Here is a 72,089-nt window from a genome sequence, read left to right on the forward strand (position 1 = left end):
TTGATGATACTCTATATCATTACAGATGAGTAAGAAGAGGACTCCCCAGGGCTCTCAGGTACATGAGATGACCAACATGGAATTCTTGGATTCAAACTCTGGCTATTGTTAGCATTAGGGATATTATTTCGCATATTTAAGGGGCAACTCTACTAGGAATCAAGGCACTGACTGATTTCAGGAGACCTTTCCAGCATCTGGGTCCATCTGGGCAAGGACAGCACAGGAAGCATGAAAAATAGGAGCTCCTAACACCCACTCCCCCTCCTCCCAAGAGACTACACTGCCCCTTCTTGATTTGAAGGGTGAAAACTGATTGCAGGTACTTAATACATTGATTGAGAAACATTAGTAATTTTTTAATGAGTCTGAATGTTTTCTTTGTGTCTAGTTCTCATTTTCTCTTTGCATGTTACAGAAAATGCACCCCAGTTCTTTCATTCATCCCTTCTGTCTTGCTGCTCCTTGAAAACATTGCCCATTCTGAAATCTGTTTTTAATTATAATAGAAAAGTATAGCTTTCATTGAAAGGAGATAGAATTTCAAATAATTTCGATTTCTTTTTTTAAGTTTATTTATTTGGGGGGGAGGGCAAAAAAGAAAGGGAGAAAGAGAATCCCAAGTAGGCTCTGTGCTAATAGTGGGACTTGATCTCACCAACGGTGAGATTATGACCTGAGCCCAAATCAAGAGTCAGATGCTTATTCGACTGAGCCACTGAGCACTCCTCAAATCATTTCAATTTCAAACCATTTCAATTTCAATAATTTCAAACAAACAAAAAGCCTGAGGTACTGTATCTCCTGCTAACCGACAACGAAAGAATTACCCACTGTAAGGAAGACTCTATGAAAATGAGAGATTTACCAACGAATAGCCTATCTTTGAGAATCATTCTTGGCACTCAAACAAAGCTCATGATTAACTGATATTATTCATTATAATTAATAGTACTGTAGTGACCACTTCTACCACCATCTTAAAGAAAGGCATCTCCTTTAAAGCCCAAAGAGCAACCAATAGATGACTCCCTAAGAGATGATTTTTAGTACAGAAGGACGGTACCCTAAATGTTAAACACAACACTAAAAAAAAAAAAAAAAAATCACAAAGCAAAGCAATTTTAAATTAAGCATAATTATTATTTCAGAATAATATTCAGGTGGTGGAGCAACTTTCTAAAAACTGAATCCCCAGAATGTGCCAGAAAACATTACATTAAGCCACCGAATTCAATAATGGTCAAGACATAGTATGGTCGTTTTCTGCCTGAGGGACAGAGATTGGTAGCCTATGCAATGTTTTCAGTTAACTGCTCTGAGGACTGGTTTGACTCATTATTTGAATCATGCCTGAGAACTCCAATGGCTCACATACTAGCTGTGGCAGGAAGGCAGCTCTTATTCTTAGAATTACTGCCTGCAAAGATAAATCCAGTGTGTCCCTCTAAATTATTGACCTAAATTATCTCCTTGACTCTTTGCTGTTCGTTGGCCAGCCTCATCTCCTACTAAATGGTGAGGGCCTTCAGGGCAGGAACCCTGTCATTCATTTTTGCATCCCCCGCTTCCAGCACAGAGGCATGAAGTTAACACGTGACTGATTGGGTGTGGAGCACGGCTCCAAAGTCAATCCTCTTTTGAGACCTTTTTCTTTTATCTTTTCTAGTGTTTGTTCCCATATTTTTGGCATTTTAAAGACTTTAAAAAAATATTTTGACTAAAAGCAACTCAGATTTTGTGGTTCAAATTAGCTCCTAACAGACTTATAACATCTTATGAATGATGGTATTGCTAGGTCCCTTTTAACTTATTTTTCTTGTATTTACTAGGATAGTATAATCAAGATCTCAAAATCACTATAAAATATACTGGATTCTGAAATGTTCATTATGCATACTAATTTTTACCAAATATTATGGGTGACAGAATGCAAGCTTTTTCAAGCATTTACAGTTGGGATCCACCTACAGACACCTACACCTGCAGTCTTCAGAGTCTCCGTATCTCCATATCTCATCCACAGCAATGATTCCAGATGCTTGCTGATTGCTCCATCCCTACCCCACTCAGGCTTTGCTGCTCAACCTCCATCATGGGCAATCACAAATACTACCCCTTTAAGGGAAGTGCCCTAGAGTCCACATCTAATGTCTGTGGAAATCCAGCAACTCCATCAAGAAAAAGCAAACTGGGGGCGCCTGGGTGGCGCAGTCGGTTAAGCGTCCGACTTCAGCCAGGTCACGATCTCACGCTCTGTGAGTTCGAGCCCCGCGTCGGGCTCTGGGCTGATGGCGCAGAGCCTGGAGCCTGTTTCCGATTCTGTGTCTCCCTCTCTCTCTGCCCCTCCCCCATTCATGCTCTGTCTCTCTCTGTCCCAAAAATAAATAAACGTTGAAAAAAAAATTTATAAAAAAAGAAAAAAAGAAAAAGCAAACTAAAATGCAAAAAACAAATTCCATCAGGAGGAAGTAAAATAAAAATGCCAAAAATTGGTGGGGGGGGGGGGGAAGAGCACGAAATACCTCTGCAGATGCCAAAAAGGGGCATTATATTAGGCACACTGCTTTTAGGAGAATTGACCTGGAGTTTACTTGAGTTGCTTACAGTCTAAAGGGAAAGAAAAACAAAAAAATCAATCATCACAATGTAGGATTTGGAGACCACACAGGATTCAAAGACCATAATCGAGGTTAGAACGGGGCACTCTGGGAGCACAGAGGAGGGTCACCTGACCCTGGCCTGAAAGGGTCAAAGAAGGTTTCACTGAGGAGCAAATCCTGAGCTTCATTCAGAACCAACAAGAGCAGGCCAGAGCCAGAAGGGCGAGGAAGTGCATCCCAGGCAGAAGAAAGACTGTCAGACAAGAGAACTCACATAATTTGGTAGCATCGGGGTCCAGGGTCTGTGGAATATAAAGCTGGATCAGGTGGTCGAGGGTCAGCTCATCATGAAAACCATGACAAAGAATTCGGGTTTCAGGGTGACTGTGAGGGGGAGTCGTCTGGGAAGTAATTTAACTTGCATTTAAAGAGGAAAGTCAGAATACTAACTTGTTAATTCACAGTGCAAACGAGGGGTGGGGAAATGAGCCAAAGTTCTTGATAAAACATGAAGATTGGCAGGAGCTTATGAGGTGGCAGCAACTGAAAGGAGGAGACAGGGATGCATAGTAGTTCAGGAGGGAGTTTTCACCTGGGGAGGTGGGCTGGGGTGGGGGAGCCATGAAGGAGGGTCAGCCTGGAGAGTCAAGGGAAAGCTCCACCCCTTCCTTGCCCTGACTCTGAGGCACACAGTAAACAGCCAGCAGTGATTTGTAAGAGCTGTGAGGAAGAGTAAAGACCAGAATTCTGTTAAAGTGAGGCATGCAGGCAACATTCTGGGAAGTCATGTGGGGTCCCAGAGGGACTGATAGTCAGTGGGTATGTACCAGTACAACAGGACCAGGATAAGCCACTCTTCCCAGCCTCCGGAGTATTCCCCATCACTTGACCACCCTTAGGTTGCCCCCCACCCAGTGAGCCCAGAAACTAAAGGAGCAGCACTGGGTATAGCAGAAGGCCCCGTGAATCACATGAATCCACATCTGCCTGATGGCCATTTTCCTTTCTGCTTGCTTGGGGCCAGCCCACACCATTTCGGTTATCAAATATTCTGATTCTCGCCCAGAGTGTAAGCAGTTTGTTTGTGAGGAATGGGGAGGCTGGATTGCCCAGCAGACAGGGCTGAGGAGAAGCAGCACTGAGATGCCTGAAGATGGCAGTGGGGAAAGAGACTGCATATCCAGGAAAGCTAAAGGTAACAGGGTTGGGAGGCTTATTGAGCGGAGCTGGCCTTGGGTGTGAAAGAGCTAAACCACGATGCCATTTGCAGTCTCTGAGAGCTGGCTGAGCTGGGAGAGAAGTGCTGTTAGCCTAGCTGGCTCCTAGTTGGCCAGGTCCCAGAGCCTGGCAAAATTGAAAGCCGAGTTCAATGCCTGGGGAAAGGGTGGGGGTGGGGGTGATTTGTGCTAAATTCTGCTTGGGGTTATTTTAGCATTGAGTTAATTTCATTATGTTCAAATGTAATCTCACATTTAGTAAGTATGCTAACTTGATTAACCAGAGGATTTTATCCCTACCTACTCCATATATTTTTTCTTTATTTCTATTCCGCTGCCCCCTACCTCCGTAGAGACAGGAAGCATGAAACGAAAGCAGTTAATGTTTTTATGCATTTGCTTTGACCCTAAACGAGTCAGAGGGAATTTATTCTGCAGCCTTAATTTACTGTTTGCTATTTGAAGAGATCTAGCAAGATCAAAGTAAGTTTCAACTATGATTACCCATAAAAATCCACAATCCTACACTGCAACCCTTTCTAGCACAGAACCAAACATGCTTCTGGACCCTTATGAAATGTAGCAAATGTAATTGCCTTTGACAAGCACAGCTAAGCAGTGTACCTAAGAGTATCAGAATATTAGGAGTATGGTAAACCCTATCATAAAAGCTTACCATAAAACTGAGACAAAATCAATGCTTGCTGAGGGCTTAATTTGGACAGAGTTGGTTTTCCCAGTAGGTAAACTATTAGTGACAGGCAGTTAGAAAGAATATTCTAGTTAGTTACCTACAATACAACAATATAGTTGTACCATAGTTAAAAAAAAAAACAAAACAAAATGATTCTAGGAACAAAGCTGCTTTTCACTTTGGCTTCATTTTTAGTTCAATTCCCTTCCAGACACTGGCTAGAAAACGCCATATATGAGAAACAATGAGGAGCAAATTCTTTGGTGCTCTAGAATGTTCTTGATAGGAGATATAAGTTTATTGAAAACCACTATTTCCTGCTTTATGTTTCACAGATGAGAATGTTTGCACAGAAACCACCACCCCACGTGGCTCTTACTGCTGGTTTCCCAAATAAGAACTTCTCTCCACAGTCTCCCTTGTCTTGCTTTCTCCGGACTTTCCTGTCCATGGGGGAAAGAACCAGACACCAGGTGCTCTGGGGAGAGCTCTGTGGTTCCTACTGAGAGTTTTCTCCCACCTGTGTCGGCCACAGGAGCACACGGAGGGTCTGGAATCCTATCCAGAGCACATGCCCACATAATAGGAACACCTGGCTGACACAAATAGGAAGATACACCTTCACGAAAACAGCAACATTGTTCTCATAGAGCACAGAACCAAATCTTGGGAGAGACCTAACTAAAAGTAGATGTGTGTGCCCCTCATAACGTTTTGTTTTGTTTTATTTTGTTTTGTTTTGTTTTGTTTTGCTTCGCTTCGCTTCGCTTTGCTTTGCTTTGCTTTGCTTTTAGAAAGGGTTCTGAAAAGAAAGAAAATAACTGCTGTGGTTCAATTTATGAAACCAAGCAATAGGGGTCACCTGGGACAGAACCTAGCATATAAAAAGCCCTCAATAAAGATTTTGACTGATGGTTGCCTCCTCTACCCTATTCAGTAGCCCTCATTTCTATGAGCTCCTTTCCGGTATTACAGCTGTAAATATTGCATTCTGCCATGCAGAAGATGATATATAATCAGCTTGTTTTCCAAGAAACTTATATTTTTAAGGTTATTTATTTTGAGAGAGAAAGAGAGAGCATGAACAGGGAAGGGGGCAGAGGGAGGCAGAGAGAGAATCCCAAGCACGCTGCACACTCCGCTCAGCATGGAGCCTGGCAGGGGCTCCATCCCATGAGATTGTGACCTGAGCAGAGATCAATAGTCGCTTATTCAGCTGAGCCACCCAGGCGCTCCAACATTGATGTTTTTAAGGTCAACCATCATTTGGATGGGGGGAATTTCCGAATGGTTTATTCACTGATTGACCAACACTCGTTCAAGGCTTCTTATGAACAGACACCACATTCATTAAGCTGTGCTGTTGGCAGTGAAGAGAGAAATGCACCTGCCCCCAAGTGTCTGTGGGAGAGACAGACACTTAGAAAATTATGGCCCTATGTGATAGAGGAATACAAACAGTTCCTCAAGATCTCGGTGGAGGCAGAGACTTACTCTGCCCAAGTGGAGTGGGGAAGGAGGTGACCTTTGAGCTGGGGTAATTCCAGGGCAAGAAGGGAGGATGCCATTTCACACAGATTAGGAAAGGCATGAAAAAGTGAGGGCACATATGTGGTGCTCTGGTACCTTGAGAAGGGTAGTGTGACTGGTGCGAAGAACACAGGGAGAAAGGGAAGGGACATGAAAAGAGAAACAGATGGGGCCAGATTGTAAAGGCCCAAGGAATGGGACTTTATCTTATGCAATAAGCAGTCACTGAAGACTGAGCTCCTTGAGCAAGTGACAGAAGTGGAGAAGGGTCTAATTGTTTGCTCTGTGCTCAGCACCACAGCTGGCAAAGTGGATTTGAATTTATAGATAAAGAAGGCTCATTACAGAACCCAATTTTTGTTTTACCATGAGAGCAGTGTGAAGATGAACAGACAGAAAGAAAATGGAGACTGGTCCCTAGACAAATCTGGAGACTGTCACAACGGTCAAATAAAAATAAGAAGCTTACGTATTTGAGAAATTTCAAATTGGAACAAATGCAAGTGAGCATAAACATAGTTATTAAAGTAAAACAGTCTCCCTAGTGTAAACAATGACTACACAGGCTTCAAGATACATTTCGGGTTTTCCACGAAGTGTTTATATTAAAACATCATACGTATTCTGAATCAAAATCTATACTCCTGATTCCATTATGAGTTCAGAGAATATTAAAACAGATTCTGGCAACATTAGCACAATGAAATTACAGTATATGGCACTGCTTGCTGACTTCTTGCAATAATTTACAAACCAGACCCGTTGAGATGTATGGAAAATTTGCAGTCACAAAAAACTGAGTGATTTCTGGCAGGCACAAGATAAATTTGTAGTTTAGCCAAGAAAATAATTCACATTTCCTATTTACTACTCTAAGGCTTTTCATGTTACTTATCCTGCCTTCTTTCCTCTTTCCCTTTTTTTTTTTTTTTTTTGTCTGATAAGTTTTGGAAAAAAGCAAGTGCTCCTCTAGATTCTCTAAATTTAACTAGTTTTCAAAGGACTGGGAAACATTTGGAAACTAACACAAGCCTTAATACCTGACAGGTGTGTATATGTTCTGTGAGTCTTCTTGGAAAAAGTATTTGGCCCATGGGAGGCTTCTATGGTAAAGCTAAGGAATCATTTCAGTAAATATCTTTGACGAGAACAGTGGAGAGTTGCAAAGCAAAGTCATTTTATTTATTTATTTATTTATTTGTTTATTTATTTATTTATTTTCTTTTTTGGGGGGGGTTATTTATTTTTGAGATAGAGACAGACAGAGCATGAGTGGGGGAGGGGCAGAGAGACAGGGAGACAACAGAATCCAAAGTAGTCTCCAGGCTCTGAGCTGTCAGCACAGAGCCTGACTCAGGCCTTGAACCCACAAACTGTGAGATAATGACCTGAGCCGAAGTCAGACGCTTAACCGACTGAGTGACCCAGGTGCCCCGCAAAGTCATTTTAAAGCAGGGAATGATTCATCTTTGTCCTTGGCTTTCTCTCATTTGAATACTTTTTGTATTCTGTTTAAATAATCTTGCCCCTGATGCATGAATTTCTACCATGTACTACAAAATCTGTGATTTTCTTGTCCTGTGGAGAGACTACTTGAAAAGGAAAAGAACAATGTGCTATTCTTGGCAAGCAAAGAGCTGCTGCTGACTCAGTGGTCATTAAGTCACAACATTTGGGTTATTGGTCCAGAGGTTGGGAGGCAAGCACTACCATTGCTCTGCTCAGTGAACCCTGGTTGATGACTTAGGCAGGCTAGGTGAAGCCAGCCACCTAGAAGCCCTTCGTAGGTTTGAAATTCTGTTCTTGGTGAGAAACGAAGTGGTATTGGCCTCAATAGCCAGTTTCAATGAGCAGAGAGCCAAGTGGCTTAGCCGCATAAGGGCGTACGTTAAAAGTGTCTCCTGGGGCACCTGGGTGGCTCAGTCAGTGAAGCATCTGACTCTTGATTTTGGCTCAGGACATGATCTCACTGTTCATGAATTTGAGCCCCACATTTATGCTGATAGCGCAAAGCCTGCTTGGGATTCTCTCTCTCTCTCCCTCTCTGTCCCTTTCCTGCTCACTCTCTCGCATGTTTTCTCTCTCTCTCCCTCAAAATAAATAAACTTTTTAGAAAAAAAGCATTGGGGGGCACCTGGGTGGTGCAGCCAGTTAAGTGTCCAACTCTTAACCTTGGCTCAGGTCATGGTCTCACAGTTTGTGAGTTTGAGCCCTGCATCGGGCTCCACACTAAGGCTGAACATGATCCTGCTTAAGATTCACTCCCTCTTCCTCTGCCCCTCTCCCCCACTCGTGCTATCTCTCTCACTCTCTCTAAAAAAAAATAAGTAAATAAATTAAAAAGTGTCCTGTCCTCTCTATATGTGGCATTGAATCAGGCAATCATGATGAAGTCTTCAAAAAGAAAGCAGGAATAATTGTGAGATAATACTCAAAAATGTATATATTTTTAAATATATGCTTTATTTTGAGCTCCATAGCTACCTCCAGAAACTGGATCCACGATGGAAGATTCCATCCACAATCCATCTCTTGGAAGCCAAACCCTCAACACTCAGGAAATAATACAAATACAGCCAAATTTAGTGTTTGATCTATTTTGTCCAGATGACTTCCTACAAGAGTGGATCTCAGCAAAGCATAGAAGGAGAGTTCTATTTAGGGGCATTTGGAAATCTTCTTTGGGCCACACTGAGGAATCAAGTGGTTCAATTGTTCTAAACTATAAGGAAAAACTGTACTGGTACTCACAATCTTGCGAACTAACATTTTATTCTTTTTTTAAATATTAAGAAAGTCCTATTCATTTGCATTCACTTTTAGTGGGGTTGGGAGTGGAAGAAATAATACAAAAGGCAAAGTTTTAATTTTGATGAGGGAAACATTTTTTTTCAAGGTTCTTCAGAGAACTCGTCATTATTTCCTGTTCCAAAGTATTTTATTACCTGTAATAAAACACATTATGTCATACTGTGGTACACGTTTTCATTAGAGGGTCTCAAAGCAAGACAGTGTTTAATTAAGGGCCCAGTCACAGGTTCAGGGAGGTGACTGTGGGCCCAAGCAGGAACAAAGCAAATCTGCCCAATAACTTAGAATATGATGGAAGTTTTGTGTGATGGGAAAGGACTCAGGAAGGAAAGTGGCCATCCTGCTTCCCCCTTAATGAGAACCTTCTCTCTACCCCAGGGGCTGGGCAGGGCTGTTAGCAAGTGAGGTCAGATCCAATCCAAGGTGGAGAGGGAGGAGGGCAGCTGGGGACCTGTGGCTTGGAACAGAGGTAGGGCAAGGAGAGGGAGGTGCCGAGAATGGCTGTGGAGGCCCTGCCTGGGGAAATCCTTGGGGAACACATGGGACCCTGACTGGCAAAGCTGTTGCCTTTCTGCCCTTCCTGCTCACTTCCCTTCTGTTATCACCATTCAACAGCCATTTTTTAAAATTTTTTAAATTTTTATTTTTTTTTTTAACTGAAGCCCTGTTTCATGCCAAGATCTCAGCTAGATGCTGGATTCCAGACAATAAAAGCAGAATAGTTTTCAGGAACCCTGAAGTCATTTCTGAGGAGCAGAGTTCTAGCGACATGAACTGTGTTGCTCCTTAAGGCACAGAGCCTGTATTAAGGAAGGTGAGATTTAGGGCCCAGAGATATGAGGTGAGTGAGATGGCTGCCACTGGGGTAAGGTAGACTGCAGCCCTTCCCCCCATCCACAGTCTCTTACCCCACCCCCAACCCCAGTGGACCCACTGGGTAGGGCTGGGAACCAGGTATCCACTCAACCTGAGGAAGAACTTTCTGAGTTCTATTAATCCCCAATGGGCTGGTCTCCTGGAGATGGCAGTTCCGGGTGAACTAGACTGCTCTGCTCTAGTGGGTCATAAGGATGATGAGGTCTGATCAGGAAAGGGTGGTAGGAGAAAGCCTGGTGACGAAGGAGTTGGGAACTGAGGGTAGGAGTGGGAGGGGAGGGAGTATATAGGGCTACCATAACAAAGTACCACAAACTGGGTAGCTCTAAACAACAGAAATTTAGAATTTCACAGTTCTGAAGCTAGAAGTCCAAAACCAAGATGTCAGCAGGGCTGGTTCCTTCTGAGCACTCTAAAGGAGAATCTGTTCCGTGCTTCTCCCAGCTTTGGATAACCCCTGTTTTACCTTGGCTTATAGATGCATCACTCCAGTCCTCTGCCATCACATGGCATTCTCTGTCTTTATATGGTCATCTTCTTACAGAGATACCAATCATATTAGACTAAAAGCCCATCCAACTCCAGTATGACCTCAAATTAATTTAACTAATTAGATCTGCAATTACCCTATTTCCACCTAAGTTTACACTCTGAGGTACTTCAACATATCTTATTTTAAGGGGGACACAATTCAATCCATAACAGGAAGCAACTTGGTTAATCTCTGAGACTTCTACCTTTGCAATCTGTACAACTCCTGATGCTGACACTGCATGGTGAGAGGCTGGGTAGGGCTGGAGTGGACACCACTCCCACTGTTAGCCCTAGCTTGACTATATACAACACGGTTCTGAGATTGTTACCAGAGCTTCAAAAAATTCTGCCCTTTCATTCCACAGAATCTTCATCTCCTTACAACATCCACAACCTGGACACCCGCATATCCTGTGCATATCCTGACACCTTAGAGTCTCAAGCTGTCTCGTTTTATCAAAGTCCTCTCTGAGATCTTTCCTTCACACTCAGGCATAGAATAACTTGGGGAGGATGTGTGTGTGTGTGTGTGTGTGTGTGTGTGTGTGTGAGGGTTTTGTTTGTTTCTCCTTTGGGATTCTTCTTAGAACCACCTAGACAGCACCCCAGATTTCTGGCCAATTTTATGCAGTGTTGGACAACTGGGTATCTTAAATGAATTTCCTAAAATTTGTAGGGAGACACATTATAAACTGCAATTCTAGAAAAATTTCCCTGCAATATTTTTCCATGGGATTACAAACACATAGGGAGAATGTGGTAAAATGGGGGAAGACCAGACCCAGAAACACCAGAGGTCAGAAGTCTCAAGTTCTATGACCGCACACTACAATTGACATTAGTGGTTGGGTCACTCTTCTCTGTCCTTTAGCTATGCCAATGGTAAAACTAGGTTAGACTATTTCAATGCTGGTATTCTATGATTTCATAGAAGTCAATATTCTGTGATTTCAAAGCAGGTCTCTAAGGAGCATTCTAATGCAAATATTCCATGAATTTATAATAGCTAAAACATTGTATGCGGTTAAATGGAAATAAAGAGGGGACATATATATCATTTCTCTGAAAATCAGATAGTATCTTTGGGGAATGATGTCACCTTGAGCGTCAGTTTTCCTATCTATAAAACAGAAATAACAATATGGACCCTATAAAGTGGTGGGAGTGAGAGACCTGTAACTCGCTCTCCCTCTCTCTCTCTCTTCCTCCCGAGAGGCAAAGCAGAAACCTCTGACCCTTCTCTAAAACAGCTCCTGGGCTCTCTGCGACCGAGCCCGGGTAGGATCGAGAGGACCAAAAGACCACGAGGGGGCGGGGCGAGAACAAGAGGAGGTAGGCTTTGTTCTCGCCCCGCCCCCGCCCCTCCCTAGATATCGCGAGAGGGCGGGTCCGCTTGGCTTCGGCTTCGGCGTCGGCGTCGCTCCCGCGCTGGGGCTGTAGGCCGGCTTCTCTCCGCTGGCCGCGGTTAGGTGTCGGTGGCGAAGGGCCGCCAGCCGCGCGGCGTCGGCCCTGGCGTCGGGGTCGTTGTGTCGTCACAACGACTCCGGTAGTCGTCTCCGCGACAGCAGGTGCGGCCGCTTTAGCCCCAGGCGGGCTCCGCGGCTGCCTGGCGAGTCTGTGCACGCGCCCAGCCCTTTCCTTCCTGGACCCAGCGCCAAGCAGCGACGCTGAGCCGACCGCCGGAGCGGCGGGCAATGGCGGCCTCGACGGCCTCGCATCGGCCCATCAAGGGGATCCTGAAGAACAAGAGTTCTACGACTTCCTCTGTGGTGGCCTCGGCCGAACAGCCCGGCCGGAGTGTCGACGAAGAGCTGAGGTGAGAGCCGGGAGCGACGGCCGCGGGTGGGCCTGGGAAGCTCCTCCCCCCTCGGGCGGCCTCGCCTTCCTCCCCGCCGCCGTTACCGGCCCCGACCCCGAGCCTGAGCGCTGACCGGCGACCGGGGCAGCTCTGTGGATGCGGCTCCGGCACCGCTCGGGTGTCCGTCCTCCGGCCAGGGTGCCGGCTAGAGTGATTTAAAGAAGACAGGAGCTATGACGTTTATCATTTTTGTTTTTTGTTTTTTTCTTTTTTAAAAGTATATGCGCAGATGTAATATTTTGTAAAACAAACATCTGATCTTTGAACTTTGGGAAATTAGGAACATTAAAGAATCAAATAGAAGTTTCAGAGCTTCACCTGTTAAGCTTTTATAATTTCTTAACTTCGTATCTGAGGTATCTAAAATTTTTCAATGATAAAAGTCTTTTCTTGTTATGTGAACCCTTTAACATCTGGTCTCAAGCCAATAAGAGACCTCTCCATAAAAGAGACCCTTTTCCCCATTTTTCTAATTGAGCTTCCACAGTCATTCCTTTTTAGGTGAAGATTATGCCTCACTCAGTCTGGTATGGTAGATCCTGGTTTGTCATTTTCTCTCCACTAAGGGGAACAAAAATTTTCCAAGTCTTTTGTCTATATTTAATGAAAATATACTTACTGCTAATTGTTTTTGTATCTGCAGCAAGAATTAGGAGTACTTTCTAGTCTTTGTTCCTCTTGGAAGGCATAACTAAACTCAGAACAGTTCAGAGAGTAGCAACTTAAAATGATCTAGTGATGTTTTGGTCTTTCATACTCACACATACACATGTAAAAAGATGTTGCCCAATAGCATTTTGTTATAGTAAATAATTGGAAACAACCCAAGGTCTGTTAATAAGGACTGGTGAAATATTAATTATGGTACATTTATATAATGAAACAGTACACCAGCCTTTTAAAAAGAATGAGATAGATGTATTTGCACAGAGGAAGATATCCAAGGTGCCGTGCTCAATGAAAAAATAAGTAGTACAGTACAGTAGAGTGTAAAACATACCACTGGATTAGAAGTGCTAGGGGGCTTCGGTGTTATTAAGATAATTAAAAGTATAAAGACTCCTCATTCTGGAGAGAAGTTACTGAAATCTGTAAAGTCATAAAGGTAAAATGAGGATGTTTGTAAAAATTTAAAATATTGCAACTAGAGCACACCTGTTCAAATATCAATTTAGGTCTATAAAGTGAACTGCTATCAAATTTCCCACCACATAGATTTATGGAAATTTGTGTTACCTTAAAGAAAACACTAAGTAGGATGACAGCATAGAATCATGGCCTTTGGATGCTTGACTTACATTCTCTAACAGGAAATTTTCAAACCTGTCTTTTGGGTAAGCTGCTTCAAGTGGGAATTGGTGGGGAATTGGTTGTAGGTTACTAAATTAAGAAAACAAATCTCACGGGCACATAGCTATAGCAGGAAGACCAAGATAGTTTACAAAACAAACTGCAGAAAGCTCTTATGCAGTTTCAGAGTATACAACCACAAGAGTATGGTTCTCACTGGCAAGCTTAATTTGAGTTTCTTTTTGTTTGGCTACCAAGTAACTTACTGTTTTTCTCTGCTTCCTTATCTTCTACTTATTCTCAACTTTGATCTGCCATAATTTCCTGTGGCCTACTCAGTGGGTTAGCCTCTCTCTGTTATTGGCTGGGGTTTACTTCCAGGTCTTCCTGCCTTGAAAACCACTATCCTAGACTGCTAGCAGGACAGATTCACTTAGAAGGGACCTTTTACAAGGTTCCAGGGTAGATGATTTTGACTGACTTGTCCAGTTAGCACTGAAGTCTTCAGAGCTCTAATTCATTGAGGTTCATGTTTGGTTCCAAGTAGTAAAAGGGGATGGCCTTTTTCATGATCAGTGTTAATGATTACAGTCATGTAGCAAAGAAAATTCTATTGGTAATACACTCCACATTGTTTATGTCATAGCTTATGCAAACAGTATTATTATGAGAGCCTCTTTGAACAGAAATGATAAAAAACAAAAAAACAGTTGAACACTCTTTGTAATGTTTTGATTTTAATTTAAATACAACCAGTATTCCCCCTTTCCTGTAAAGAGGACTGAAAATAAATAGCTATCTTAGTTACAATACACTGAAAATTCAGAAACTAGTAAGTGTAGTGTAATAGTTTACCTTTTATAAGGCAAAAGAATCTCAGATTACTGTGAAAATGACCAGGGATCTAAGTCAATTCTTGTTACTCTTAGTAGTTCTGTTCTGTATAATAACCATAGACACTGAATTAGTACTGAACCATTGCTCCAAGGGGAAATACAGAGTTAGGTTCCTGCAAGGTTCCTTCTTGTGCCTAGAGCACTAGACAGCACTTTAGCACTACACTTGGGAGCCATTTAAAACAATACATTCAACAAAAAAGCAAAAAACCTGGTACTAAATGGACTGCAAAAGAGACACTTACTTACAACATGAGTGCTAAAGCAAGAAGATAAAGTATCCCCTTGTTTAACAGCTGGAAAGATGTGCATGGAGCAACTCAAATTTTTCCCTGTTCTGTGCATGTCTGTGAGAGATGGAGAAAACGCCTCAGGTATTGATTTTGGAGTTACAAATTTTATCAAGTAGGCATATTTGCAAATTCAGAATCTGCAAGTAACCATACCTTTTATTGGTGCCTTTATCAAGTCGTAGTTTTCCTTTTTCTGCACATACCACTGCTTCACCCTGGTTTCATTAGTTATGAGGATATTATTTAACATTTTATTTAACACAGAGACATGTTACCACATGTTACCAAGGGATTTTTTTTTCCTAAGGCCAGAAGTTGAGTTGTCTTATTCCAGTGATCTCTAAACGTTTTGTTGTGTATCTTTTTAGTAGGAAAAAAATATGCTTCAAATATGTTTGTTTATAATTTATCTCATATATTACTATCATTAGATAATATTTCAAGGCTCCTTATACACTTAAAGTGAGATTCATATAATGCCATATTTCAAATAGTCCTGGAATATTTTTTATACAGTTCTTGTCAAACTTTTTTTGATGTCTCAGTGCTATTATTTTCTTATTCTTGTTACGGTACTGTTATCGTCAATGAATGGTTTCTTCAGTTACCACTTGTCAGATACCATTTTTTGAGGGTTAGTTCCCCTGGACAGAATCTGTAAATCCACATAACCAGTTATAGGTAAATCTCAATTTTATCACATTGTTCAACTAATTAGAACACCACTGTCATCTCCTATGATTTTGGAATTCCCATTCTATCAGGATACCTTGAATATAGTGTACAACTTGTGAAGGTCTAACAGATCTGGTGAGTAGCCATGTGCATTTCATCAGAAATAAGAAATCATGTATCCTAAGATGTACCATGATTTTATGTGCCACCAAGAAAGAAAAAAATACTGTCAATTATAAGATGCCATCCATTTTAAGATACACTGTTTTCAGAGAGGTTGAAATGAGAAACGTGTGCATTTTGAATTGGTGAAAATAATGAAGTTAAATGTTACTAAAGACAGGGCGCCTGGGTGGCTCAGTTGGTTAAGCATTGGACTTGAGCTCAGGTTATGATCTCATGGTCCATGAGTTCCAGCCCTGCATTAGGCTCTGTGCTGACAGCTCAGAGCCTGGAGCCTGCTTAGGATTGTGCCTCCCTTGCTCTCTGCCCCTCTGCCACTCGCACCTGCGCGCTCGCTCTCTCTCCCTCCCTCCCTCTCTCTCAAAAATAAATAAACATTAAGAAAAAACTTAGAAATGTTACTAAAGCCTATTTTATGAGAGGTGTTATAGGTTAGTGATTAATCTGGGGCTAGATTGCCTGGGTTTGGATTCTACTAGTTACTAGCTCTGTGACTTCCAGTGAGTTATTCATTATATCCATGCCTAGTTTAATTGTTAAATGAGTTAATAAATGTAAAGCTTTTAACTCAGTACCTCACCCTCAAATGTTAGTCTTCAAGTAGAAATAAATACAGAAGTCTAATTTTTCCCACATCTCAGTAGGTTGTTTTACACAGTATGCTTTGAAGTCACTATGTTCCATTCAAATTCTATGGTACTCTCAGGTGATACAGGCAAATTCTGCTTCAAAACATTGTGCTTGAATTAATTGCCTTTAATAAAATTTCATATAAGCATGCTTCAACTTCATCTTTTTCTGCCTGTAAAGGGATATGGACTATAGTCAAAGCCTCACTGAGCAGAGTTTTCCAAAAGTGACTTCTTGATTACTGATTGCTTTTATTGTTAACTCTTACTTTAATTGTTCAGTAATCGTGTCAAGCTTCAAAGTATGGTACTTTGTCAACTTATGTAAGTTGAATCTTTATTTAAAGAAAGAACCACTTCTTGAAATGTGCAATTAAGAAGTGTAACACCTTGAAGCAAAATCTTGCTTCCCACTCTAAGCGTGGCTAAAACTTATCAAATGAGCAAGTCACAAGCAACAAGAAGTACGAGTAGGTTTTGAGGTGGCATCATATGAGCTATCAAAGTGAAAGTGAGAAGGGGTGACTTTCTGGGCCAGATTTAGGCTGCAGGAAAACCAATCTCCCAAGTGGGAGGAGGAAAATGAAACCAGCAGGTGCTTTCGTGCTCCTAGCAGATCTGCAGTGTAAGTGGTGGTGTCCCTCTTTTTTTCTAGGTAGAGAGAATGAACCGCAGGTCATACAAACAGTTTGGAATTAACCTCAAATCCTGCTTTTTGGATTTTGTTACTCCAAACTAATGTTACTTCTGCCAAAACTTTAGAGATGCTTATTTCCATATTTAGTGTCCTCTGCTGAGAGTTTCTTCTACTTCACTACCTTCTCCCTAAGAATTCCGGTGTGCTTTGTAGCCTGTTGTTTTATGCCCTTATTTAGATTGATGATTTTTCAAGATATTGTTATCTTCTTTGGAGCTGATTAATTCTAAGAATTTCTTTTGTTCTTAGTATTACGTTGAGAAAGTGGAGTAAAGCTTTGAATATATAAAACTTTAGTTCTATTTATAGTGGAGAGTAAATGGCAGACAAAAATTTTGGGCTGTATATAATGTAGTGATACATAATGTGGTTTATTATCTTATATATATATCTTGGGTTTATATATACACAACATGGTTTAAATCTGTAAATTTGAGTGCTTTATATAATTCATCATTGTAAATCTATATAGATGTGAAGAAGTTACTCATATGTGAAGAACTTAGTCAAACTCAGAAGGTTTCCAGTAGAAAGGCAAAGTATATAAACATAATTCATAAAAGGAAAGTAAGGGGTGCCTGCGTGACTCAGTTGGTTAAATGTCCAACTTTTGATTTCCACTCAGGTCGTGATCTCACGATTTGTGAGGTCCAGCCCAGTATCACGCTCTGTGTTGTGCTGACAGCACAGATCCTGCTTGGGATTCTTTCCCTCTCTCTCTCCCTCTGTCTCTGCCCCTTCCCACTTGCACTTGCACACTCTCTCAAATAAATAAACTTTTAAAAATAAAAGGAAAGTAAAATAACAAGCATTTTCCCATATTTATAAGGTAATGAACAAAGAAACCAGCTTTTTTAAATTATTTTTTTAATTTTTAGAGAGAGTGCACATGTGTGAGGGAGAGGGACAGAGAGAGAAAATCTTAAGCAGGCTCCACTGAGCATGGAGCCTGATGAGGGGCTCAATCCCACCACCCTGGGATCATGACCTGAGTCAAAATCAAGAGTTGGTCACTCAACTGACTGAGCCACCCTTTTAAATACTGATGTATACCTGCTCAGGTGGAGAAAACACATGCACAAATACCCAATCTTGGCAAAGTTTGGTGATGATTGGGGACATTACGTATTGTTCTATTAAAACTTTATGATGGGTACGCCTGGGTGGCTCAGTTGGTTAAGCGTCTGACTTTGGCTCAGGGCATGATCTTGCACTTCACGGGTTCAGGCCCTGCATGGGACCCCTGTGCTGACAGCTCAGAGCCTGGAGCCTGCTTCAGATTCTGTCTCCGTCTCTCTCTGCTACTCTTCCACTCGTGTTCTGTCTCTCTCTCTCTCAAAAATGAATAAACATTTAAAAAATAAATAAAAGGTAAAACTTTTACAACATGACACTCCATGTTGTCAATATCAAGAAGTATAAAGCCCTTAATACATTTTAACTTAGATATACCTATCCTAGCAAATTATCCTAAAGATATCATTGAATAGAATGTGCCCAAATATGGTCATTTCTCCTTTAGTCAAAAAAAATTTTTTTTTAACGTTTATTTATTTTTTGGGGGACAGAGAGAGAGCATGAACGGGGGAGGGGCAGAGAGAGAGGGAGACACAGAATCGGAAACAGGCTCCAGGCTCTGAGCCATCTGCCCAGAGCCTGACGCGGGGCTCGAGCTCACGGACCGCGAGATCGTGACCTGGCTGAAGTCGGACGCTTAACCGACTGCGCCACCCAGGTGCCCCTCTCCTTTATTCTAAATAGGAAAATCTTGGATTTAATATAAATATCTAACATTAGGTGAACAGTTTATTATTGAGTCTTGTGCATTTGTTAAAAAAGACTAGGGGCGCCTGGGTGGCTCAGTCGGTTAAGCGTCTGACTTCGGCTCAGGTCATGATCTCGCGGTCCGTGAGTTCCAGCACCACGTTGGGCTCTGTGCTGACAGCTCAGAGCCTGGGGCCTGCTTCGGATTCTGTGTCTCCCTCTCTCTCTGATCCTCCCTTGTTCATGCTCTGTCTCTCTCTCTCTCTCAAAAATAAATAAACATTTAAAAAAAAAAACCTAAAAAAAAAAAAAAAGACTAGAGGGAAGCCTGGCTGAGTCGGTTGGTGGAGCATGCGACTCTTGATCTCCGGTTGTAAGGTTCAAGCCCCAAGTTGGGTGTAGAGATTACTTAAAAAATAAAACCTTAAAAAAAAAAAAGAAAATTAAAGACTAGAAAATGCAATTTTTCTATTTGCTATTTTCAACTTGGCTTATTATGCTAAAATATATATATAGTAATAGCTTCCATATCAGTATATTTATTTTATATATTGTATTTATTGTTTTGTATGTGTATGTAGGCTGTGTATGTGTTTTTACATATATACTGATAGCTTATATATTTTTATATAATATATATTATTTCCTATAGTGAAAGAATATGCAGAAATCAAAATTGTTAATGGGTTCAGGTGCTGGTATTGTGATTATTAAATATTATCCTTAATTTTAAGGAAACATTTCTTTAAAAAAATTTCTTTTTAATGTTTATTTTTGACAGAGAGAGCATGAGCGGGGGAGGGGCAGAGAGAGAGGGAGACACAGAATCTGAAGCAGGCTCCAGGCTCTAAGCTGTCAGCACAGAGCCCAATGCCAGGCTGGAACTCACAGACCATGAGATCCTGACCTTAGCCAAAGTCAGGCACTTAACTGACTGAGCCACCCGGGTGCTCCAAGGAAATATTATTTCTGCTTGTATCCTACAGTTCTTTTTCTCGTATTATCTCACAAAATAGATGTATAGGGTGTTTGGTTTCCCACCCATTAGAAGAACCTCTTAAAGTCCAAAGGTCTATCATTCCCCTGTCCTAAGAAGTAATGATGATAAATTGTCATTTTTAATTCAATATTGTTAACATCGTTTAGGAAATAACTTGTTTTCTTTGAAGTTAGGAAGTACCTAACAAGGTCATTAATATGTGTTTATATTTAAGTATTTTGTTGTAACATAATACACGTACGGAAAGGTGTGTTAAATGTAATTTTAAAGTTTAAGAAATTATAAAATTATAAATTATTTATGTTATAAAATTATTATATATTATAAAAACCCCTGTAACCACCATCCTGTTTAAGAAAAAAAAATGTTTCTATTACTTCAGAAATGTCCCCTGCCCTTTCCGGTCACACTCTTTCCTCCCCCCACCCCCAACATAATCACTCTCCTGACTTTTATAGTAATCATATAAGCATACATCCTTACACACTTTAGTTTTGCCAGCTTTCAAACTTTATATATGGATGTGTTAGTTTTCTTTCACAGTATCTTTAATAGGAAGTCTTAATAGAATAGGACTGTCTATTAATACAGGTTTTATGAAACTTTTACCTGTGCTTTTGTTTCTGACTCACGCTTAACTCCAGCTGTCATTTCAGAGACATTTGTTTCTCAGGAGGGAACATTAGCTACGGTATCATAAGTCTCCCTTTTGTTTATTAATTGAATTGCTTTCTTCACAGACTTTAATTCTCTTAAAGCTTGTGTATGTTTGTTTCTTTTGTGACTCTTCTAATCAGAGCTCCTTTATCATGTCTGTTACCTAAATCTTTAGAAATGTATCTCTTCACTGTGAGTTTCCTTATATAGACTATGACCATGAGCGGACCTAGTCATTTGCTTTCTAAATTCACAGAAACATATAGATAAGAAGTGTTTAGCAAAATGTCTGAAACAGTAGACTTAGTCAAATACAGAACAGGCTGTTTTTTTAGAAAAATTCATTCTGTGGCAGATCTTAAATATTTCAAAATCATTTAAATGTTGAGTCTTACAGGGCAAGATGTACGGTATCCAGTTCAAAAGCAACTTTAAACATCTTTTCAGAATGCCCTTTTCAGCCCATTCTCTTTAGTGCTAAGTGAGATATGATTTCAAGATTTTTAACCCAAAGCTTTAGATTTTAAAATCATAAGGGGCACCTGGGTGGCTCAGTTGGTTGAGCGACTGACTTTGGCTCACGTCATGATTTCACGGTTTGTGAGTTCGAGCCCTGCGCCAGGCTCTGTGCTGACAGCTCAGAGTCTGGAGCCTGCTTTGGATTCTGTCTCCCTCTCTCTCTGCCCCTCCCCCACTCATGCTCTGTCTCTCTGTCTCAGAAATAAACATTAAAAAAAATTTTTTTTAAATCATAAAAACTCCTTATGTTTTCATGGTACTTGTATAATTTTGTTTTCACAGACAGTATTTCAGTTGATTATCTCAACAACCCTGTATTGTAAGGAAGACTTACTAAAACTCCATTTTATTATAATTTCCATGTAGAATAAATATAGCCCAAAGCAGGGTGTTTGTTGGACTTGCCTATAGTCCTAGAACTAGTGAAGAGTAACTAACTGAGACTTGAACCTTAAATATCTGCCTCCCAGTTAAACTGTGTTTTGTTTTTTCTGCCCCAAGACCAGTTATGTATTACTCGATAGATAGCAACTAGACCTCTAAAGAAATCAGTATTATAAAGCAGGGTCTATTTTTCCAGTTTAGTTCAATCAAGTTTTTGTTTTTGTTTTTGTTTTTAAATACTAGTGAGATTTAAATTTGATTAGTTGAAAGTTCAGGTGCATTCCATCCTGAATTTTAAAAAGGAAAAAAGCAACTCTTCAAAGAAGAAATCTTGTTTCTGTTCTTCCAGTGATGGACCCATATGTCTTAATTTTTAACTTTGTAAACAGGCTTTTAAGATTTTACCTGTTTCATGGCAAAGAGACATTAAGTAATTTCTGACTGCTTTTGGGGGAAAAGTGAGAATTGTAGTCTTAGTCACTTGTGGAGTATGTCTGGGCTAACCTTTGCCTCTTGATAAAACAAAGGGTAAGGAACTTGTGGTCAAAAGTACTTAGTCTGTCGTGGAATATTCAGCTTAAAAAGGAAGGAAATTTTGATACATGCCACAACATAGATAAACCTTGAAGACATTAAGTGAAATAAGCCAGCCACAAAAGAACAAATACTTTATGAGTCTACTTACATGAGGTACCTAGAGTAGTTAAATTCATAGAGACAGAAAATGGAATTGTGGGAGTCTGGGGCTGGGAGAGGGGAGAATGGGGAGTTAGGGTTCAATGGGTAGAGTTTCAGTTTGGGAAGATGAAAAAGTTCTGGAGATTGGGTGGTGGTGGTGGTTTCACAGCAGTGTGAATGTACTTAATGCCACAGAACGACTGTACATTTAAAAATGGTTTAAAATGGTGAATTTTATGTTATGCATATTTTACAATAATAGGAAGAAGAAAAAAGTGTTTAGTCTGAGATAGGGATGCAGGGGTGCTTTGGAGGAGAAAGCAAGAGAACATAAAAGGCTCACCTGCCATGAGTAGGCACATACAATTTTGAGGTAACTCAAGGCATGAAGGGAATACGGTGTTAAAGTTTAAATAATGTAATTTTTCAAGAGCATTTCAATCTGGATGTTGGTGGATTTAGGAAAATTAAAAATACCTCACCAATATCTCACTACAAAAACCTCACCAGTGTGGACAAATGCAGAAAAGATTTGAATCTGTGTAAAATCTACATTGATTTTTTACAGTTTTATTTTCAAGTATATAACCAACGCACAAACTGTGTATGAAAAAATATTTTTGGGTGGCAGAGAGGTCTTTGATGTCTCTTTTAATGAGATCAGAAGAATTTATAATTAAGTCATCTAATTATTTAGCACGTTAAAAGATGTGTAAATATTTTGTTGAATGGATGTTAACTAATGTTTATAAAACACTTGTTCGTATTTCTCTTAAGTAAATTTATCTCAGGTGCTCTGAATATACCATTTCTTAGCAAACTCTTATTTTTCTAGATTAAAGAAAAACTGAACTGTAATTTTATTTGCAACCTAAATCTTTATTAATGGTATTTAAATTTAGTGAGGTATTCTCTACAGTTTTATGTTCTAATTCTTTTTATTGTTTTGAAAATCTTTGAAAAAATTAGGCCAAGGAAAGTTTTGGTGTTTTTGTTTTTATTTATTTGTGTGTGTCCAGGCTTCTTTATTTAAGAAAGTTATGAGTGATGTGGGGATTAAAAACAAGAGCATCCTTGAACTTTACCTTCCCTCCATCCAGTTTCCCCCAAACTCCCTGCCCCCACACCCTTTGTGTTCCCAAATCCTTTCTTAGTGAAGAACTTAATCCTAAAGTCCTGGTTTGAACATACCCCAGGTTTTGTTTCTCTAGCTCTCCCCCTTCCTCTGGCCCCCATTCCTGGGAGGGGCTGGCACCTCACTTTTCATGGGAGAGACCTGAGTGGTGACAGATGGAAGGAAAGGCTTCACTCTTAAGGAGAGGGACTGAAGAGTACAGTGTAGTGAAGTGAGGGCCCCCACTGCCTGGGGTACCAAAATGGAGCCCTGGTGCCAGAGGAAAGGATACTGGTGCCCTTGAGAAAGGGGATGCAGAGCCTCAGAATCCTCTTGTTGCGAACAGTCACTGCTTGCTTGCCCTTCTGCCAACGATTGCAGAACCACACTCATACTACATCCTTCTCAAGCCTGAGCTGCTGGGCAGTGTGGCTGATCTGTTGCAGGGTAGGTTTTGGAGCATGTCCTCCAGGTTGCCTCTCATTCAGTTCTTGACACTTGTTTGCTTTCTCTTTTGGGCTTGCCCAAGGGTCTCTGCTTTGCATAGCTCCTGTGGATTTTTGTTGTTGTCACCTTCCTCCATCCACTTCTGCAGGGGCCACAGCTTACACATGTTCTTGAAACTGAGCTTCAGAGCCTCAAAACAGCACATGGTCATTTGGCTGAGCACCTTCCCAAAGAGAACCTCCAGGGTGAGCCCCACATTGGCCTGAGTATATCCCAGGGTGATCCGCTTCTGCTTCAGGAGCTTGGCAAATTGTTCCAGGTCTGCAGAGCTTTGATGTCCTGGGACTCCTTAGGGTTTTGCTCAAGCTTCACAGCCCCAGGTGGGGCACCGCAGAGATTGGGGGAGGCCCCCTCAGAGTTGCTCTCCACCCTGGCTCCCCACTCACCCTCCAGCTGAGAGGTCTCCAGGCTGCCAGGACCTCCAACCTGAGGTCCACAGTATGCCATCTCTCCTCAGAATTCGTACAGCATGCGGGCGTGGGGGAATCCCCCACATCTCAGGGCCTGGCCCAAACCCCCTGTCCCATTCCTGACCCACTGGGAGGGCCTTGGAAGCTCAGCCAGGTCTGAAGGTCAACCCAGCTGGGCTCTGGCCTTCCCTGCCCATCATCTCCATTGCCTATCGCCTCCACTGCCTGGAGGGACAAGAAGGCCAAAGCGGAAACCAGGTGTCCCACCATGAGGAACAGAGGCACCCCAAGCTCAGGACCTGGAAACATCTTGTTGTTTTTTATTGAATGGTTACTAGTAGATGAAAAATCCTCAACTAATATCATGCAGTGTGTAAATTTCAGGTTTTTTGCTGTTGTTAATTCCATAGGTCAGATAAGACTAAGCATGTCATAATATACTAGTGTCTTGAATGCCTGGTGAAGATTCTAAATAGTGTTTTTAATATGTGGGCACTAAATATTCTATAAAATATTTACTGACATTTATTGTAATTACTTAGGCTTTTACCCTAAGTCACTTTCTATTCCAAGAAAGTATTTGTAAAAATAGAAGCTAGCAGTCAAATAGAAGTTGAAATGTGGGATTTGGATGTTTGTGAACTTTAGATGTGCACATTTTTTATCTTTTACTTCACTAAGGAAATTTGTTTTTCTTTTTAATTTTAGTAAGAAATCCCAGAAGTGGGATGAAATGAACATCCTGGCGACATATCATCCAGCAGACAAAGACTATGGTTTAATGAAAATAGATGAACCTAGCACTCCTTACCATAGGTAATGTTTCCCAGACATTCCTTTTTTACTTCCATTTTGCATTCGATTTGAGCTTCTGGATAACAGCTGATTTAAGTTTCTGTATGATTTTATACTTGCTACTGGAGCACTAATCAGTAACTTAACTGAATATTTTTGTATAATAGTATAAGTAATATGTAACTTTAAAATTTGGGGGATCCATTTGTACATCATAATTGTAGTAGTAAATGTTTGTTGTAACTCAGTGGTCCCTAGTAAAAACACTAAAAACAAGAATAAACATGAAGATTGTGACAAAGGTAGAAAGAGATAATGAAATAGGTACAGGTACTGAAACTCAATACTAATAAAGCTTGAGGGAAGAAATAGACATATTATTTATGAAAAGTTAATGCCCTTGTTTTTCTAATTACAAGTATATAATATAAAACATGTCTTAAAGCTTTTATTGTACCAGAAACAAAAATCAGGGCTTTCTTCCTTTTCAATAATTGTAATAGATAGATATCCTTTATTATCTGTGTTGGTTAGAAATAACTATCCGAAAAGAATTAAAATTGTATGTGACTGAAAAAAACAGTCATAGGCATTATTTTTAGACTGTTTATATTTAAAATATAATAAATCTGAATGGTATTTTATTAGGTACTGCTCCGCCCCCCGCCCGTACCTTACCTATATCCTTCCTCTGGGAGTTGTCAAAGTTATTTGGTCCTTAAGTAATTGAGGCTACACACACACACACACACACACACGTGCTTTGCTTTTATCGACTTAGTGCTCTTTTTAAAAAAAAAAAATTTTTTTTTAATGTTTATTATTTTTGAGAGAGACAGAGTGCAAGCAGGGGAGGGGCAAAGAGAGAGGGAGACAAAGAATCCCAAGCAGGCTCCCATGCTCTGTGCTGTCAGCCCAGAGCCCAACATGGGGCTTGAACTCACACTGCGAGATCATGACCTGAGCTGAAATCGGCTGCTTAACCAGCTGAGCCACCAGGCGCCCCGACTTAGTGCTCAGTTTTACCAATTTCTTTAATGGCCCTTTTTAAAAAGAATTTTATTTAATAGAAGAAGATGCTTTTAATAGATCTAATCATGTTATACTAAAGAATTTCACACTGTTGGAGTGCCTGGGTGGCTCAGTTGGTTAAGTGTCCAACTCTTGATTTCAGGTCATGATCTCACGGCTCATGAATTTGAGCCCCGTTTTGGGCTCAGTGCTGCTCGTGTGTAGCCTGCTTGGGATTCTCTCTCTCTACCCCTCCCCTGTTCTCTCTCTCTCTCTCTCTCTCTCTCTCTCTCTCTTTCTCTCTCTCTCAAATAACTAAAAAAAAAAATTTCACAGTGTACAAAAGTTATGCTTCTATATATATGTACGTATGTGTATATATACACACACAAACACATATGATTCGTCTGTAAATCTTATAGCATAACCTAGAGTTGTCTGTAGAAGTTTTGCAAATTGATAGATTATTTTATCCTCCTCCGTTTAATTATATCCAATAATATAAATGAGTTTATTTCAACTTCCCATGGAAAAAAGAGCATTATCTAAACTATAGCACTTATTTAACTTGTCTCCTCAACCAGAAAAGGTATAAATCAGCATTTTTTAAAAATATAGGTGACTTCTGCTTTTTTCAGCAACTTGAGAATTAAAGATGCCCATGTTTGTAATTAAGTGGGGAGAAAATGTTTTATTAGAGTTAGATTGGGAAAGCTAAATATAAAACTTTCTGAATTAGGTCTTTTAGGATCTAATTATGGTATTTTACCTAACCTTATGTCTATATAGATCATTTGTTTCTGTCTTCAGGTTGATGTACAAATACATATTCTGAAACCAGACAGTGGTTTTTTTATTGTTTTCCTACATATTTGTTTCCTCCCGCTGGATGGAATAATTGGAGTATTTTTATTTTTTACAAATGATTCGAGTTGTTAATATTTATTTTCATGGCTACAGTAGATCATTTTGAGGATTTTCTTGATTAGTGCTGAATTTTTAAATATCTGCATGAAATAGAAACAAAATTAAGGCTTGAAGATGACAACAGAGCTATAAATATAACTAAATCAATAGAATTACCGTTCTCTACCTTGCTTTTCTGCTTGAAAAATTATAGTTCAGGTATTAATTATAATGTGCTGTCATTCTAGTATGGTAGGTGATGATGAAGATGCATTGAGTGATTCAGAAACCACTGAAGCCTTGACCCCAGATATCTTAGCTAAGAAGTAAGTACTGAAGACTACTATGAAGCATTTTTACTTGTGTTTAATTGTGCAAAGTTAAATGCATTCCACTTGTACAAGTGTGAAAAAGCATGTGCTAAATTTATCTGGATTTTTCATAGCAACTTGTTTCTAGATTAAAATCAAAGTATGCAGGTAGCAGAAAGATTAGAGTACTAGAGGCTGGTACTCAGGTTCCTTTTGTCAATACCCTATGCTTTTTTTTTTTTTTTTTTTTTTTAATATCCTGTGTTTTAAAGATCTAAGTAAGATGGAGTATCTGGTTGGCTCAGTCAAAAGCATGGGACTCTTGATCTTGGGGTCATGATTTCGAGCCCCATATTGGGGCTGCATCTAGAGATTTCTTAAAAATAAATAAACTTTAAAAAGGATTGAAGTAAGAAAGGCAAAAATAAGTGGGTTCATAAACAAAAAGCTCTATTCCTTTGCTGTTCATTGATTTCTGTCACCCTCCACTGTTCTTGTTGCTTACTGGTTTCTGTACTCATTCCCACTTTATTTTATTTTCCTCATCAGGTTATAGCTAGCATATTAATGATCTTTAAATGTTTTTATGAGATTGAGAAGTTGAATGAGACACTCAGTAAAAGAATATCACAGTGTTGATGTCTTTGTAAATGATTGTTGTGTAGATTAGCTGCTGCTGAAGGCTCAGAGCCAAAGTATCGGGTTCATGAACAAGAAAGCAGTGAAGATGAGGATAGTGACCTCTCACCTGAAGAACAAGGTAGTTGATTTCCTTTACTGCTTTTAGCAGTGTGCTAATAATTTTTGCTAAAATGAATTCATTATTTAATAATAAATTTATTTAATAATCATTATTTGAAGGTTGTCAAGTGGTTTTCCTTTTGAGGAAGTGGATGGTGGAGGGATTAGGGAGCAACATTTTTATAATTCAGATTCTGCTTGTGTGGGTTTATTGGATAACAACTCTCCTCCCCCCCCCCCCCCAATTGCAAGAATTTGGGAAAATATTACCATCTTTTTGTAAGTGTTACTTTCTTTGTACCTTTTTTTTACTATTTGGTATAGAGTAGATGCTCAGTAAGTATTTAGTAAATTAATGCTTTAGAGTCTTTGAATATTTGGGTGATCTTAAAATGTATAGCAGTGAGAGCTAATTTCCCAATTGCTTGTGCTTTTTCTTTTTTTAAGACAGCAGTGAAACTTACCAAATGAACCAAGATGATTAGATGTAGAGTGAAGATCTTTATTAGGTCCCATTGAACAAAAAGAACAGTAATATCATAGACAAGGAGATAAAGAGCTCTCTCAACAGGGTTGGAAGAGGCTCTTGTAGCCCACATAGTAGATACACAGTTAAGGCAGTGCTACCTACTCACGGTTTCTGTTTTTACAAATAACACTGGTTATCTGTGGAGGTAAGAAGACAAGATATTTCACTTTGTTACTTTTTAAACTTTTTGACCATGTCAATGTATAGTTTTTTGAAGAATTAAGATTGTTTATATAGTTTGTTTTTAACTATTTTTAAAAGGAAAATCCAAACCTACCTATATAGGGAAAACGATGCAAGTAAAACACACGTACCCTCACAAAAAGAAAAAGAGAGTAGTAGTGTACTTGAAGCCACAGATGTTAACCTGTACTGTAAAAGAGTTCTGAAATTGTATGGCTAAGATTTTGAATATTTTGCTACTTAATCCTCAAGATCTTTGTCATGTGTAGCTCCTAAGATATAATTTGTTATTCCTGTCTGTCATCTTCAGAATATAGCATATTCAACAAACTATGAGGGTCTGAGCCTAATTGTTATACAAAGGAGCCATATACAGATAGCCTAATCTCAAATTGTATTATAGGTCTTCTACCCTCAGTGACTTCCTAATTACTTTACAAAAATATGCTCCAAAAGACCCTTGAAAACAGTTTCAAATAGAAGTTGTTTCTAGACCTAGATTCCTCATTATTCTCTTGAAAACATGATCTGTTGAGAAAAGGAATTTATTATTAATCTATACTGTCAGTTTTCATTAAGGGATTTTTCCTCAAATTGTAGTTTCATGGATTAGCCAGCAGGGGGAGCAATTTGATTACAATTTCAAAAGTTCAGTTCCTAATGGTAGAGTTACTGACTCATGTAGGTGTTTATTGCTTTTAAACAAATTACATATTTGAAAATCTTTGTTTATTGGTAGAAATTCTTAGAAAAAATTATCTTGTAACTGATAGTATAACAATTAAGATACGGGCTATGGAGTCAGACAAATCTAAATTTGTACTCCAGGTATCTCTTGTCTAATTTGTAATTTCTCTGAAGTTCAGTGTGTTCATTTCAAATTGGGATCTATAAAAATATTTAGAGGTAATGCGAGCATTAAATAAGATAAAGGATTTAAAGCACTTAACACTGATTCATATTGTAAGTGTTCAGTGAATAATAACTTTTAATAATTTAAATAATTGGTATGTTCTGCATTATATTATTTTATAGAATAGTTTTAAATTATTTTATAGAATATTATAGAATTTTATAGAATATTTATATTATATTATTATTATTATATTATTTTATAGAATAGTTTTAAAAAAGTGTACAAAAGAGACTCACTTGTGAAGTTCACATGGAGAGTTGATTATTGTTAGAGCCAGGGCTGAAATCTTAATGTCCTTGTACTCTTTGCAATGTGTTTCTCTACCATACAAGGATTGTGGATAAAATGGGCATAAATATTCAAAGAAGATTGAGACCAGTAGTATTAGCATTTTTCTATGAAATGAATAGATTGCATATTTTAAATTTATGTCATACATTTTAAATATTGTAAAATTAGGATATATCTGTAACAAGCAAAACCAAATTCAACATCTCTTAGAATTTAAATAATTTTCTTAGACTATCAATAGTGTTCACAAGAAACACGGTAACATCAACTCCTTGGAAGAAGAAACTACAAATTAAAACAGCATCTTAGTACCTTTCTTTCCTTTCAGATCAACAAAGACTAGAATGAATGACAATTTTTCTTTGGCTGTGAATGTGGAGAAATAAGTTACTGATACACTGTTGGTGGGCATGAAAAATGGTTTGGCTTTTCTGTTGGGCAGTATAGCAATATATGAGCCCCAAGCTTTAGAAGAAAATGACACCCTTTGATCTAGCAATTCAGTTTTCCAGAGTCTGTTCCAATGTTTTGTAAACATTTTTTACAAAGTCCTACTCAGTATACATGTATGCATAAATTACAAAAAGAAAAATTTCACAAAACAGTACTCACCTTTACTATATGTAGTGCAATCCAGTTTATTCTGTTTTCATTTTCTAAAAAATGCTGGTTGTGACTCACTAAAGAGTCCTGATGCATGATTTGCAAAAAACACTAGTTCATATTGAGAAAATAATAGAACCAAAACACAAAAAATGTATGTGTATTACACTATAAAACTGAAAATACAAAGGTGGGGAATCAGAAGTCTTTCACCCAAGAATAGAGGATTAAATGGTAACTCAGTACTTTACAACCATTTAAAACATATAAATCTGCTATGTACGTGGCAGAATTTTACTATATCTTCATATACCTTATTGTCTAAACTCGGGATCATTTTAGAATGAAAGAAAGAGTCATACTATATCTCATCACATGGTGCACATAAACTAAACTTGCCTGGACAAACAGGGACATATGGTAATCCTAACTATAGAGTAAGTGAAAAAACAGCATATATAAAAATATATGAGTTATTTTTAGAAAAAACATTTTTAGAAAATGCTCTAAAGTTAATGGTAATTTGAGTGAGGAAATTGTTTTGTTTTTTTTTTAAGTTTCTGCCATAAATGTATATTGCTTTGTAATGATAAATATTACCTTTTTAGTAAATATATCTGGTATTGGAGGCAATCAGAACCATTTTTAAGAATTTATTATTGAGGTATAATTGATGTTACATTAGTTTCAGACACACAGCATACTGATTCAACAACTGTATACACTACTCAGTGCTCATCATGATAAATATAGTCACAGTCTGTCACTGTAGACAATGATATTATGGTATTACTGACTGTATTCCTTATGCTGTATTTTACATCTCCATGACTTATTTTGTCACTGGAAGTTTGTAAAACCATTTTTTGTATGTTTTTTTATCATTGGTTTTTACATCATCTGAATACTTGAAAGGCATCACTAAAAATTTAGTCATGAGGATTTGGTCTTTTTGTTGGCCTCTTTTTTAAATTTTGCTTCCTTCTACTATATCATATTCTCAAACAATAAATCAAATCACAAAAGTAATTTTTAAATAGAGAAGAAGAAGGATGCCTGGCAAGATCTTGGTAGTTTGAAACAAATGTTTATGGAATACTGAGATGGCTGTTAGTCTCAGAACTTGCCTTCTTCCAACCCAAATAGAAGCTGAAAAGTGATTGATCAATACTAACAAGAACTATAAATGCCTACTTTTGAAACATAAATAAGTGTAAGGCATCTGTAAGTGCAAATGATGGTGAAAACTTAGAGGGAATTAGAGGAGATTGAGAAAGTACTTTGAGTAGTCTTCTTCTGAGCTTTCTCTATGCTTTTTGGGCATTGAAATGGTTTAATGAATACTGTAATAAAACTATTGCAAATGAATTTTAATGCTCTTGTTTGACAGAATAAACAGTTGGCAATTTTATGTCACCCCCCCCCTTTTTTTTTATTTACTGGTCTAAGAAGTTTTAAAATCTCAGAACTATTTCTTCGTAAACAGTTAATGTTTAAATGCTATTTACAAAATATCAGTTATATTTATTTGCCGCTAACTTTGTATATCTGCGCTGAAGACCATAAATGAAAGAATAGTCTAGGGTCACTTCACTGTGCCTTATAATAGCCTTTTCTTAAAATTACTCTGGGAATGAGGTTATGTGTTTAGCTAGCAGTGTCTTAAGTCACGGCAGTTTCTTAGTGGATAATAGGAATTTTAAAAGGAATTTGTAATTATAAAAATGGAAGACTAAAATTTGCCCCATAGTTCTTTGACCCAGAATTATAACCACTGTTATTTGTTGAGTTATATTTTCTGTGTGTATGCATACAAATGCATGCGGGCTTTGTACCTGACATATGTATGGTATTATATACCTTGCTTTTTTTCTCATTCTACTCTTGAGATTTTTCTTGCATCTTTAAGTTTTCTTCACAAATGTAACTATTAAGGGCTTTTATTCCTATTCTACCTTTAAGATGTACTTGAACCATCTAAAAGAGATCGGGCCAGGTAGTAAATAGTTTAAGTTTTGTGGGCTATATAGTTGCTATTGTACCTACTCAACCCTGCCATTCTGCCACTGAGTTCAAAAGCAGCCTTAAGCATTACAAAGACAAACTAGCATGATTGTGTTCCAATAATAGTTTATTGACCAGACAGATGCAGGCTGTAGTTTCCTAGTCCTTGAGCTAAAGACTTCCTAAGCCTACTTTTTGTATCTTGTAGAAAAAAAGCGACAATTTGAAATGAAAAGAAAGCTTCACTACAATGAAGGACTGAATATTAAATTAGCTAGACAATTAATTTCAAAAGACCTGCATGATGATGAGGAAGATGAAGAAATGTCAGAGACAGCAGCTGAAGAATGCATGAACGTGGAACAATCAAATCAAGGTTAGAGGTTTCTGAAATCATCACTGATACTCTCATGATTCTTTGTGCCTAAATAATATACTTTGTTTTGCTTTACACATAAGTTTGAAGAACCTCAGAAAAATTTTTTGAAATTCACTTATGCCAAACTTTCTAAAACTAAAATTTCAAGCCCTATGGCTAATTTCAAAATAAAGTTTTTGTGCCCAGGGTTGATTTAAGACCACGCATTAAGTATATGGCTGGGTTTTTTTTGTTTGTTTACTTAGTTTAAGCAGTGATGTTTATCTTTACATTAAGCTGTGTTTTCTTTTTGATGTTTCAGATTGTATTTTATCTGTCATACCAATCTAAGGTTTAAACTTTTAAAGAAACCTGTTTTTAATATGGAAGACTTATTTAACATCCTTTCAAGTACAAAGTATGTCAGATCTTTCCAGTGTTGATTCTTTTGACTGTTGGATTGATAAAATATCTGGCTGATTTTTCTATTTGTTTTTAAGTCTCGGACAGTTAGCCCTTGCAACCTACCAGCTCTTGATCCATCATAGTGAATAGATTTTATTTATTTTTAATGAACTGTTATTCTGGTATTTAATGTAGGTGAATCTTCTATACCGCTAATGCAGATTTTGTGCCCATTTACCTTCTCTTTGTACTTGAAAACTGATGCTTTGTACTTGAAAACTGGAGATGTAAGTTACTTTATTTGTTGTGCCTCATAGTTAAATCTCCGGAAAGTAAATAATTATTAGTGTTTTGGTGAGCATATATGAAATATGAGTCTGTGATGTAGGACCTGATGATTGTGTCTCATTTCATGTCCTAATTGTAATGTTTTTGTTATTCTATATTATGCTTTAGCCTTTCATTTTGTTTCATATAGCGTTTCATTTCCATTTTATTCACCATAGTTTTTTTTTTTTTTTTTTAGTTTATATGTAACTGAACAAACTACATTTTAAGTAATTACTGTTACATGTCTCTCTCTTCCTCTTTTAAAATTTATTACCCATTTTTAATAGGGACATACCCTAATCAGTCTTTGTTTCCCATTTACCTATATATCTCAGTGATGTATTTTTTTATGAATTCAAAGTGAACATTTTTTTGGTTATAACTTTTCATCAATTTCTGTTCAGACTTTCAATATCAATTCTTAGTGACAATGGCAAAGCACTAGGAATACCCCTCATTTGCTGGAAATTTGCACCAGTACCACTGTGCAAATATTAACAGGATTTTTTTTTTAAGTCATGGCTTTTGACAAATAACTCTGGCCTTTTGTCTGTCATTGCTTTTAAGACTTAGATTTCACACCTTTAGTAATGTAAACACATTTTTTTTTCATTTAAATACAATAGATGATTAAAATTTGTGTTAGCTCAGTGCCTGATTTTTCTTCAGTAGGGATGAAGTACTCCTTACACAGGAATTTATCTTACTTAGCATTATAAAGTCCACAAGGATAGAAAAGACTGTAATAAGGCATAGGGAAGTAAATTCCTTATTTGTCCTCTACTCTTTTTGAGACTTAAAAGAAATAAAAATCTTAATTGGCTTTTAAAATCTCCAGGTCCTGGGGAGCCTGGGTGGTTCAGTCAGTTGAGCGTCTGACTTTGGCTTAGGTCATGATCGCATAGTCTGTAAGTTTGAGCCCTGCATCAGGCTCTGTGCTGACAGCTCAGAGCCTGGAGCCTGCTTCCTCTTCTGTGTCTCCCTCTCTCTCTGACCCTCCCCCACTCATGCTCTGTCTCTTTCTCTGTCAAAAATAAATGAACATTAAAAAATTTTTTTAGAATATTTAGGAAATATACACATGATTTTATGTCAGACTGATTAGACTACATCAAATATAACTTGTTTTTTAGGTTTTTATATTTGTTTATCATCCATAACAGTGGAAGGGAACTTTAGCTCACGTAGTTAAGGTTGGCAGTACACAACAAATTATATTGACTTTTTTTCTTTTTTCTTTGCAGGATCTACTACAAGTGACCAACTGCAAAACAAATCACAGAGTTCATAGAAAAGACTTGTTCAACACTGTAATTGTCAGATATAAACCCTGTTACTATAATACACTGCTTCTTGTTCTCAACAATTCATGACTTAAGTACCAAAATGCATACCAATTATTATATATTGCCAAGAATTAAATAGAGACTAATTAGACTGAAATGCCTACTTGATACATATATTCTTGTGCCTAGTACTTCACCACAAATACAGCATAATGTCATCAGTCCAAAACTGAGGTTTTATAAGAACAGTGGTTAATTTGTATAAGATATTATATAGCTTTTTATGCTTTAGAAGTTAAATAATATCTCTTGGGGGGATTCTAATTTATTCACTTCTAGATGTGATAGCTCTTATAAAAAGTTTTTTTTTTTTTGTTTTTTTTTTTTTAACTCAAATCCAGTTGGAGCAACCAACCAATTATATAGGCTGATAAAATACTGAGTCTAAGAAGTATTTTAACATGTGTCTTCAACTTGATTTGTCTGTTTAATTGAAAAGGATTATAAGAGTAATTGTTGCATTTTCTGGCCTACTATCTTTAAAATTACCCTTGAGTTTCTTTATGTTTACAAGGACAGGATTGAATTTTTTCTGATCAAAACTAGCTTTTTTCACAAATAAATTATCAGGTTAAACTTGCACTAACATCTGCTCTGTTTTTTGTACACTTGATGGGCAGACTTTCAGATCAGTTTTTTAAATAAATGTAATTCTAATATGGTCTCAACATTCCCTTTATATGCCTATTTTGACCTCCTGCTTTTGTTTCTTACTCCTTTCCACATATACATACACAGTCCTTTACCTTAATAAAAGGTCATAAAGACTGGCATGAAATTAGGAACTCCTCCTTCTCTCACATATTCTATCATTTGCTGCTACAATGAAATTTTTATTTTGAGTATCAATGCCTATTAGCTCTAATACATGGAGAAAATTGAATAGCACTGTACTATAGACAGGAAATACAGTTGAACTGTGGAATTTCTACACCTCTATGATTTACAGCTTGCTAATTAAATTGCTATAATTAGTTTATTGTTTGACTTGATTAGACCTTAGAAAACGACTAACAGGTTTTTTGCATGATGAGAGAATTGTGTGTAACCAGTGATATGATGATAATTGCTGAATGTACAGACAGAAGTAATCCTGAACAGTTTTTAATTTAGAATTTTTAAATAGTCCCTGCTTTAAAGGGAGTATGATAATGTATACTATGACAAATGTACTTTATTCTTCTAACACAGTAAGATCTGGATTTTTTTCCTGAGCTGAAGTGCAGTTCCTGTGTATCTTAGTTTAGTGGTAGTTTCATTTCTAGTCAATTATTTGTATCTTAATTTTTTGTCAGTACCAAAAGAATTCATTATATGAACAGACTTTTAAAATAGTTTCTGTATATTGTATATATGAAATGGCTTTTATTGAACAGCGTATCTTCCACTTGCAAGTTTATGGAAATACCAGTATGTCAGAATAAATAAAAAGTGGGAGAATTCTTTGCTGTTAGAAGTATGTGCTTATTATTTTGAATGGCGTTTTTTTTTAAATGGGATCCAATCAGAGGCTGTTTTTTTTAATTTTAGAGAGAGAGAGCATAAGCAGGGGAAAGGGGCAGAAGGATAGAGACAGAGAAAGAGAATCTTAAGCAGGCTCCATGCTCAGCGTGGAGCCCGACGCGAGACTTGATCTCATGGCTGCGAGATCATGACCTGAGCCAAAGTTAAGACTTGGATCCTTAACTGACTGAGCCATCCAGGCGCCCCCAATCAGAGTGCCTCTAAGCTGTGTAGTATTCTAACAAACTTACTAGCTCATAATACCACTGATTTATAAACAAGATAGTTTTTATCTTTGCTTTCTGAATTTAGAAAGTTGAGGTATTCTTACCAGTTTATATCCGCTTTGGGGGATTTAAGCTTATATACATATGTGTGTACATATGTTCATGTACAAAGACTTCTTGGTTTTCTCATTTTGAGTTCTTAGAAAGTATCCACATGCTCTTTATTTGTGGAAATAACTGTTATATGGTGAGGAAAAGGTAAGACTTTTAACGACCGATTTGCCTTACTCTTTTCTACAGACTGTCTCAAAATGTAAATCACAGGCAAACTCTCATTTCTGTTTTCAGGAAGTAGCTAATTATCTCAGAGGAGTAAGACATGGAAATTGGTATGCTCATTAGGATTTTAGGTAGTTGAATGTAACTGAGTAAAACTGTTTTCATCATGTTATGAATTCCTCATCGACTTGATATTGGACTATGTAAAAAATGAATCTTTATATAAGTTCAAGTTAGATTTTCCATGGAGAAAGTTATCTGTCAGTATTTAGTTCTAGCCAAGGTAGATTTTATTTTCAACTTTGTAGTCCGTATCATTTCTGCTTAACTCTTTGGGTATCATCTTTTTTATTCACTTTTCAGTCTAACATTCAGCAGTGATGCTCTTTAAAGTCTGAGACATATAATGGTATGAAAGATTGTTAAAATAAGAATAAATTGAATATGGAAGGAAAGTGCGATTTTCCCTTAGACATTCATTTCATTTACATTTTTCCTCTTTTAAGTTAGTATAGTAAACATTGTAATAAACTATAGTAGTATGACCATTTTCTGCCTGTGGATTTTATTTTCTTGCTACCCGGCTATTTTAGGACTATTCTGTTGGTCAAGTGTTCTGGATACCAGGAGGGGATCTTGGACTATATTGTAGCAAATCAGTTGTTTTGTGATGGAAATGGTAACAAGAGCTACCATTTCTTGAGAACATATTGTTTGTTCTTGCCCAGCATTGTGCTAGGTCTTCAATATCCAATCCTTAAAAACAACCACACAAAGCAAGTGTTCTTATTAATACTTTGTAGTGAGGAAAAAGCTGTTGGCCAAGTTATTCAATCTCAGTTTCTCATAAATGATAATGACAGGATCAAATCCAGACCAACTAAATATTATCCTCTTTATCCATGCTTTTTCAGATGTAGAAAATTATCTTAGAAATTGCATTTTACAAATAAACTCTATTTGGATTACTGATACACATTGTGTGCTATAGAAGTAATATTTTTCTAGAGTGTTTAGTTTGAGATTTAATTTCTTGTTTTAATCTTAAAACTTGGGAATAATTTTATTTTGTTTGAGGTTAATATGCCACTTAGAAAAAAAATCTCAAGCACAAATAATCAGTGGCTGTAGATATCTAAATACATGTGATTTGGTTGTGTTTGGCAAGTTTATTCCTAAGCAAGTTGTTCCAAAACTCAGAACATAATTTTTTCATAGAACCAATATTATGAAGTAAGAACTAAACTAGCCTATAAAAACATAACATGTACCTAAACCAGTATTTTCCAGTGTGTTCCGTGAAACCCGCATCTTTCAATATGTGAGATATGGAAAGCATTCCGTGAGCAAATAAGCTTTGCACATAGTATGTACTTTATTCCCCTACTCTCCTGGAGATTTAAAATAATGTTGATCATCATATTAAAGAGTCGGAGACATCCTTCATAAACAATCTGTTTAAAACAGTTTACCATTTTCAAATATATTTCACTATAACTTCCTTTCCCTCAAGTAATATACCAAATAGAAGTAGGGGAACATGATGGTTGAACTTCCTCCTAAAAGAGGAAGAGAATGCTTCACCATTGAAAGAGGGAAGGCAAGGTAGCAATAACTAACTGCACAGTAGTTATAGGTTGTATGTAATTTATTAAACGTAAGACTTTAATATTTGGTAATTTATAACTGGAAGTTTGTACCTCTTAATCCCCTTCATCTGTTTTTCCCATCCCCTTGCTCCCCTTCTTGCTGGCAGCTACTAGTTCTCCTTATTTATGGGTCAGTTTCTGTTTTGTTTATTCATTTGTTTTGATTTTTAGATTCTACATGTGAAATCATACCATATTTGTCTTTGTCTGACTTATTTCATTTACTAGCATAGTACTCTCTAGGCCCATCCTTGTCACGAATGGCAAGATTTGCTTCTTATTGCTGAATACTACTCTCTTGTGTATATATACCACATCTTTATTCATCTGTTGATGGACACACATGTTGCTTCCATATGTTGGCTATTGTAAATAATGCTGCAGTAAACATAGGAATACGTATATACTTTTGAATTAGTGTTTTCCTTTTCTTCAGATAAGTACCCAGAAATGGATTTACTGGGTCATATGGTGTTTAAAATTTTTAAAAATTTTGAGGAATCTCCATTGTGTTTTTTAGTCACTGTACCAATATACATTCCCACCAACAGTGCATGAGTGTTCCATTTGTCCACATTACCAACACTCATTGTGGTTTTGATTTATATTTTTCTGATGACTAGTGATGTTGAGAATCTTTTCTTGTGAGAGTTCTTTATATATTCTGGATATTAACCCCTTATCAGATACACAGTTTGCAAATACTTCTTTTATTCAGTAGATGGCCTTTTCATTTTGTGGATGGTTTCTTTACTGTGTAAAAAGCCTTTTAGTTTGATGTAGTCCCAGTTGTTTATCTTTGCTTTTGTTGCCCTTGCCAGAGGAGACTATATCTGTATCTGTATTTGTATCTGTATCTATACACATACATACAGCTAAGACCAGTATCTAAGAGTTTACTGCCTATATTTTCTTTCAAGAGTTTTATAGTTTCAGGTCTTAATATTTAGGTCTTGAATCCATTTTGAGTTTATTTTTTACATGGTGTGAGTCGTGGTCAGTTTCATTGTATAGTCCCCATTGTATATTTTTGCCTCCTTTGACATAGATTAATTGTGTAAGTGTGGATTTCTTTCTGGGCTCTCTGTTCTGTTAGTCTTTTGGATTTTTCTTTTTTGTGTATGTGCCACTATTTTTGTGTGTGTGCCAGTTCCATACTGTTTTGATTACTATAGCTTTGATTACTATAGTAGTATAGTTAGAAATCTGAAGTGTGATGCCTCTAGCTTTGTCTTCTTTCTCAAGATTACTTTGGCTATTTGGGGTCTTTTGTGGTTTCATACAAATTTTAGGATTCTTTGTTCTAGTTCTGTGAAAATTGCTACTGATATTTTGATAGGGATTGCATTGAATTGTAGATTGCTTTGGGTAATATGGACATTTTAATGATACTGATTATTCCAGTCCATGAGCGTGGTATATCTTTCTATTCATTGGTATATCTTCTGTTACAAATAATAGAGCCTTCAGTTTCTTTTATCAGCATCTTACAGTTTTCAGAGTACAGGTCTTTCACCTCCTTGGTTAAATTTATTTCTGTGTATTCTTCTTGATGGAATTGTAAATGGAATTGTTTTCTTAGTTTCTCTTACTGTTGGTTTGTTAATAGTGTATTAAAACACAGCATTTCTGTGTATATTTTGTATTTTGAAACTACTGAATTCATTTATTCTGATATTTTTGTTGTGTGGAGTCTTTAGGGTTTTCTGTGTGTAGTGTCATGTCCTCTACAGTTGTGAGTTTTACTTCTTACTTACCAACTTGGATACTTTTTATCTTTTTTTTTTTTTTTTTTTTGTCTGATTGCTGTGGCTAGGGCTGCTAGTACTGTGTTGAATAAAAGTGGTAGGAGTAGGCATCCTTGTCTTGCTCTTTATTTTAGAGGAAAGGTTTTCAGCTTTTTCTGTTGAGTGTGATGTTAACTGTGGGTTTGTCATATATGGGATTTATTGAGGTTTGTTCCTTCTCTATGTATTTTTTTGAGTTTTTATCATAAGTGGATGTTGAATTTTGTCAAATGCTTTTTCTGTATCTGTTGAGATGATCACATGATATATACATTCTTCATTTTGTTAATGTGTTGTATCACATTGATTTGCAGATATTAAACCATCCTTGCATCCCAGAAATAAATCCCATTTGGTCATGGTGTATGAACCTTCTAATGTATTGTTGAATTTCATTGGGTTGCCTTTTTCATTTTAGTAGTATCTATCTAGTTTTGGTATCAGGGCAATGCTCATGTCATAGGACAAGTTTGAAAGTGTTCCTTCCTCGGGGCGCCTGGGTGGCGCAGTCGGTTAAGCGTCCGACTTTAGCCAGGTCACGATCTCGCGGTCCGTGAGTTCGAGCCCCGCGTCGGGCTCTGGGCTGATGGCTCAGAGCCTGGAGCCTGTTTCCGATTCTGTGTCTCCCTCTCTCTCTGCCCCTCCCCCGTTCATGCTCTGTCTCTCTCTGTCCCAAAAATAAATAAACGTTGAAAAAAAAAATTTTTTTTTAAATTAAAAAAAAAAAAAAAAAGAAAGTGTTCCTTCCTCTTCAGTTTTTTAGAATAGTGGGAGAAGGATAGATATTATTAATTCTTTAAATGTTTGTTAGAATTCACCTGTGAAGCCATCTTAGGAGTTCTTTTTTTATTACTGACTAAATTTCATTGCTAATAATCAGTTCATATTTTCTATTCCTTCATGATTCATTCTTGGAAAATTGTATGTTTCTAGAAATTTATCTGTTTCTTCTAGGTTGTTCAATTTATTGATAATGTAATTGTATCAAAAAAATTTTTTTTATGTTTATTTTTGGGAGAGCATGAGAGGGGGAGGGGCAGAGACAGAAGGAGACACAGAATCTGAAGCAGGCTCCAGGCTCTGAGCAGTCGGCACAGAGCCTGATGCAGGGCTTGAACCCACAAACCATGAGATTGTGACCTGAGCTGAAGTCAGATGCTTAACCCAACAAGCCACCCAGCCACTCCTGTAGAAGTCTCTTATAATCTTTTGTATTTCTGTGGTGTTGATTCATTTTTGACTTTCATTTTTGACTTTCATTTTTGACTTTGAGCTCTTTTTCTTGATGAGTGTGGCTAAAGGTTTATCGATTTTATTTGTTGTTTCAGAGAACCAGCTCTTTATTTTCACTGATCTTTTCTATTGCCTTTTAAGTCTCTCATTTATTTCTTCCCTGTTCTTTATTATTTACTTCCTTCTACTAACTTTGGGCTTTGTTATTTTTCTGGTTCCTTTAGGTATTAGCTTACAGTGTTTATTTTTCTTATTTCCTGAGGTAGGTCTGTATAGCTATGAACTTCCCTCTTAGAACTGCTTTTGCTACATCCCACAGATTTTGGAATGCTGTGTTTCTCTTCTTATTTGTCTCAAGTTATTTTTTTATTTCCTCTTTGATTTCTTCATTGACCCATTGGTTGTTTAATAGCATGTTGTGGGGTGCCTGTGTGGCTCAGTCAGTTAAACGTCCATCTTCATCTCAGGTCATGATCTTGCAGTCTGTGAGTTTGAGCCCCGCATCAGGCTCTGCGCTGGCAGCTTTGAGCCTGGAGCCTGCTTCGGATTCGGTGTCTCCCTATCTGCCCCTCCCCCACTCATACTCTGTCTCTCTCTCTCTCATAAATAAACATTAAAATATATATATATATATATATTTTTTTAAATAACATGTTTAGTCTCCATGAGTTTTATTTTTCCATTTTTTGTTCCTGCAGTTGATTTCTAGTTTCATACTGTTGTGGTTAGAAAAGATGCTTGATATGATTTACATCTTCTTAAATTTATTGATATTTGTTTTGTGGCCTCATGTGACCTATTCTGGAGAATGTTCCATCTGTACTTGAATGTATATTCTGGGATGGAATGTTCTGTATATTATCTGTTAAGTTCATCTGGTCTAATGTGTCATTCAAGACTACTGTTTCTTTATTGATTTTCTGTCTGTATAATCTATCCACTAATGTAGGTGGGGTGTTAAAGTCCCCCATTATTGTTTACTGTCAGTTTCTTCCTGTATGTCTGTTAATATTTGCTTTATATATTTAGGTGCTCCTGTGTTGGGTGCACCAATACTTATAATTGTTATATTGTCTCATTGGGTTGATCATTATGTAATGTCCTTCTTTGTCTCTTGTGATGGTCTTTGTTTTAAAGTCTATTTTGTCTGATAAGAGTATTGCTATCCCAGCTTTATTTTTATTTCCATTTGTATGTAATGTACATCTTTTTCTGTCCCTTCATTTTAAGTCTGTATGTTTCTTTAGGTCTGAAGTGAATCTCTTGTAGACAACATACAGATAGGTCTGTTTTTGTTTTTTTTTCTTTTTTTTTTTTAATGTTGATTTATTTTTGAGAGAGACAGAGCATGGGGAGGGGCAGAGAGAGAGGGAGACACAGAAACCGAAGCAGGCTCCAGGCTCTGAACCTGGAGCAGGGCTCAAACCCACAAACTGTAAGATCATGACCTGAGCCAAAGTTTGGTGCTTAACCCACTGAGCCATCCAGGTGCCCCTGGTTTTTTTATTCATTCAGTCACCCTATGTTTTTTATTTTTTATGTTTATTTATTTAACTGATAATTTATTAAAAGGCTGATTTAAGCATCTGCAGTGGTGACTTCCACCTCAACTCCTGGCTCAGTACTGATGGAAGTAATCTGTTTAATAATCTCAGAAGGACTGTGCAAATCAATGAGTCGTGTGTGGATCTTCGTCTGAAAATGATATTAGAAGTCAACGATCAAGTCTTAGAACGTTCACCACAAGGAGTTTTTCTTGTAGTGATTCTCAGAGTCTTGGTGGGCATCTGAACTGGTCCTTTCACTTTGAGATTCTTTTTCTTGGCGCCTCTGATCAAGTCAGCACATACCTTCTCTAAAGATTTTACTTTGTGGCTGGTTAGAGTAATTCTAATTTGGTGAATCGCTACCTCCGGTTCCATGGGTGTCTTTCTGGTGTCTTTAAAAGCCATGGCTGTGGCGTGGCTTCCTGACCGACTTGTTCTTGTTCTTGGCGAAAGCAAACAGCGGTGAGTCGGGCAGGAGCGGGGCCTCCAAAGCTCTGCTGTGGCTGCGCATCTTCCTCAAAGAGAGCTGTTTTTTATTTTTTTTAATTGATTTTATAGCTACCATTTTTCATGAGCTGGCTGGAATTAGGTTGTCTTACTTTCTACCAAAAATGCTAACATCCACTGAGTGTTGGGAAATGGGCCAGCGAGTAGAGAGACCATTTTCTAGGCGTAGTGCACCACATCACTGACAAAATCACTTGTTGATTTTGTTCCAAGTTGCTGACGTGTTGCACAGAGTTGTTGAACATCAAGTTAAACACCAGAGAAATACATCAGATTGGATGTGTTTTGCCAGTGGAGGAAATGGAGAATAGACTTGAGCTGGCATCTCATGTCCACTTATGTTTAAAGTAATTATCGGGTACCTGGGTGGCTCAGTCTGTTGAGCGTCTGGCTTCGGCTCAGGTAATGATCTCGCGGTTTGTGAGTTCAAGCCCCACATCAGGCTCTGTGCTGACAGCTCAGAGCCTGGAGCCTGTTTCGGATTCTGTGTCTCCCTCTCTCTCTGCTCCTCCCCCACTCGTGCACTGTCTCTCTCTCTCAAAAATAAATAAACATTAAAAATTTAAAGTAATTATCGATAGGTATATACTTTTATTGCCGTTTTTTAAACTGTGCTTTGGTAGCTTTTGTAGTTCTTCCCTCTTCCTCTCTTCTTGCTGTCTTCCCTTATGGCTTGATAACATTCAGTATTATTTTTGGATTCCTTTCTCTTTATTTTGTGTGTATATATTACAGGTTTTTGGTTTGTGGTTACCATGAGGTTCATCTAGAACACCCTGTGTGTGTCGCAGTCTATTTTAGGTTGGTGGTCACTCAAGTTTGAACAGATTCTAAAACACTACATTTTTACTCCTCCCCACTCAGGTCGTATGTATTTGATGTCGTATTTTACACGTTTTATCTTGTGTGTTCCTTACCTAATTATTGTGGATATAGTCGATCTTAACTACTTTTGTCTTTTAATATTTATACTAGCTTTATAAGTTGCTCCACTACCTTTTGTTTCCTTTAACGAGTGAGATTTTTTTTTTCTTTCATAATTTCCTTCTAGTTATGACCTTTTCTGTTTAAGTCCCTTCAACATTTTTTGTGAGAGCAATTTGGAGGTGATGAACTTCTTTAACTTTTGTTTGTTGGGGCAACTCCGTCTTTTCTTCAATTCTCAATGATAACCTTGCCAAGTATTGTATTCTTGGTTGCAGTGCATATCATGCCATCTCCTCCTGGCCTGCAAAGTTCCTGATGAAAAATCAGATGATGGTCTTACAGGTTTCCCTCATACATAACTAGTCACTTTTCTCTTGCTGTTTTTAATATTCTTTCTTTAATTTTTGACATTGTAATGAGTTTGTGTCTTTGTGTGGACCTCTTTAGGTTTATCTTGTTTGGGGCTGTCTGTGTATCCTGGACCAGGATGTCTTTCCTTCCCCCAGGTTATGGGAGTTTTTAGCTATTAATTCTTCAAATAAGTTTTCTGCCCCTTTCTCTTCTTCTGGGACTCCTATAATGGGAATGTTAGTATGATTGATGTTAGCCCAGAGGTCTATACTCATGTTAAAAAAAATTTTTTTTTTTTTATTGTTCAGTTTGGGTGATTTCCAGTATCCTGCCTTCCAGATCACTGATCTTTTCTTCTGCACCTCTAAGCTGCTGTTGATTCCCTCTGGTATATTTTTCATTTCAGTGTTTATATTATTCAGCTCTGATTGGTTCCTTTTTTTTTTTTTTTTAAGTTTATTTATTTTGAGAGAGAGTATGAGTGGAGGAGGGGCAGAGAGAGACAGAGAGAGAGAATCCTAGGCAGGCTCTGTGCTGACAGTGGGGCTCGATTTCCTGAACTGTGAGATCATGACCTGAGCCAAAATCAAGAGTCAGAAGAGTCATATGCTTAGCTGAGCCACCCAGGTGCACCTGATTGGTTCTTTTTTATATTTTCTATCTCTTCTTTGAAGTTCTCACTGTGCTCATCTATTCTTCTCCCCAGTTCGGTGAGCATCTTTGTGAACTTTACTTTTAACTCTTTATCAGATAGATTGCTTATCTCCACTGTAGTTCTTTTTCTGAAGTTTTGTCTTATTCTTTTATTTAGGAACATATTCCTCTGTGTTCCTATTTTGCCCACCTTTCTGCATTTGTTTATATGTATTAGGTAAATCATTGATAGCTCCTGGTTTTCAAGGAGTTGCCTTATGTAGAAGGAGTCCTGTGGGGCCCAGAAGCACAATCACCTGGTAACTAGAATCAAGAGCTCCTAGAATATTCCCTTTGTGAGCTGCGTGTGCCCTCCCGTTGTGGCTGGGCCATGACTACTGTGGGTGCACTGTTGGTCAATGCTGGTCCCAACCAAGGCTGCCTACCAGATGTGGCCACAGGGCAGGAGCTGTTTTGTGCTCTGGTTTAGTATTGATGGGACTGTTGCTCAAAGACTTGCTGCTCTAAGCAATTTTCTAAAATGCCATTTCTCCCCATCAGCTCTTGTATAACTGGTTGACAAGAACACATCTGCTACACATTAGGAAAATAAAAGAACAGATAGCAATTGTCTCTGGTCTGTGGCTCACACCCCCAAGCCTTGGTTAGCTACCCCAGCAGAGGGTTTTTGGGGGTTTTGGTTGGGGGGGGTTGACTCATCTAGTTTTTTATTTGAGGAATTATTTGGGGGAGGTAATGCTGAAAGTAGGTAAGTGAGGGTGGATTTGGCAAGTGTTTAGTCATGATTTTATCTCAACTGCCCAACCTGAAGTGTTTTCCAGTAAGTATGCCAAGTGAGTGTTCAGCATTTCAGTTCTATTACCAATAGGATCATTGGAATGGAAGAGAACTTCTATAAATTTTTGTTCCATTCTTTTTGGATTGTTAATAGAGTGTTTGACTAGAAATAGAAGAGTGTTTTGCAGGCTGATCTTTTTTAATATCATTTGAGTTCACTTTTTAAAAGCAAAAAGGGATTATAAGCAGCTTTGCAGTATGACTTGTTCTAAGAAAATGTCTTACCAGTAATAGAACTAACAAACATAGGAAGAAGAAATATTCTTGTTTAGTTATACTCCCTAGTATCTGAAAGTATCTCTTACATAAGCAATTACTTAAAAGACAGTATACAGTTGACCCTTGAATAACGCAATGGTTAGGCGTATTGACTTACCACACAGTTGAAAATTCATGTATAACTTCTGATTGCCCCCAAACTTAACTACTGGTAGTCTACTGTTGACCTGAAGCCTACCAATAATATAAACAATTGATTAACACATATTTTGTATGTTATGTGCATAATACACTGTATTTTTACAATAAAGCAGAGAAAAGAAAATGTTTTTAAGAAAATCCTAAGAGAAAGTACATTTATAATACTATAATGGATTTGTCCAAAAAAATTTGCATGTAAGTGGACCCATGCAGTTCAAACTGTTGTTTAAGGGTCAACTGTATTTTCTTTTTACTTTCTATGTAAAAGAGATACCCAATTGAAAAATAAGCAAGCACTTTATTGTATGGCACCATGCCAAGCTAATTGGGAGCTATGGCCATAAGAGTTTCCCTGCCTTTAAAGCTTTTTATTTTATTTTATTTTTTTATTTTTTTTTTAATTTTTTTTCAACGTTTATTTATTTTTGGGACAGAGAGAGACAGAGCATGAACGGGGGAGGGTCAGAGACAGAGGGAGACACAGAATCGGAAACAGGCTCCAGGCTCTGAGCCATCAGCCCAGAGCCCGACGCGGGGCTCGAACTCACGGAGCGCGAGATCGTGACCTGGCTGAAGTCGGACGCTTAACCGACTGCGCCACCCAGGCGCCCCAAAGCTTTTTAAATTTATGTGTACATGCAGAGCAGAAACTACTGCTTTGTGGGGAGATGGAAGGAGTAAGCAATGCACTCACCCTCTCTAGCCATACTGAGGAGGCTTTTCTGGTAGGGAAGGCTGGGCTGATTATAATTAGCAAGACTTTGCTATTTAACAGATTTTTTTATTCAGTTTTCCTGAAAACCAAAGTACAGTCTCTTTAGTCACCTACCACAAAATTGTTACTAAGCAAGAGAGATCCCACAGAAACCAGAAATGTCAAGTGATTTTTTTTTTTAACAAAGTCTGTTCCAAAATGTTGGATTTCAGAATTTGAACTTGAAGCAGATTATGGGTTGTTGGTAATTAAGCCATTTTAGTAATCCCTAAATTAGTTTATTGGGGGTAGGGGAATGTGGTGAGAAGGTCTGGGTCAAGACCACAGTTATGAGAATCCTACTCTAGCTTGAAACTATCAACAAGTGTGCTCTGATCCTGTGTTAACTTTGAGAAGCAGATTATTCTCCACTAACCTATTGGGAATGTCTTGAATTTTTCATGGTAAATCACAAAGTATAGAATCTAATCTAGGGATTTTACAAATAGCCCTAGGGGCCAAATTGGCCAGATTGCAAAGTGAATTGGGCCCAGAATAGTATACTCTGTTATTCTAAGCTTCAAGCATTGTCTGTAGACCTAGACTAGAGTTATCCAGAATTTTATGGTTTGGATGAGAACACACTGATGAATATAAAGTTGAGGGAGAAAGATATTTATTTTTGAGAACATTATTAAACATTTATTAAGCACTAATTATATGCCTAGGAATTTGCTGAACAATGTGTATAAAAATAAATAAATAAAAGATGATTCTTAGAAAAAATATATGCAATTGCTGTGACCAAAATCAAAACATAAGATACAAGAACTAGAACAGAGTTCAGAATGTCTATTGTTTACATAAGATGTTTCCCACATTAAACATTATGTCCAAAATTGAGTTCTTTATGTGTCCTCCAACTATTGTTAATTACACTATTCCCCACTCTAAGCATTCTTATACTATGTCATTTCTCAGTGTTGATTTTGTTAATTCTCTCAAATATATAAAACCAGTCCCTTAAGTAAACATTTTTGACTCCATGATGTATCTTAAATCTCTTTCCTTCTCCAATCCCTACTGTGGTATCCTAGTCAAGCTCCATCATCATTTGCCTATACTCAGTGTCAACTTCCTGTTTTCCCCACTTTCATTCTATCCCTTTCCAATCCATTTCCTATAAGAGCAAGCATTGCTGCCCTACTTAAAAAAGCCCTTCAGTGAGTTCTCTACCACTTTCTTTGCATATACTGGTCCCCACTTACCTCTTCAAATCTTCCTGTGCCAGTCTCCTGCACAGTGTTCACAAACCAAGGACCCCAGAATTAATCTTTACTTATTGACTCCAGTTTGTTTTTATAAGCATTGACTATTTGTATTGTCTGAAAGTCTTGCCCTCAAGGGCCCATTAAAGGGAATTTTCCCAAGTCTGACATGCTGGTCTTTTTCAAAAGTAAAATAATGTGAATTTACCAGCTTCTGGGTGTGTGGGCTTTATGACTGTTCTCCCTGATGCCAAGAGGCTTTTCATTTCTAGCTTATTGTCTTTTTTTCTGGCTGTAATTGCCAAAAATTAAACACTAGGGTAAATGGGTTATTACTGTAATATGATACTCCTTGAACTGTGCCCAGCCCTACCTGTTTTAGAAGGTCTTTTCACTTTTGAAAAAATACCAGTTGCTGAGTTCTGTGGTCCAACTAGAACATGAGTTTTAAAAGTTCTATGAATTTTGAGAACCAGACTTTAAATACTTTGGGCACTTAACCTTCTCTTCTGCCCAAACATATATTGATGAGATTCTTCTGAAGACTTAAAGTGGAAGAGCACACTTTACCTTATTCTTTTACTTTTCTTGGTTTCATTCTTTAAATACGAGTAAAAGTGTGATGGCTTTTCAATTATTTTAAATAATGAAAAGATCCATTTGTTCTATTTACCTATATAAGGTGTGGCTACAGCAATAAAAGATACATTTGGAAGAGGTCTTGAACATTTCAGACACTCTACTGAGTATAGAATTAACTCAGTCCCCAGAGCAAGAGGGCTAACATGACAAAATCGTCATTAGATTAAGAGTCGCCTAGATCCTGGTGATCTTGGTAAGAATTGACTTAATTGGGCTTGTGAAGGTGGAAGGGGGCTGAGGAGTGAGTGGAAGGTGTGGACGCAGACTGCATGTGTGGGTAGCTTGTTCCAAGAAGTTTAGTTGTGAAAGGGAAGCTGGAGATAGAACAGTAGACAAGGTAGAATAGAGATTTGTATGTTTATAATTGCATCTTAGAAATTAGTGTAGACTTAAAAGATGGGAAGAGAAGGTATATAGGTGTAAATGTACAAGTTACTAGATAAAGTTTAAAAATTAATCACCAGCAATAACAGTTTGAACAGAGACCTATGAAAATTCCTAATCAGTAACTGCCTTACAGTTCTTTGAAGTAGCTACCTTCTTATCTGTGCATGTTGTAATGCACACATCTCATTGTGGCATCTTCTCAGCCTTTTCTTTTAAAGCAATGCCTGAAGCACACCATTGTTTTCTGTAGTGTAGGTTTATGAAAGTTACATTAATATTTCCTATTATTTTCATATCATTTGTCTTCAAAAGATCATCTATTTGTAGACCATTAATTAGTCTCTAAACAGATGGCACAACAACTAAAAAATATGTTTTCAAAATCAGAGACTTTGTATAAAGTTAGAACCCCAAACTTTTTGGTTCTTTGTTCACCCATCTTATTAAAATGTATTGCAGCCAGAATTTAGTTATAATAAAAAAATTAAAATATCTACTGAAGGCAGCGGGGGGAATAGGTTATTGAGAAAAACATTTAAAATTGCCACCTATTTTTTTTTAATGGAATTTTGACAGTAAAAGTGGCAGGTCTTAGAGAAAGGGGATATTCTGACTCCCCAAAACAAAGTACTTGAGCACAGAGCTAGACAGCTCAGAGCTAATTTTGGAACTCCGCAGTTAATGCAAAATTTTTCAAAAGAGGTATCTGAAAAAAAAAAATTTAAGTTTGTATTCTTTCGTTTAAACTCAGTTCATAAAATTTCCCTACTAAACATCATCATAATTGTGGAGCAGTGTCTTCCTGTCACTCATGCTATGCAAAGTCATCTTTGATGCCCTTTGTTGCCCTCATCCTTACATCTTCTAAGTTACTAGGTTCTGTCAATATTCTCTTCAAAGTATTGAAGTATCTCTCCTTTTCTAGCTTCTCTGTAACTTTTCTGTAACTGTTCTCATCCTTTCTTACCCACCTTCCAGCTGGTCTCCTGCCTTCAGTCCTCTTCTGTCACTCTTGCTAATCTACATTCTATTCCTGGATGTTAATTTGCTTTTAAAACGGATGTAATCATACATTAAAACATTCCCAGTTTAGAGACCCTGGGCTCCCTACAGCCTGCAGGGTAAAATTGAAACTCAGTGTCCGTAGGTCCTTTATGCTCTGATCCTGGCCTACCTTCCCAGGTGTGTTTCCCTCTACTCTCTGCATATCTCCTGGATTTGGGTGAGGCTGACAGCTCTTTTTTCTCTAACATAGCTTTCTTTCTTACCTCCTTTTACTTTTCTCTGTCCACCCTATATCATTCTGATCTTTTCTGTCTTTTGGGTCATTTCACCTCTTTCATTAACTTTTTACCATGTGATTCCCCCCCCCCCCCCTTTGAACTCCTATTACATTATGCTTATTTCTCCCATGATGTTCTTATCTGTGTTACAATTATTTGTGTACCTGTCTTCTGTTTTCTTGAACTAATCATGTCTGTCTTATATCTCCTAACACATAGCAAGGTGCATGACAGATGTTTTATTCCTGAGTCTTGACGTGTATTGACTAGTGAAGCATTAGTATGTGATTGTAATCGCTAATGATAGAGCCTGTGATATAATGACTTATAATAAATATATATGTGGTCATTTGACCAAAATATATTTCTCAGACACACTTGGTCTTCATCCACTGTTCTGAAAATGCTTCAGAGATGTAAAGGTGAAATGGGTGTCTTAATAAAGGTGATTTTTGGGCCACACCTGAGTGTGAGCCTAGTTGCCAGGAGGACCAACCATGTAATTAGAGGGTTGGGGCTTTTAGCCATGCCCCCCCACACCCCCCACAATAGGGGAAGGCAGAGCTGGAAGCTGAATCAGCCAATGGCTAATGACTTCATCAGTCATGCCTATTCAAAGAAGCCTCCATAAAAACCCAAAAGGACTGGGGTTGGAGAGCTTCCATGTTGGTGAACACGTGGCGATGTGGAGGGAGTGGTGCACGTGTAGAGGGCATGGAAGTGCCATGCCTTTTCCCCATGCCTTGCCCCATGTACATTTTCATCTGGCTATTGATTCATATACTTTATCCTATCCTTTTACAAACTGGTAAAGGTAAGTGTTTCCCTGAGTTCTATGAACTGCTCTAGCAAGTTAATCTGGCCTAGGAGGAGGCTGGAACTTCTACAATCTGTAGCTGTTGGTCAGAAGCATGGGTAACTGTGGAGCTTGTGACTGGTGTCTGAAGTGGGGTGGGGGGGTAGGGAGCAGTCTTGAAGGACTAACCCTTAACCTATGGTATCTGATACTGTCTCTGGGTAGATAGTGTCAGAATTTAGTTGAATTGTAAGACACTGAGATGATGTCAGGTGCATTGACTGGATACGTGGGGAAGCCTCCCATCTCCACGTGATGGAAGTTGGGTCCGGGAACCTAAAAGAGAGCCCTAGTGTCAGTTTATAGATGGATATGGGTGAAGGGACCAAGAAGAAAGATTCCAGTGGCTTGGACCTGTTTCTTTACTGGATATAAGGAAACATCACAGCTGTGTTGCTCTTCTTTAGATCTGGGCACCAAACAAACTTGCTGGATGCCAAGGTATTATCTGTATGCAGATTCCAACAGATGTGATTTAGGCTACTACAGACACATCCATTCAGTTTAGTTTGATCTGAGTTTATCCACCCTGTCTAAGGCCTTACAATATTCAAAGGAGATAGGAATTAATGATAACATAGTTCCTCTCTCAGAGGACTAGAGTAGGTTTGGCTTGAACAGCTGCTTCCAAATCCTGGTTAGCAGAAAAACACAATGATATTTTATATTTTTCAGTGACGTGTGGGTCCGTGGAGATAAAAATGTTAATTTCAGCAAATGTGTCAATTTTACTTATGGAAAATGTGTCAGAACACTGTACCATTGCCAAAAATAGCTTCTTGAAGGCACTGGGTGCCTGGACTTAGGTTAAAAATAAAAACAAAAACATGTTTACTTTTAAATGGTGGTAAAATATGCTATGCTTTACAATCAGGACTTTTTCAGTGAGCTTATTTATCAGGATAATTTCCTGCATGACCCAAATGATAAACATCTCTGCCAAGTTTTTATAAACCCCTAGGGGTTTTTCACCTGCCTCTTTCTTTTCAAGCAATTCACTAATATGAGAAGACTTGTTTAACAGCATTTTGTCACGCATCTTAATCCAGTTTTGAAGAGAATTTGTTTTTGGCTGCCATCCAATTCCAAGGGAACAAAAATTAAGGTAGGTGACTGAGTAGCTGGTTGGCAGCTGGGTTTTAGAACAGCTTTTGTTCTTAATTTGGTTTGCTTCAATTACACATTACTCTAATTTCTTCCAGTCAAACCACAAAAATAAGGTTTTTCTAAATATTGTGAGAGTAAGGGGAAAATTATAAAAATATAAAATAGGGTGAATTTGTGGGTATGGAATCACATTACACTATCGAAAACAGATGTTGCCTTTGTATTACTACACAAAAATGCAAAAATAGCATCGCCATGGTACTACATGTATTAGTTTTTACTGAGGTTGAAATCACTTTATCTGAAAAGTAACAAGTACAATGAAAGCTTGATATGACACCGCTCGTTCTTAAGGTGCCTCCAATACTAACATGAGGTCCTCTGTAGATCTGAAAACGTGGGTTACCAACAATACTGACAAAGTTTGTGCCTTGGTTTAATCAGCGAAGCTGACAATTGATTTCTAACTTTCATCCTTATCCATCCTATGACATCTGTATTGAATTTTCAAATTCTTGAAGCATTGTATAAGGAATGTTGTATAGATGCAAGCTATTACAGATTTTAGAAAATCAGAGTGTCTTTCATAGAAAATGTGTATATTGAGAGTTTTTGGTGCAAGTGACAGAAACTATATTCTTAAGCAGAGTGGAAATTTATGGCTCACATAACTTAAGTGCAGAGGTAGATCTGACTTTAGATATGCGTGAATTCTCAGCAGGGCTCTGGCTCCACCTTTTGACTCTGCTGCTCTCTGTGTTGGCTTCCTTCTCTCCACCTGGTGATATATAGAGTTGGCTACTGGTACCTTGTCGACATCATCTGTAGAGACCTGATATACCAGAGAGAGAGCATCGTTCTCCTGCAGTTTGGCAAAAACCCCAAGGAGGACTCTGATTTGTCCTGGTCTGGGTCTTGTGCCGTTCATTCTTAGAACAGTCGCTAAGAGTGGGTGGGGACAGTGATGGCAGATGGGGACTCTGAGCAGACCTGGATCTTCCCTCCTCACCAGGATTACATGAGCCAAGGAAAATCATGGGAAGAGGGAGGGCTGGTCCCCTAAAGGAAAGAACAATGGGCAGTAAAGCCCTTCAGTGTACTTACTACACCCTTTACATTTAAGCACCTTATATCAGGGGCGCCTGGGTGGTGCAGTCGGTTAAGCGTCCGACTTCAGCCAGGTCACGATCTCGCGGTCTGTGAGTTCGAGCCCCGCGTCGGGCTCTGGGCTGATGGCTCAGAGCCTGGAGCCTGTTTCCGAATCTGTGTCTCCCTCTCTCTCTGCCCCTCCCCCGTTCATGCTCTGTCTCTCTCTGTCCCAAAAATAAATTAAAACGTTGAAGAAGAAAGAAAAAAAAAAATAAGCACCTTATATTATTCAGTACTTTGGAGGCGGCTAATTTCATTTATTGCCTGAATTCTACAAGACTTTATATATATATAATATGTATTTAGTTTTTCTGTTTAAAATGTTTTTTCTTTAGGGGCACTGGAGTGGCTCAGTCGGTTAAGCTTCTGACTTCTGCTCAGGTCATGATCTCACGGTTTGTCAGGAGCCTGCTTCAGGTTCTCTGTCTGTCTCCCTTTCTCTCTGTCCCTTCTCCGTTTGCACACACACACTCTCTCTCAAAATAAACAGTTTTGGAGCCCCTGGGTGGCTCAGTGAGTTAACTGTCCGACTTTGGCTCAGGTCATGATCTCCTGCTTTGTGGTTTTGAGCCCCGTGTCGGGCTCTGTGCTGACAGCTCAGAGCCTGAAGCCTGCTTCAGATTCTGTGTTTCCCTCTCTCTCTGCCCCTCCTCTACTCACACTCTGTCTCTCAAAAAAAAAAAAAAAAATTTTTTTTTTAAAGCCACATTTTTAAAAAATGTTTTTTCTTTACGTGTAAGTTTTTTGTTTAAAAAACAAATTATAGGGGCCTCTGGATGGCTCAGTTGGTTAAGTGTTGTACTCTTGGTTTTGGCTCAGGTCCTGATCTCAGGGTTTGTGGGATCGAGCCCCACATCGGGCTCTGTGTTCACCGTGCACGCGGAGCTTACTTGGGACTCTCTGCCTTCCCCTGTTCATTCTCTCTCTTTAAAAATAAATAAAAAAATGGTAGATTCTGAATTAAAGAACTCTGCATTAGTGAATTCAGTCTGTTGCACAGCTTGATAATTAATAGTAATAATGGCTCACATTTATTGAGCACTTGCGTTCTAAAGACTGTAAGGGTTATATATGTAATATTTAATCTTCAACCCAACTCTAACATGATAGGTATTATTACCACTCCTATTTTCCAAGTGAGGAAATTGAGGCTCTGAGAAATTGTCCAACGCCACACACGGTGGGTGCATCCAAGATTCCACCTCAGGCAGTATCAGAGCTCATGCACTTAACACATGTGCCATATTGCCCCGCCTAAGTCCATGTTACAGCGTCTTTGTCTACCATTTGCATTGCTCTTCCCATATTTTTGCCTCCATTTTCTTCTTACGTGCATAATATAATCCACGCTGCCACCGCCGGCAAGGCTGCAAGACTGAACCCCTGCCTACCTCTTCTGCATCATCCACCACTGTTCCTGCTCACTCATTCCTTGCTGTTCCTCGGATGCGAACCCTAAATTCATTCGGACCTCAGGAACTTAACAATTTCTGTTCCCTCTGCCTGGGCTGCCCTTTCCCCAGATTATTGTCTAGCTTGATCTCTTTTTATTCAAGTCTCTGTGCAGTGTTACCTGCTGCTCCCTGGATCACTTTATAAGCCCTGTCTTATATTTTTCTTTTTTTTTTAATGTTTATTTATTTAGTTATAACGTTTATTTTTGAGAGACAGAGCATGAGAGGGGGAGGGGCAGAGAGCGAGAGAGAGACATAGACTCCGAAGCAGGCTCCAGGTTCTGAGCTGTCGGCACAGAGTCCGATGCGGGGCTCGAACCCACGAACCTGAGCTGAGGTTGGACGCTTAACCAACTGAGCCACCCTAGGCACCCCCTGTTGTATTTTTCTTGATAGCATTTACCACTCTTGGAATTATCTACTTGTTTGTTCTAGTTTTTACCAGTCTCCCTTTCCACTAGAATGCAAACCCTACGAGGGTGAGGATTTTGTCTGTTTTGTTCACGATGGCCCCCTGGTATCTAGTGTAGTGCCAGGCAAATCTGTATTTATTAAAGGAATACATTTAGTTTCTCCCAAGAATCTGTGAAATGAGGCAGAAAATATGTCCTTTTTATAGTCAAAATCTTTCAGAAAGATGAAATAAATACCACGAAACACATTGGCTTATAAGTGGTTGGGACTGGAGTGAGATTTACTGAAATCTCTCCCTTCTTACTCTTAGGTCTGGAGCATTTTTCACTGTAGCACCGTGGTCTGCCTGACGTCATCTGTTTTTCTCCTCTTTGCCTTCAGAGTAGTTACAAAACAGTTCTGAAATTATTGTCTGCCTCATTCAGCACAGTAACCAAACCACAGCTAAATTGACTATACTTTGAGAATTTGTACGCTGTGCTAACTTTTGCTGTTTTCTTGACATGGTTTGTCTATGGCTAAAATCAAAATATTTATAAGCCTGTGTTTTGTTTTTTTTTCCTCCATCTCCCATTCTGCATGTGGTCAGAAATATTTAGCTAAACCCCAAATTTTGATTAATTTGAATTCATTTATTAATTCAATGTGGTTTTAAATCCCAGCTCCTGTGTTTATTTATGTAAGTCATTTAATCTTTCTGGGCCTCAAAAAAAAGTCTCTGGGCCTCAGTTTCCTCATTTAGTAAATTATGGTAGTAATAGTATCTACTTCATGAGGCTGTTCCAGTGAATGAATGAGATAATCTAAAGTGCCTGACAGGGGCGCCTGGGTGGCTCAGTCAGTTAAGTGTCCGACTTCGGCTCAGGTCATGATCTCACGGTCCGTGAGTTCGAGCCTTGCGTCGGGCTCTGTGCTGACAGCTCAGAGCCTGGAGCCTGCTTCGGATTCTGTGTCTTCCTCTCTCTGACCCTCCCCTGTTCATGCTCTGTCTCTCCCTGTCTCAAAAATAAATAAAAAGGTTAAAAAAAAAATTTAAAGTGCCTGACACATGGTAGTAGCCAATAAACATTCATTATGAACTGTATTGCTATGTTCTGCACACTCACTGATGTGAGAATACAATAACGAGCAACCCAGATTTGCACCCATTTTCCTTAGAACTCAGTCTAAAAGGGACACAGTTAAATAAACACAACCTCTGTCAACTGTAAGCAAGGCAGAGCGTATCAACCTTGGAAATATCCTTCACCTCTCTCACATCCCACATCCAGTCCGTCAGCAATACATGTCAGCTCTACCTTAACATCCATAATTTGACCCCACCTCTCCACCTTTGCTGTTGGCAGTCTGGCCTAGGCCTTGATGAATCTCACCTGTATTACTCTAACAGCTTCCTACTTGGTCTCCCTGCATCCACCCCAGAGTGATCCTGTTAAAACTTAAGTCCGGTCACGTTACTTGTTGTAGGCAGAATAACGCCACCCCCTCCAAAAGATGTTCATGGCCTAATCCCTGGAACCTATCAATATGCTACCAAAGGACTTCGTAGATGTGATTAAGGCCCTCGAGATGCAGAGAATATTCTGGATTATTCAGGTGGGCCCAACCTAAATCACACAAAGCCTTAAAAGTGGCTGTGGTCAGGGGCGCCTGGGTGGCTCGGTTGGTTAAGCATCCGACTTCGGCTCAGGTCATGATCTCACAGTCCGTGAGTTCGAGCCCCGCGTCGGGCTCTGTGCTGACGGCTCAGAGCCTGGAGCCTGTTTCGGATTCTGTGTCTCCCTCTCTCTCTGCCCCTTCCCTGTTCATGCTCTGTCTCTCTCTGTCTCAAAAATAAACGTTAAAAAAAAATCATATTAAAAAAAAAAGTGGCTGTGGTCAGAGGCAGATGTGACTACAGGAGAATGGCCACAGGAATGTATACTGCTGGCTTTGAAGACGGAGAGGGTCTCTGGAAGCTTAAAAACACAAAGAAACATTCTTCCCCGGAGCCTCCAGAAGACACGCAGCCCTGCCAGCACCTCGAATTTATCCCAGTGAGACCTGTGTCTAACTCCTGACCTCAAGAACTGTGAAGCAATCCATTTGTGTTGTTTTAAGCCACTAAATTTATGGTTTGTTACAGCAGGAATAGAAAACATATTACTCTTCTGCTCAGAACCTTCCAGTGGCTCACTCACACTGGGTAACAGACAGTGACCTGCAAGGCCCCAACCCATCTGGCCCCCTACCTCTCCGACTCACTGTCTTCTAACCTCACTCTGTTTCAGCCACACTGGCCTCCTTACTTTTCTTGAACCCTCCACACACTCAGAGCACTTGCACTGGTTGTTCTCTTTCTATGGACTATTCCTCTCCCAGAAAGCCACAGAGCTGTGTCTTACTTTGCTCTCTGCTGAGAGGTGGTCTCTTCAGTGAGCCCTTCCTATTCTCCCGATATAAAATAGGCACATGCCCCTTGCCCTGTGCACTCCCTAACCACTCTACTCTGCTTTATTTTTCCCATTAACACTATCACCACCTGACATGTTATGCAGTCATCTCTTCTCTCCTCCCCTCTCCCCCTTTTGGAAAACATGAGCTTATGAAGGCAAGGACTTGGTCACTTTTGCTACTACATCTCCTTGCATGGAGTAAGTGCTGAGTATTTATCAAATGAATGGATGAACAAGGGGGAGAGCAGGGACGGAGGGAAACCGAGTACTGTGGGAACACAGACGGGACATCTGAGGTAGTGCATAGGAATGAGGAAGGCCTAAAGGGAAGCTCAGATGCAGGAGGTGACTCATTTTAGGCATAGGGAACAGCATGTGAGAGGTCCTATCACTGGTCAGGAGGCCGAACACACAGGGGTAGCATGATGAGGCTTGGAAAGCATTTTAAGCAGTTGGGTGCACTGTTATCTGCCAAGGGGAGAGAGGCCCAGTGGCCAAGAGTGCTGACTGTGGAACTGGATTGCTGCGCAGGTTCAAATCCTAACCCTGCCTCTGATTAGCTGTGGGTCTTTGTGCTGGTTACTCATCATTGTTGTAAGACGAGTCTGAGAATAACCGACCTTCTAGAGCTATTGTGAAGAAGAAATGAGTGAAACGTGTAAAATGTTTAGAAGAGGGCCTGGGATGTTGTAAGCATGGTTTGAGTGTTAGCTCTTATTATTAGTGGCAACCAGGGGCCACTGAGAAGTTTTATGCAAAGGATTAACACGGTAGAACTTAACATTGTAAAAGCTTTGCTGTGGCGATGTATGCATAAACGGAGAATGATGGGCAGGGAAAATAATTGTTTTCTGAAAAGAGCTTTACATGAAATATAAGATCTTTTGGGGGCACTTGGATGGCTCAGTGTGGAGCGTCCGACACTTGATTTTGGCTCAGGTCATGATCCCAGAGTTGTGGGATCAAGCACCATGTCAGGCTCCACTCTAAGCATGGAGCCAGCTTGAGATTCTCTCTCTTTCTCCCTCTGCCCCTCTCCCCCACTTATGTGCTGTCTGTCTCTCTTAAAAAAAAAAAAAATAAATAATCTATATATTTTAAAATTATGAGACCTTTTGAATTAAGAGTAGTGATTAATTTTCAGAAAATTTTACTATATAATTAAAAGTGAGGTAAATGGTTCAGTATGATAGCACAAGGAGTTTTTGCTTATATGTGTGGTACTTTTCAAATTACAGGTTGTGACTCTTTAGTGGGTCTCAGACCAATTTAGTGGGGCAAAAATAGCTTCAACAAAACAGCATAGTATTTGGAAAGGGTACCACTGTATCACGACATTCCTGTTTTAATTACATATGTGCATATATTAACCTTCTATATGTAGATGTTACACTCACTGGTTACCAGGTAATGTACTTCTGACCATGGGTCCTGGCTTCAGAAATTTGAGACACGTTGCTTTTGGAGGCCTGTTTTAATCTTGTTCTGTAAGCTACCTATGACATCCTGGGGGAGCCCTTTCCAGGATCTTCGTGGTTCTTATGGCTTTGTAAAATTATGAGTCTAGATGTAGGAAATCCTTCTCTTTTGGGTGTGTGGCCAAATATCATGCTGTGACCTAGAGTGAGTTAAAAGGCAAAACCCAACCACTCCTTGAGGACAGTCTCAAGGAAGCAGTTGGCAAAGCATAAGCCGTAGCAGAACAGCTGCGGGAGGCTGATTCCAGATCCCAAAGTACCTTGTGTTTCCAAGTTAGGGAGTGGGAGGAAGCACGGGGAGGTGTGAATTGCCTATCTCCATAGTGCCACCCACCTCTGCTGCCTTCCAGAGTCACTTCCACAAGCTGCTGACAGCTCAGTGACAGTGCCCCTGCCCACCCCTGGCCCCTTTCACTGCCAATTATGGAATCAGCTGAGGGAAACAGTGAAGGTTGGTGTGCCCATCAGGAGATTGGTGGCCCCTGCATGCTGATGGTCGCCTCGGTGGAATTTTGCCAGAAGTTACCTGGCGGGTCAGCTGCTTCATGGTGGAGGGGAGGGTTGACCTAGCTAATTATAGGTATGTAGCACTTTACCCAACGCCAGTGGTGCCACACACTGTTTTGTCAGTGACAGCATGGCACTGGCCCTAACCCACCTATTAGTTTAGCTCTAACAAATCTGCTAATTGAGAGGTAAGAAAGCTGGGAATTGCAACTGTGAGGAGTCGGGTAGTGGTGGCTGGGATCAGAGGATCTGGACAATTTCTTCTCTTTGAACGTAGCTATGTTGTGGCCAATCATGTAGAAATCACAGTACATTGAACAGCATTACACTTTGAGGCACTGAGTCCCCGTGATTGGGGGTGCGGAGTGTTTAATCTCTTGTACTCCTAGACTCTGCCTCTTCTTTAACAGTTTATTCTTTGTTCTGGCGATTTTTTACTAAATTGAAACATCATTTTTCCTCTTGTATTCTCAGATCACACAAATCTGGTGTTTTGAATGTGTAGTTTGGGATTTGTAGCATTTTGGCAAGCATTTGTTTTGGTGCAAAAGGCTATTAGTAATGCCAACATTACAACATTTTAAAAATGAATACTTCAACTATATTCAAATAAAAATATAAAAATGAATACTTCTCTCTGGTGAAACTAAAACTCTTTTTAAAAAGACTTTTTTGGGGCGGCTTGGTGGCTCAGCGGATTGAGCGTTGACTCTTGATTTCTGCTCAGGTCATGATCTTGCGGTCATGAGATTGAAACCCACAGTGGGCTCTCTACTAAAAGCGCAGATCCTGCTTGGGCTTCTCTCTCTCCTTCCTCTCTCTGCCCCTCCCCTGCTCGTGAGCTCTCGCACTCTCTCTCTCAAAATAAATAAACACTTTAAAAATTAAAAAAACAAAACAAAACAAACCTTTCTTGAAGTCATAATTGTAATGTAGATCCTCACCATGATTTAGGATAGTATGTTCAAAGGAACTAACAAATGTAAAATTTGTCCTCTCCCTTTCCAACCCCTCTTTTTTTTTTTTTTTTAAACGACAAGAAGCCACTTTGTCCTTAGAAGAGATTCAGGAATGAGGCATCTATAAACCATGTTTGGCAGATAGTTTGGTATAGGTAGCCTCTTAGCTTCTCTATTAAGGGACCTATTCAGCTCCATTTGTACTACTGATAAAACCTGAAGAAATGTGTTAAATTTCAGCCATGGAGGTCAAGAGCTTGGTTCATCTATCACTACCAGTTTTATCACACGAAGGAAGAAGACATTTATTTCTATTGTCTAAGACTTCCCCTAGCACCTCCACCTAGAATCTAGAGGCAGTTAAAGGGAAAAGAAAAGAAAGATATTCAGAAGAAAAGCAGTTAAAAGCTGAAGGTTGTGAGTGGACTTTGGCAATTAAGGAGAGAAGCACTGAAGTCCACGACCTGAGTGTCCCTGGCTTTAGCGGCAGCAGGCGGGAGACCTACTCCTCACTGCATACCCGTTTGTACCATGAGCAAGCGTTTAAAAGTATTTAAATCATAATAGCAACAAAACTAAAGTCCACTAATACTAGGATTTAGCCTTCATTTTCATGTCTTCTTAAAAAATAATAAAAGCAAATAGGGTATGTGTTTTGATGCCCACCAAAAGGAAGTACCAAAATATCCTGTGATAATACCACATCCTCATGTGTAAGCACTTCCAAAGCCGTAGATTCAGCATTTGAGAGAGGTTTCAGTGGAAATGCACATTAGGTGGCTAACAGGTAATAGGAATATTGTCTAATGTATAAATTCCTCTTGGAACTCAGGAAAGTGTCTTTCTTGACATACTGGTTTGAATTCTTTCTTTAGCTAACTAGAACAACATAACGGTGCCTTTCATTTTTAGTCTTGTCAAAACAAAACAAAAAAAAAGCCTAGTTTTTCTGGCATAACTTTTTACTCTTTCCCTGTATCGTGTTCATTTTTCTAAACTTTCATTTTAACTGCCTTATTATTTAATATATTTTAAATTCAAGAAACATGCAGGATATCAATAATTTTTAAAAAGTAAATAGATAAAATTTGAAATTCTTCAGGATCCACCGTTCTTGGAGTAATGGGTCTGAAAAAAATTTTTTCTGATTATAAAAGTAACATAAGGGGTACCTGCCTGGCTGGCTCAGTTGGTAGAGTGTGCGACTCTTGATCTTGGGGTTGTGAGTTTGAGCCCCACGTTGAGTGTAGAGATTACTTAAAATCTTTTTTTTTTTAATTAATATAAATATCTACAACAAAAGGAGAGACTACATAAAGTAATGAAGCAAAACAAATAATCATTGCTAACACTGGATTTATTTATTTTTCTAAGAATAACTTACATGGTATTCTACTATAGGGATATATTGTGATTTATTTAACCGATATATTAGTAAAAACTTAGGATATATCTTTTTTTCTCTCTAGGGAAAAAAACTGCACTGCAGCAAAGATGCATATGTGTGTATGTCCTGTCCTTTTCAGAGAAGTTGAAAAGTACACCTACTTAGCATTTTGATACATCCTGCCGAACTGTCCAGAAAAGTTCCGTGCTCCTACTAACAGCTTATGAGAACCTCTGACTTCACAGTCTCCCTGATATTTACTTAATTTTTCCTCCTTACACATGTTTCCTGTTTCCTTTTTGAAAGCAGTTTATCTTCCCATGAGCCAGAGCTTTCAGAACTTGTAGCATCGCTGGCCATGCTTCTTTTGAAGAATAGGCATTTCCTTCTGTGTTGTTTGTGGCGGAGGGAGAGCTGTGGGACTAGAATCTGCCTGCCTCCTCCTGCAGTAAGGAAAGTGCCTATCTCATAAACACATGTGGGTGTTAGTCACTTCTTTAATATTGAATACTAATTGAGCTCCAACTATCTGCCAGGCCCTGTGCCACATGATAGAATATAGTGGTGGGCAAAACAGCCTTGGCTCTCAGGCAGTTTACGTTCCAATGGACTGTCTCCTATGGCGTTCTTTTCTATCTTTACCATCTGAGAGGGGAGGAAAAGTATATTTTTCAAACCTTCACGTGTTTGATTTCTGAATTCAATATTTTTTTGCCCATTTGTATTTCTTCTACTTTTTAATATGACCATTCTTGGTCTCTTCTTTTTCTTTCTGATTAGTCAGGGTTAACTGCATTAATCCTCTGCCATTGTGGCAGATACCAGTGCCCCTCTTTGTCTTTGCTGATTGGGCCCTGACTTAGTTCAGGTGCTGGATGACCATGGTTGAGTGGAGCTGGACCTGGTGCCTGGGTGTTTAGGAGACACAGGAAACAGTATGCTGAGCTCCAGCTAGGGCACTGAATCCCAATGTGATCTTTTAAGTACACGGATTACTTGCTCGCTGGGCCTCTGTTTCCTCACCTGTAAAATAAAGGGGCTGGACAAGACAAAGTTTTTAGAATCCTTCTAAGTCATGCAGTCTATGATGTTATGGATTTAAGAGAACGGAAGAAAACCCAACATATGTATTAAATGTTAATGCAATCAACTATGCTAGACAGTGAATATACATAGAATAAGATAAAGGATCCATGGGCTAGTAAGGGACTTAGATGTGTAAACAAACAAAAAATAATCTATTAGCATGGACTTTTCAGTGCATAGCACTGGGAAAATGAGCTATCAATATATATTTTTAAAGGTAGCTATCTTGGGATGCCTGAGTGGCTCAGTTGGTTGAGCATCTGACTTCGGCTCAGGTCATGATCTCTCACAGTTTGAGAGTTCAAGCCCCATATTGGGCTCACTGCTCTTGGTGCAGAGCCTGCTTCGGATCCTCTGTCCCCTTCTCTCTGCCCCACTCCTGCTCATGCTCGCTCTCTCAAAATAGATTTAATAAAATAAAGGTAGCTATCTTGCACCATTCACAAATATTGAGTCCACATGGGATCAAAGATTTATATGAAAGGAACAAAATTTTTGAAGGTCATATAAAATAATGTCTTCTACAAGAAGCACAAATCATAAAAAGATTTAGCTACATTAAAAATAATAACTTCAGGGCGCCTGGGTGGCTCAGTCGGGTAAGCATCCGACTTCAGCTGAGGTCACGGTCTCTCGGTTTGTGAGTTCGAGCCCCGCGTCGGGCTCTGTGCTGACAGCTCAGAGCCTGGAGCCTGCTTCAGATTCTGAGTCTCCCCAACTCTCGGCCCCTCCCCTGCTCATGCTCTGTCTCTCTCTGTCAATAATAAATAAACATTAAAAGAAAAATTAAAAAAATAATAATAGTAATTTCTATTTATTCAGAGTCACCATAGAAAAAGAAAAGCACCCATAACTGAGAGAAGATAGTTGCAACCCATATACTTAACAAAAGATTGATACAAAGATGTTCTGCAAGTAGGTTAAAAAATAACTAATAAGAACTGGGCAAAAGACACGAATAAACATTTTACAGAAGTGGTAACATGACTGACCAATAAGCATGTAAAAAGATGTTCAACCTCATAAATAATCAGGGAAATATATATATATATATGTAAATTATAAATTCAATGCGATGATTTTTATACCATCAGATGGGCAAGAATGAAAACATTTGACAGCACCAAATATTAGTGATAGGAATAATGGGAGCGTGTGCTGGGTGGAGGTAATACAAGGTGGTTTCCCACTTGGCAAGGAAGCTGCCTCCATCTTATAAAGTTGAAGATATGTATACTCCATGGCTCAGCAATTCCACTCCTAGGTGAATGCCCTAGAGATACTCTTGTGAGTGTGTACGTATCTGTGTGTGTATTCCTGGTATCCCTTCCTCTTGTTATAAGGACACCAGTCATATTGGACTAGGGCCCCAAACTTATGGACAAGAAGGCTCACAGCAGCATTGTTTCTGAAGACAACTGTAAACAACTTAAATGTTCACAGGAGAATGGATAAACAGTATTTTCATATAGCAGTGAAAATGAGTGACCTAGAAGGATCTAGAACTACAGACATCAATATGGGTAAATTTCATAAACATGATTTTGAGCTAAAAAAAGAAAAAGTTACAGGAGAATATATGTATAATTAAAAATTATACAAAAGTAAAAAAATATGTTATTTAGGGATACAAATCAAAACGGAACAAAAAGGGAGTAAGAGGTACAAAATTCAAGAAGTTGTGGTCTGGGCCCCTTTAGCCTAAATCCACCTTTTCACCTCAAACCCTTGGCTTGTTAGATGTAAGAAATGTTATGTTCTAAACGTTGAAAACATTATATATTTCTATTTCAATTCAATCTATATTTAGTGAGCCCCTACTACATTGCTAGTCTCTGTGCCAGATCCCGGAGTTACAAAATGAACAGCAGCGAGCATTTATTGAGATTCAGTTATGAAGGCTGTGCATCAGAATCATCTGTGGGACGTGTGCCCAGCACCCCCTCTGGAAAATATGATTTAGTAAGTAAGGCCCATGGATCTATATTAAAACAAACACACAGAAACTCTCTAGGGGATTCTGTTATACAGCCAGGAGGAAAAATGCTGCGTCAGGCATCATTAGGCACTGTGATGTGTATCTTATAGAATCCTTAAATCACCCCAACAAACAAGGATCATTCTTTGGGGCTCATAATCTGTTGGAGATATACATGTACACAAGTAATCACGGGGGTTTGAAGAAGGAAAAGACCACTTTGGGAGAGAAATACATCAATTTCTTCAACCTTTATCAGATACTTAAGTGCCAGCCATGGGGGTTCTAGAGCTACAAAGATGAAGATAATGCCGCTATGCAGAAGCTCCAGGTGTGAAGAGAATATGGGTATGAAAATCTCAAATTATACTGAACTCTATTCTAGTAGTTATATACAACAGATGATGAATAGCCAGAGCACAAAGGAGAAGTCCTGTCACTGTGAGGAGGGAGTACCTGAGGAGATTCCAGTTAGCCAAGTTTTAAATAATAGAAGCTCCCCAGGCACGCACCAAGGTGGGGCTGAGAAAGAAGCACACTGAAGTGGCTGAGAGAATTCCTTTGTGGATGGATGAACCCATTTGGAGTGGACAGACTGGCAGCAAAGAAAATAGGGAAGTTTGGTAGGTGCTAGATATTGAAGGAAACTTACGTATAAAATAAAGAAATTTGGAATTTATCTTACAGATCTGTGGTTTTCAAATCATATATTTCTCAGTAGAGCTATAAGCACCCCTTGGAGTCTAAAAGTGAGTCATCTGGGTGGGGAGTGAAGTCAGGCGGGCAGGGCTCTGCGTCTCCCATCCATCTCAACCACACCAGCTCCACTATTATCCATTAATGGTGAGCATGGGTGAAAGACTTTTTCTTTCTTTCTTTTTTTAAATTAATTTTTATTTTTTAATTTAGAAAGACTTTTTCTTTTAAACAAAAGTTTCCATGATTAAGGAAACTTTACAAACGAAAGCTTTAGGCAATGATAAACTGGTGAAGGATTACAAGCAGAAGAGTGCTGTGTGTTTCCAAGGTGAAAAGGGTTGTGAACACTGTCAAGTGCTAAAGTGATGTCAGGGAAAACAAGTACTGAAAAGTGTCCTTTGCTTTGTCAGTTGGAAAGTGACCCATTGAAAACAGTTGATGGGGGTGGGCAGGGAGTGGAAAAGAGAATGCAGTGCCTAGCAGAATGGATAGGAGGGGAAAATGGGGAGACCGTGCGCTTAAGAGTATTAGATAGAAGGCAATGGAGGGGTGCCTGGGCGGCTCAGTTGGTTAAGTATCCAACTGTTGATTTTGTCTCAGGTCATGATCTCACAGTTCGTGGATTTGAAGCCCGCATCGGGGAGATGCGTGGAACCTGCTTGGGATTCTCTCTCTCCCTCTCTTTCTGCCTTTCCCCTATACTTGTTCTCTCTCTCTCAAAATAAATAAACATTAAAAAAAAAAAAAAAGCAATGGAGGGAGATTTGGCCATAGCTAAAGGGGAATTTGTCCAATTCACATGTCTCCCTTTTTTGCTAACTGATCCCCTACACATGGTCATAGGAGTGGGCTTCTGGAAGCCATGTTTGTACATACTGCCCTCTTGCTGTAGTTGATTCGCCCTTGATGGGAGTGCATCATTCAAGCAAGGCCAATATTTCCCCAAGAAATTTATAATTTGGGGGGCGCCTGGGTGGCTCAGTTGGTTAGGCCTCTGACTTTGGCTCAGGTCATGATCTTGCAGTTTGTGAGCTCGAGCCCTGCATCGGGCTCTCTACTGTCAGTGTGGAACTTGCTTCAGATCCTCTGTCTCCCTCTCTCTGCCTCTCTCTCTCTCTCTTAAAATATAAACATAAAAAAAAGAAATTTATGATTTGGGTAATGAGAGAAAACCCTTTCTCTTCAGTTGGTTGATCTTGAGATCTAGGCCCAGACAATCAGATGAAATAAGCTATCGGTGTACAGAAGAGCAAGCCATGTGTGGAAAGGATGGAAGAGAAAGAGCATCCAGACTTTATAGGTTCTGGTTCCAAATCCCTCTCAAGGTCCATGGAGAGCCTATCATCTGGGCTTGGGGTAAAACCATCCTATCTTATCATGAACTCTTTATTTTTGCCCTACTCAGATAATCTGTCTCTGTCTCTGTCTCAGTCTCTGTCTCTCTGTCTCTCTCTCTCTCACACACACACACACACACACACACACACACACACCCTTCCTGATACAGGGGGTGTATGCTTTTTTCTTCAAAGAGAAAAGAAAGGTCATTTGAGAGAGAGGTTGAGGATGCAGAGGAAAGATAATTGATAGAGCCATTCTCAGAGAAGAATGGAAGGGATAAGTTCGGGAGCACAAGGAAGAAGTGTGCTTTCCTTTGAGGTAGGTGGGTAAGAAGTAAAGAAGATGAGAATGTGGGGGAGTACATGGGTCAGGGCTAGGAAGAGTGTTCCCACCGAATGATTCCTACTTCCTGTGGGAAGAGTCAAAATTATCCACAGTTTATGAGGGGGGTGGGCCACAGCTTGGATGGCAAGGTTAGAAGTAGCCATTGTGCCAGTGGGCCAGGGATCTGGCCACAGGTAAATAATACAAAAACAGTCGGAAAGCCCAAGTAGGTAGTGTCCAGGTCTTGCATCACTGAATGCAGCAAAGTAGTCTCAGCCCCAAAAGCCTTTCACCTCTTGCCTGCCCAGCCCCCTTTATTATTTTTAAAAATTTTAAATTTATTTATTTAAATTCAAGTTAGTTAATACAGTGTAGTATTGGTTTCATGAGTAGAACCCAGTGATTCTACCCAACGTCCTTTAAAACACAAATCAGATCACATCACACTCCCTGGCTTACAATTTTTCCAATGGCTCCTATATACATATAATGTATATATGCATATATGTTCATTTATTTTTGAGAGAGAGAGAGAGCACAAGTGGGGGAGGGCAGAGAGAGGGAGAGAGAAGATCTGAAGCAGGCTCCACACTGACAGCAGAGAGCCTGATGAGGGGCTCAAACTCACGAATGTGAGATCATGACCCGAGCCAAAGTCAGTAGCTTACCTGACTAAGCCACCTAGATGCCCCTGTATACATAAAGTTTATTAGTTTGTTTATTTTGAGATTGAGAGAGCGTGTGCATGAGAGTGGATGTGAGAGCAAGGGAGGGGCAGAGAGAGAGAGAAAGAGAGAGTCCCAAGCAGGCTTCTAGCTGTCAGCACAGAGCCCTATGGCGCAGGGCTTGATCCCACGAATACTGAGTTCTTCATAACCTGAGCGGAAATCCAGAGTCAGACGCTTAAGCAACTGAATCACCCAGGCACCCTTTTAAAAATTTTCTTTTTCTTCTTCTTCTTCTTCTTCTTCTTCTTCTTCTTCTTCTTCTTCTTCTTCCTTCTTCTTCTTCTTCTTCTTCTTCTTCTTCTTCTTCTTCTTCTTTCTCCTTCTCCTTCTTTCTTTCTTTTTTTTGCTTTAAGATATAAATGGTCTCTAGTATTGCTCAGCAACTAGGAGGGGGAAACATGAAGGAAATGTTTGGATTGATCCAGTGCTGTGTGTGTGACAGTGTCAGGGAGGACCTGGGAAGAGGTTCAGGGGCACTGTAAATGGAGTTGTTGATGTGGTAGTGGGAAGGCAATACAGGTGAATGCCAACAGCCTAGGAGATAAGAAGCGTCCTGGGGGAGGGGGGGGTTGGGAGTGTGAAGTGAATGTATGGGAGTGAGATAGCAGGAGACATTTGAGGTCAAGCTTGTGTAAGGAATGTTCTGGGTGAGACAAGGTTTAAGGTGGGAACATTTAAGGACTGTCTTAAGTCACATATTTTGAGGCAAAGAGAGAAACTTTCTTCTGTGAATAGTACCACCTCCCACCAGTCACTCTAACTTGAAATTGGAATCACCCTAAGAATTTAGTATTTTTTTTTTCCTCCCTCACATTTAGTTTAGCATCAGATCCTTTTGATTTTGTTTCCTAAACATCTTTTGATTGTAAATACCTTGGTTGAAAATCTCTGAACTGCTAACAGTGTTTTGGCTCAGTCCTGATAGCCCCGCCCCCTTGACGCACTCTCCTTTAAAATTCAAATTGATTCTCATCACTCCAGTCTTAAATTCTTCCAAAGTTTCCCATTGCCTTAAGATCAGAATTCCTTGGAGTGGCAGACAAAATCCTTTGTATCGGTCACTGTTTACCTCTGCTTTCCTCTGTTTACCTCTGCTTTCCTCACGCAGTTTCCTGTGACTTAAAGGTCCTTGGAAAACCTTACCTTCTCTTGGATCTTACTTTTTTTAAGATTCCTTATGTCTGCAAGATAGGAGAACCCTTATTTCCTTTTCTGGGATAAATGACTGTCAGAGTAGGAGTAGCTTTCTGAGCTCTAGAGGGGAAACACTGTTTATTTCACCAGTAAACTTCAGAGCCTGCCAGGGTGTCTGGCCAGCATACGTGCTTAATGGATATTATTTTTAAAGTTTATTTATTTATTGAGGGGGGGGAGTGAGAAGGAGAGAGAGAGAACACGAACCAGTGGGGGAGGGGCAGAGGGAGAGAGGGACAGAAGATCTAAAGCTAGTTCTGTGTTGACAGCAGAGAGCCAACACGGGGCTTGAACTGATGAACTGTGAGGTCATGACCTGAGCCAAAGTCAGACACTTAACCAACTGAACCACCCAGGTGCCCCTATGGATGTTATTAAATGAAGAAAGAAAGAATGAATGTTGAAATCACCTTAGCTGGTGGCAGGAGTTGGGGTGGCAGACTGAGTCAGATGCCAAACATGAGAGCTTACTAGCTGTGTTATACGGGACCAAATCACTAATACCTTCGCTTAGGGAGATTGCCTTGTCTACTGGGCAGCTGTCCTGCAGCGACCATCCTGACCCCCATTCCTGTACAAATGATTAAATTGGGTAATCCTACCCTCCTATCTGCCAGCTGGGGACCTGTGTGACTTGTGATGAAAAGATGAGCTGGGTTGATCTGATTTTCTCCTGGGATGTGGGAATTAGGAAACAGATAAAGCGATAAGCTCCAGGAGCATAGGTTGAAAGGATACATCAAGAATTGTCAAAAAATATATAGGAGCTGCAGAGTGGCCCTGAAACTTATTTTTGTGACCTGTGCAATGTTTTCTAATATTTTGAAAGTGTTGCCAACATTTGAAAATTGGGGAAGTTTCACATTAAAATCTGGCTATTTGGCTTCTCTTATAAAATCTGAAGGCCTGATATGGCAAAAACAGACTGGAGCTGAGCAGTACACAATGCACTATCTTCCCTCTTCACCATGGGTGCCATCCCCCTATACTGCTTACACCGGCAAATTTCATTCACTTATATCATGTGCTCGGCCCCTGTAACCATCTGACAACCAACTTGTTGAAGGAATCTGTAGCAATGAGGGATTATATGCAAGCCAGGCCCATAGGGAACAGAACCCACGAAGAGAGAACTACTTGGTAGGAGTTGGGCAGCAGGTGAGAAAAGAGAGAGAGGATATAGCCACCAAGAGAGGGAAACCAGTTTCCAGAGATGTCTGGGTTCATGGGCTTCCCAGTTTCAGTACCTGCCCATAGTTACCCTCATCATAACTCCCTGTTCTTAAGATAATCTGCAATGCAATTAGCCAGAAGGCAGGAAGTTAGTGGGAAATCGGTAGAGAATAGCAATGAGGACAGTAAGATAGTGGTGTACCTAGATGACATTAGCCCCAAACAAGAAATTCTGGTATGAATGTGGAATGTAAATTCTAAGTTGTCAAGAGTTAGATCCTTGTTGACCGTGTACCCTGGCCTGGGAGGATTGGGGAAGGTGTAGTGAACAACTTCTGCTCAAGAGGACGTTATAGTTAAAATTATCCTCAGAGGAAATCAAAAGCATCCTGGGAAGGGCTATGGGGATACAGGGTTCCAGAGACTTTGGAAGAAGGAACTGGGAAGTCTGGGGAGAAGAAATTTCTGAGAGATTTAAGGCTCGATCATCAATATTCATTACTAACTAATTTTCACTGTGTGTTGAAAAGAGAGGACTGTATTCAGCAAACGGAGAAAACTTCCTGAAACAGGTGGCATTGGAGCTGCACATTTTATTGTTATTGTTAATTTTTATTTATTTATTTTTGAGAGAGAGACAGACAGAGACCTACAGAAACTGAAGCAGGTTCCAGGTTCCCAGCTGTCAGCACAGAGCCCTATGCGAGGGTGGAGGATCCAACCCAGGAATCCTGGCACCAGACCCACTAGGCCACCCAGGCGTCCCCTCCCCTCCCTTCCCCCTTTTTTTAAAATTTAAGTAGGCTTCATGCCCAGTGTGGAGCCTGACTTGGGGCTTGAAGTCATGACTCAGATCAAGACCTGAACTGAGGTCAAGAGTTGGACACCTAACCAACTGTGCTACCCAGGCGCCCCTGCATCTTTAACATGAAATGGATGAAAAGGAAATGTTTCACAGAGCTGCACCTGTAAAGGTCAAATTCTAAAGGGGAGAGCGGGAAGTTCGCAGTTAGTCTGGTGACAGGGGGCCTGTGTTTACCTTGTCACCCAGCAAGTTATTTCTATACCTTGGGGCCT

General features: G+C 39.1%; 1 protein-coding gene and 2 pseudogenes across 1 annotated transcript; 1 reads left to right on the forward strand and 2 right to left on the reverse strand.

The window, feature by feature from the left end:
• The first annotated feature begins 11,679 nt into the window (after nucleotides 1-11,679).
• On the forward strand, nucleotides 11,680-36,001 carry PPP1R2 (protein phosphatase 1 regulatory inhibitor subunit 2). Its single transcript, XM_040484923.1, has 6 exons — nucleotides 11,680-12,081; nucleotides 24,528-24,635; nucleotides 26,780-26,857; nucleotides 27,508-27,602; nucleotides 32,318-32,485; nucleotides 34,447-36,001. Exons 1-6 carry the CDS (start codon nucleotides 11,960-11,962, stop codon nucleotides 34,491-34,493), a joined length of 618 nt encoding a protein of 205 aa, XP_040340857.1. The 5' UTR covers nucleotides 11,680-11,959; the 3' UTR covers nucleotides 34,494-36,001.
• LOC121036446 (POU domain, class 5, transcription factor 1-like) lies at nucleotides 22,934-24,089 on the reverse strand (annotated as a pseudogene).
• A 6,734-nt stretch (nucleotides 36,002-42,735) lies between the features above and the next one.
• On the reverse strand, nucleotides 42,736-43,178 carry LOC121036416 (40S ribosomal protein S20-like; annotated as a pseudogene).
• Between the last annotated feature and the right edge of the window lie 28,911 nt (nucleotides 43,179-72,089).

Source organism: Herpailurus yagouaroundi, unplaced genomic scaffold (genome assembly GCF_014898765.1).
Source record: "Herpailurus yagouaroundi ecotype Mexico unplaced genomic scaffold, PumYag 162, whole genome shotgun sequence".
Lineage (NCBI taxonomy): Eukaryota > Metazoa > Chordata > Mammalia > Carnivora > Felidae > Herpailurus > Herpailurus yagouaroundi.

What these genes read in the sequence shown, in the direction of transcription:
- PPP1R2 (XM_040484923.1), top strand. Translation starts at nt 11,960, where the DNA reads ATGGCGGCCTCGACGGCCTCGCATCGGCCCATCAAGGGGATCCTGAAG. An exon ending in CCTAGCACTCCTTACCATAG is followed by an intron (nt 24,636 to 26,779) that starts GTAATGTTTCCC and finishes CTGTCATTCTAG; the next exon opens with TATGGTAGGTGATGATGAAG. An exon ending in CGTGGAACAATCAAATCAAG is followed by an intron (nt 32,486 to 34,446) that starts GTTAGAGGTTTC and finishes TTTTCTTTGCAG; the next exon opens with GATCTACTACAAGTGACCAA.